Consider the following 72,089-nt stretch of genomic DNA (forward strand, 5'->3'; position numbering starts at 1 on the left):
CCATGGTCCTTTCAGGAACCCCAGCATCCACTAGGACGATAGAGAAAAAGGTATAATACATTGCTGCCCAGGGCGCCCCCCCCAGCGCCCTGCACCCTCAGTGACCGCTGGTATGAAGTGTGCTGACAACAATGGCGCACAGCTGCAGTGCTGTGCGCTACCTTATGAAGACTGAAAGTCTTCTGCCGCCTGTTTCTGGACCTCTTCAACTTCGGCATCTGCAAGGGGGGTCGGCGGCACGGCTCCGGGACGAACCCCAGGGTGAGACCTGTGTTCCGACTCCCTCTGGAGCTAATGGTGTCCAGTAGCCTAAGAAGCAAATCCATCCTGCACGCAGGTGAGTTTACTTCTCTCCCCTAAGTCCCTCGTAGCAGTGAGCCTGTTGCCAGCAGGACTCACTGAAAATAAAAAACCTAACTTAAACTTTTATTCTAAGCAGCTCAGGAGAGCCACCTAGATTGCACCCTTCTCGGCCGGGCACAAAAATCTAACTGAGGCTTGGAGGAGGGTCATAGGGGGAGGAGCCAGTGCACACCACCTGATCCTAAAGCTTTTATTATTGTGCCCTGTCTCCTGCGGAGCCGCTAAACCCCATGGTCCTGACGGAGTCCCCAGCATCCACTTAGGACGTTAGAGAAAATTTATTTTTAAACATGAAAAGGGGTGTGACTTTCTTTCCAGGGCTCCAATTTTTGGATGCCAAAATAATAAATAGTTGTAATCAATAACCAGAGACATCATTAGCTCTAAGGGCTGAAACACACACGCCGGCTTTTGCCGGCCGAGGAAAAAGCCGGATGGCTTTTTCCCGTGCCGGTATTGTAATTAACAGTGTGAGGGGTAGGGTCCTTTCACACTGCACTGCACGGCCCTGGCCCGGCCGGAAAGATCAACTGGAAGGTCCTGCTGCCGGGCCGGGGCCGTGCCGTCTTTGCAGTCAGTGAACCGTGTGTGTGAATGGGAACTTTCACACACACAACAGGTTTTTTTCAAGCCATGTCTAATGCTGCGCATGTGCACAGCATTACACACGGCTCAAAGCCGTTGTGTGTGAAAGACTCTGCTGGATGGCAAAAAGCCGGACAAAGTTTGTCCGGCTTTTTGCCATCCGTCAAAAACCGGAGCGTGTGTTACAGCCCTTAGTCTGAGAAAAACGGTTTTACTCAGATCGAGACTTGCAAAATTAAACTGGACTGACTTGGAGAGTAGCAGGATATTCAAATCAGTCATTCAATATTAAAATGTACATTCAAAAAATAAGTCTAAAAATATTATTTTTATTTCCGAAATATATCCAACTGTTGCACATTTGTTCATTTATAATACATATGTTCACACATGAAAAAACGGAAACCTAAGGTCCATTTTATGACCTTGCAAAGTACTTTCTCCCCCAAATGTGCCCATCACAGATATGTATTTCACGCACATAACCAAATCAAGCATGGCAAAAGCAATCAATTTACTACGAAGATGTTAGATCCATGTGAGGTCACTAGCTTCCACTGACTTAATGAAACTGTATTCTCCAGATCACTGGTCCAGCTGCAAAATGTCTACCATGGGTATATAGTCGGTGCTTGTTCTATTATATATTCCTCATTGAGGATACGCAGTTCCGTTGATAATAAATAATACATTTTAAAAAAATCAGCCAGTTTTCCAAAATTTTAAAATGGTCAGATATTCTATTCCGGCTTGTCTAGAAAGCAGTTTGCACCCTTCTAATCCATATGACTTCATTTTCTCCGCAATCTCATCTGAAAATAAATGTACACCTTTAGAAAATAATAATCATCATTCTTTTACACTACTTCAGCTTGTTCCATAAGCTCATATGTGGTCAAAACAGACCACAAAAAGGTGCTGTACCAATGTCACGGCCCTCTAGTAATATGTATCCTGGTAACAGGCAGTGGGGAAGCAGCTTCACATTTGTTGGAATAGCGCGGCCATTTTTGGGTTAGTTGGGTTAAACTAACTGCACCTACAAGATGATCCTACAGAAGGACTTGCCTATTAATACTAGCATTTGGTTGTTAAACCTACTTCACAGATCATCAATGGCTTTTATACTAGTCCCCTCAACTAGGGTGACCATAATATCCCTTTAATCTGGGACACCTTTGATTTACACAGGTTCTGTGGCTGGCTAAAACCAGGTAAAAGTCAGGCTAGAGTTTAGCCAGCCAAAGAACCTGTGTGAATCATAGGTGTCTCAGATTAAAGAGATATTATGGTCACCCTACCTCAACTCATAGGCGTTTCTATAACGGGCACAAGGTGTGCCCACACAGCACCCATATAGTATACTTACCCCTACAGCAAAATCATTTGAAAAATGCTTGTCGCGATTTGCGCATGCGCACTAGAGATGTCCCCCGAGAACAAGGCGCAGACACCATGTTCCCGGAGACCTGCACATCCGCAGTAGACTCTGACATAACGCTGCAAGAAAGGAGGGGGCCCTCTCCTCTCTTAAAATGCCCCTGCCCCAACTATTTCTTAATGGTGTGCTACAGGAGATTTCTACATGAGCATAGATAACCTCATCATATCCCCAGTCAATGGATTCCAGGAGTATTGTGCAATTTAATACAGGTGGCTCAATGTCAAAGACTAAACATAATTGCTCCTTGGTCTGTGTTTGCTCCCTACATTGTGTGTGTTTACGTTTTATGCCACTTGATGGAATGGTTTTGCCGATACTCTGCAGTTGTGAATAATTGTATGCTTTATCATTAAAGATTGTACAAAATACATAAATGTGTCAGTTTAAGACAATTAAACAGCTATGCCATGTTAAAGTTTTAGCAAACCACTTCCCCTTAATAAAACTTTATTGTAAGGACTTTCCTAAGATCCCCACTATTTGTTAGATTCAGCCGTGGTCTCAACCACTTATCATTTGCACTACTTTTGGCTCACTTTACCAATCCTGTCAAAGGAATGGTTTGTTTGGATTTGTTGGCTAGAGAAATGAGGTAAGTGATAAGTTGTCATACGAGGATAGATAGAGCCAGGAGTATCCAGGACTATCAGATCTCCTCTCCCAGCTGGGTGTGAGTACAGCAATTTCAGGAAAGGTGGGGGAGCCATTTCGGCCTGCAGCAACAGTAGTAGCAGATTTAGAACTTGTGGATCACTAATTAAAGTACTTTTTTTTTTTTAAGGAACATTTGGGAAGACTGCCATTTAACTACTATTGTCACAGTAAAAGTAACAAAATGGACCAAAACAGGTCATGAAGAAGTTACATTGTACAGATGGGAAAAGTCCTAATGTGTAATGTAAATCAAAATACCTCACCTGGGTTGTTCTCTTTTAGAACAAGTAAATAGAAATAGCCTTTTTGAGAAAGAAGTTTGGGAACCAGAGGAAAAAACCTGTCCATAACTTCTCGGCCATTTTTACCTCCAGCCCAGGCTGCCTGTATTCCAATACAGCCTACCTAGAAAAATACAGGCATGTAAAGGGGGGTTTTAGTTTTGTTTCAAGGTACAGCTGCATCTGTACAGCACACCAACATTTTAAAGTACATTTTCCTACTAATAAAATACTCTAATTTGCTTAAACATAAGGCAACTACTGAATACATCTCTTGATTTCTGATCAAGCACTATTGTTGTCTGGTACTTACACGGAGGAGCCTATGTTGATCTGAATAAAATTTACACCCAAAATGTTAGGAGTAAATAAAAAGAGATAGATGTATTAATACTGTTAAAATACACTAAGGGACATATCCAATTACCCACAGTGTAAGCTCCAGGTTTAATGCCCCAAGCTATTCAACTATTCTGCATATTACCCGTGTGGTAAGTGCTGGAATCTATGGATTTCCCTTGCGTTAAAACCTTAAAAGGTGAACAAGTTTGTCTGTATAACAAATGACACTTACAAAGATTGTATGATACTGCGAACCAGATGGCTCTTAAAGAAAATTTTCAAACTCATAATTCATTAGTTGCATGCACAATTATTTTTTTCAAACAAATTATGTTTACATAAGTATTCAATCCCTGCAGCCTAGTACTTGGTAGACCCACCTTTTTCTGCCATAACAGCGTTAGGTCTGTTGGGGTAAGTTTATGAAAGGTATATACACCGTTCAGGAGTGATATTCGCTTCAGGTTGTTTGGATAATGCTTGTGGACTGCAAGACTGAGATCTGGACTTTGACATGGCTATTGTACAACATTCACCTTTACGTTGTTCTACCACCCCAGCAATGCTTTGGTTTTGTGCTTGGGATCATTATTCTGCTGAAAGAAGTTTCACCCAAGCTTTAGTATTATGTGTGATACATTTCATTCTGTATATATACTGAGACATACGTACATCTCTGAATGCAAAAGGTTTAGAGGAAATTATTTAAGTTTTGTATGTTTGTGTGAGTGCTAAAACACCACACTGGAGTACAACATGAAAGAGCTGTGTTTAGCATGTGTAACATGCTTCATCATCATAAATGTATCTATGCCTCTCTTATAGCTGTTGGTACATCATCATAACATACTACGTGCTTTTTCACTATAAGAAATGAATGGTTGTTTTTTTTTGTAAAATCCACAACTAGTTATCGGACCTTCTCATCTTTACCTCTTCCGGAGGGGTCACCACATAAGGGGGGTTAAACAGAAGAAGATCAATTTGCCCCTGCAATCTTGGTAACAATCCATTGGCCTGCAGGTAGAGTACATAGCAATATATTAGCAACTGATGTCGAGGACACACAATGCCACATCACAAAATATATGCTTGGATATTGTATACAAATTGCAACTAAACACGATGGCAATATGTAATGATGAAACATTCCAGAAAATATTTTTACAATTTCCAAATATAAAGTAACTAAACCTGTGCAAGGTATTAACACAAAACAAAGTTGCTACGGTCACGTATTACGAAGTTTCATTTCAGTAAGTGATTTCCAAGCCTCGACATGAACCTCTCATGAAAGACATTTTTTGGTTATTATTTTCCGTAATGATTTGTTGCCTATTGTTTTCCTTATCGCATTTACTGTTTAGCCAAATGTGGTTTGCTAGCATAATAAAGGGGGGAATTCAATGAGCAGTGGTAATTGAATAGCCCCAGGCCCTACCCCCTTTTATCACACCCTGTAAAAATTTTAGGGCATACTGAATTCCCCGCTGGGTGTACTGCGTAATGTATTTGGAAGGTGGCCTGGTCAACACCCTCAGTGGTTCAGTACAGACATAAATGGTATTTCCTAGATGTTATACGTATTAAGTAATTTAGGTTTTTTTTCTATTATTTTATTACATATCGTTACTATCTGGGTGAACGGATTTATTTTACTTCCCTCACTTAACACTTTTAAAAAATTCTACAGCTTATGATATATTCTGTATACATATATGTAATGTGTCCGACTATCACTGGAGCTACACTAGCCTAAAAAATACTGAGCTAATTTAATCTTAAAACTGCAAAAATTGCCTTGCTTTTCTTACAAACAGAAATCACTCAAGATTAATTTCCAGGTCTATCATTTAGCACCAAGGGGTAAATGTATTACCCTCCGTTATGGGGGAGAAGCAGCACATTATATGCACTGATACCGCTTCTACCCATGTATGACAGCTGCGGTGCTGGCTCAGTGACAGGGGCACTATGCCCTCCTGAACATATCGGCACTGCTATCTAACAGCCAACAGCATGCACAAACTACAGCCCCATGCTGAGAGAATATGTAACACAAACCGTGTGTCCACATAAGCAAAAATAAGACACCGCATGCCATGGCATGAACAACGGTATCCACCGCCTGACAGAGAAAACACACCACCAGGGTGTAACCACAAGCAATAACTGCAGACACAGTACGCACTGGGACGGGCGCCCAGCATCCTCTACGGACTAGGAGAAAAGGATTTACCGGTAGGTACCAAAATCCTATTTTCTCATACGTCCTAGAGGATGCTGGGGACTCCCAAAGGACCATGGGGATTATACCAAAGCTCCAAAACGGGCAGGAGAGTGCGAACGACTCCGCAGCGCCGAATGAGCAAACGAAAAAGGTCCCCAACAAACCGGACATCAAACTTGTAGAGTATAGCAAAAGCGTTTGATCCCGACCAAGAATCCGCTCGGCAAAATTGACGCGCCGAGACTCCTCGGGCATCTGCCCAAGATAAGCCCATCTTCCCAGAAGAATGGACTTCCACCTACCTCGGCCACGGCAATCCAGCCATAGAATGAACATGCCAAACCGCATCACAGAATCAGGGTGCAACAGACTGCATAACAGAAACTCCCAAACTACGCTGGGAACATGTCAGACAAATAGAGCTTCTGTTACTCCACACTGAGCCAAATTGGCGAATTACATACTCAAATCCCCGGCTAGATCGAGGAAATTTGAAACAGTTAATGCCTAAGTAACTACCAGCAACAAAATAGACCGATTTCTGGTAAACCCAGAAACCACTCTAGGTAGAACTACCAACCTAGTACCCAATTCCTCTCTATCCACCTGAAAGATCAAGCAAGGGTCTTGTGAGACAAAACACACCACTTCCGACCCCCGCCTAGCGGATGTTAAAGCCATTAGCATGACCACCTTCCGAGAGAGAAATTTTGTAAAGAAACTTATTAGGCTTGCCTCCCCACCGGCTTCCATAGGAGTCTTCATGGATACACACAAGACATATAAGTACTCCAACTACGGTGGTAACTCTGTCATTAGTTCTTTCTTAGCCTGAAGAATTGAGGAAACGACTTCACCGGGAACACCCGTTCGGCTTAGGATATGGCATTCAACCGCCTCGCCATCAGACGCAGCCGCGGTAAGTCATGCTACACGCCCTGATCTTGTGGTAACATTATCTCACGTAGAGGAAGAGGGCCGTAATCTTCTATGAGTAAATCATGAAAAACTGGATAGCCAACCCTCGCTGGCTAGCTCGGATTCAAGAGGATCACCGGAATGTTCTTACAACTTCCGCTCCCCACCGCGAGAAAAGTGAAAGCTGAGAGGCCACATAGACCGACTTAAGACACCCACGGTGTCACGAGGAAGTCCACTACTATATCTTGAGTGTCCCTTGACCTGGAATAATCTCCTTGAGGCCTCTCATTGAGGCGAGACGCCAAAATGTCCAATTGTGACACTCCTCAAAGACTCTGGTAAAGCTTCTCGATGATAACCGAATTTTCTCCAGCTGGATATCGCGGCAGCAGAGGAAATCTATTCCCCCGTCGTTTACCTCCGGAACGAAGACTGCTAATATAGTGTTTTCCAGACCTCCCCTTCAACTGCAACCTGTGCAACTTCTGCCAATGCCGGCTGCTCCATGTTCTGCCATAGCGGCCTACCTACGCCACTGCTGACAAGTCTTCCGGCAGAACTAACACGGGCAGAACACGAAGAATACGTTAGTCGAAAATAGCTCTTAATTCCAGAAAGCTTACAGTAGACAAGTTTTTTTTATTTATTTATTTATTTTTTAACTTGACTATATCCTCTGGAAATACGCTTGTAAAAGACTGCTCCCCCGCATCAGAGATCTGTATGCCCGTACACCAGGCTCTAACCTGGATCCCGAACCTACATTCCTCTAGAAGGAGAGAACCGAACAGACACCACCGGAGCGATGTCCCGGCCGTTTGGATTATATTCCGGTGCATGCGCAGGTGAGACCCAGACCAGATTCCCAACTGGTCCCATAAACCACTCTGGTAATAGACCTGCTCACCGAAAAAGGCCCCTTAGGCCGCAGCCATCTGTTTGATAAACGGAACATATTGATGAGGTGTCACCTCAAACCCGATCCAACTCTGGATCCTCAGACCTCTTTCCACAGGAAAACACCGAACCATAACCGGTCCGCATCTACTCTGAAACCCACTTTTGACGTCTGCGTCGTTGGGAACAACAGCCAATCCCTATGTCTAAAAACAGTCAGAGAGAAAACGATTTGTACCTTAATACAGGAACAGCCAGAGACTGTTCTGAACCTGACGCACTTCTGTATGGTATCGCGTACTACCTCCCCTTCCAGAAGGGAATGGCAAGGACTATTAGAAAAACAGTATGGGGAGACTATCAGAACTCAGAATGTCCCCCTTTAGATTCTATGAATAACTCACAGGTCCTAGTCTATTCCTGGACTAACAGAAACTTATCCGACAAGTGGTCACCGGAGTGGGAACCCGCCAGATAGACTCCGCGACAAGTGGTGGATGTAGTGGAAACAGAAACGACATCCACTTCTGCGAACCTAACGAGACCGCAGACCACTTACACCTTTTCACCTTTCACTGTCTGTACAGAAAAAGGAAAAGAAAACAGAACGGTATCGAACCGGTTAAACTGACTGCACCCCCCAAAAGAATGCATCACCAACCATCGTGAGGGAGGCTAACTCCCGAAATTAGATTTACCAGAGGAATCCGCCGAGATTGACTGAACAGAGGCCACACCCACAGCTGTACACCTCCCTCCAGCATCTCCCTGAGACATCCTCTGCATTTTTCCGGTCACCTCCTGCTGTCACGTGGCAGCCTGCTGTAATGTTATAAGGTAGAACAAACATAGGCAAGGCTACCCACTCTGGGTAGGGTAATACTGTCGGATGCCTACCGAATACAACACTTTCTCAAGTGCATACAGTGCAAATAAGGTCAAAATATAGAAATAAAATTTCACTTAGCTGCCTGTGTCTGATCCTTTGCAACCGGGCTCTGCGTCGACCAGGAGTTGACTGTCATAATTTTCTCTCCGCGTTGTGAAGAGAATAATATTCGGACTCCTTGAGAGGATCGAAACCAACTCGTCACGGCCAATCTAGAGCTTAATCAACAGAGCGACCAGCACATGTTAAGAATACCATTATTTCAGCATTCATTGATAAACATCCTGCAACACACAATAAAACACATATATCCAACTCATGCATATATAAACCCATATCTACATATATAAACATATAGACATATCCTATATGCAAGTGGATTGTCCCGACCAGCCAGGTCCCTAGAGAAAGTAATGTGTTGTGAATGTGTATGACCATGTACTGACATGCTCCCGATGTGGATCTACCTGGAACGTTATGGTCGACAGAAAACTTTAGTAAATGTCGACAGCAAGGGATAGTAATCGGGCAAAAAATAATAATAACTGGGAACCCCGAGAGGTCTGAGGGAAGCATACAAGTACAATTTTGATAAGACTCCCCCCACAAACACCTGAATATATACATACATACATACATACATACATACATACATACATACATACATATACAAGGCAATAACTGCCTGACAATTTTTTTCCCAGGAAATACTGCTGATGCCGACAGGGCATCCACAAACCACTGTGACTTCCCGAATGTGTTAACGGTTTTTAGCACACCAAAACCAACTTGGTAATACTTAATTTTCCGAATCAAGTAACGCCGTGTGTCGGCGCAGCCACCAGATATCCCCACAACCGTTCGTAATTAAGCCCCCACACCCGTCGACACATGTCGACTAACTAATAGTGGGTAACTAACAGGGAAACAGTGAATGTATGTATTACAACAAGGATTATGCATCCCTTATCCAACATAATGCTATATGACAACCATATAGCAGTAAAAACACTGTGCCCCCCCCATCTTACAATACAGTAAGTTCTGGCGGGGATGTGAGGAAAATGGCACTGAGTCCGTTCTTAGGACTAAGCTCCGCCTCCTCCCAGCGCTTTCTCGCTCCTTAAGTGAGATAAATATAGTCCGGGCCCTTATATAGTGTAAATCCACTATATATATAATATATACATATATACATACACACACACATATATATATATATATATAATACACACACACACACACACACACACATACACATATACACACACACATACACACACACACACACACACACACACACTCAAACACTGCCGTTCAGGGCGCCCCCCATGCATCCTGGACCCAACCGTTGGTGTGTGGGAGCACCGACGCGGCGCACGACCGCCCTTATGCCCGGTGGTATCGCGTGTGGCGCCGGGGACCAATATATATGAATAAACAATGCAGCCCAGGGCACTCCCCTCCATCCTGGCGCCCTTCACCCATGGAGCTGGCGTCGGGGGAGAAATGGCGCGTAACGCGCTGGAACACGCTGGCGGGGTCTGGGGCACAGAGCCTCGTCACCACCAGTTAAACCTCACACTGTCCTTAATATGCTGCCCAGGGCGCTCTTCCCCCCCGCACCCGAGAGCCGGCGGCGGGGAGGAAACGGCGCGTAGTGCGCTACAATGTGCTGCCGGGGGTCTGGGACACGGAGCCTCGGCACCGCGAGACTGATCATAAACAGCCCATCAGATTTTAAAATGCTGCCCAGGGCGCTCCCCCCCCAGCGCCCTGCACCCGTGGGAGCTCGGTGCGGGGAGGAATGGCGCGCAGCGCGCTGTTATATGCTGGCGGGGGTAGGAGAGACAGTGCCCCAGCACCAATCTGCTTTAATGCCAGCCTTAAAAGAAAACAGTAACCTGCTGCCCAGGGCGCTCCCCCCCAGCGCCCTGCACCCTGTGAGTGCGTTGGTGTGTGGGAGCATGGAGTGTAGCACGATCTGTTACCTCCATTACTGAAGTCTTCTGCCGTCACTGAAGTCTTCTGTTCTTCACATACTCACCCGGCTTCTTTCTTCTGGCTTCTGTGAGGGGGGTGACGGCGTGGCTCCGGGAACAAGCAGCTGGGCGCACCAAGTGATCGAACCCTCTGGACCTAATGGTGTCCAGTAGCCGAGAAGCAGAGCCTTTAAACTAAGAAGAAGTAGGTCCTGCTTCTCTCCCCTCACTCCCACGCTGCAGGGAGCCTGTAGCCAGCAGGTCTGCGTGAAAATAAAAAACCTAACAAAGTCTTTCAGAGAAACTCAGGAGAGCTCCCCTAGTGTGTGACCCATCACTCCTGGGCACAAAGTCTAACTGAGGTCTGGAGGAGGGGCATAGAGGGAGGAGCCAGTTCATACCCAGTTTAAGTCTTTATAGTGTGCCCAAGCTCCTGCGGATCAGTCTATACCCCATGGTCCTTTTGGAGTCCCCAGCATCCTCTAAGACGCATGAGAAATAAGAGTACTTACATCCTAGAACTCTTTCACATAAATGTTGTTGTATGGTAAGAATTCTTCCATTTTCTATGACAATTTCACCATTAAAAGCACTATACAGTTGGGGAGAAATTTTTGTATATCTGTTTAAATATGCACAAAATTATTTGAAAAATTACCACCAAGGAGACTGATTTTCACATTTTATTATGCAATTGAATCTGTATTGTATATTTCTCTGTCTCTCCTGGTGTAAATAAAAAGTTTAAAAAAAAATAAAATAAGAATTTACTTACCGATAATTCTATTTCTCATAGTCCGTAGTGGATGCTGGGAACTCCGAAAGGACCATGGGGAATAGCGGCTCCGCAGGAGACTGGGCACAAAAGTAAAAGCTTTAGGACTAGCTGGTGTGCACTGGCTCCTCCCCCTATGACCCTCCTCCAAGCCTCAGTTAGGATACTGTGCCCGGACGAGCGTACACAATAAGGAAGGATTTTGAATCCCGGGTAAGACTCATACCAGCCACACCAATCACACCGTACAACCTGTGATCTGAACCCAGTTAACAGCATGATAACAGAGGAGCCTCTGAAAAGATGGCTCACAACAATAATAACCCGATTTTTGTAACTATGTACAAGTATTGCAGACAATCCGCACTTGGGATGGGCGCCCAGCATCCACTACGGACTATGAGAAATAGAATTATCGGTAAGTAAATTCTTATTTTCTCTGACGTCCTAGTGGATGCTGGGAACTCCGAAAGGACCATGGGGATTATACCAAAGCTCCCAAACGGGCGGGAGAGTGCGGATGACTCTGCAGCACCAAATGAGAGAACTCCAGGTCCTCCTCAGCCAGGGTATCAATTTTGTAGAATTTTACAAACGTATTTGCTCCTGACCAAGTAGCTGCTCGGCAAAGTTGTAAAGCCGAGACCCCTCGGGCAGCCGCCCAAGATGAGCCCATCTTCCTTGTGGAGTGGGCATTTACAGATTTTTGACTGTGGCAGGCCTGCCACAGAATGTGCAAGCTGAATTGTACTACAATTACAACGAGCAATAGGCTGCTTAGAAGCAGGAGCACCCAGCTTGTTGGGTGCATACAGGATAAACAGCGAGTCAGATTTTCTGACTCCAGCCGTCCTGGAAACATATATTTTCAGGGCCCTGACAACGTCTAGCAACTTGGAGTCCTCCAAGTCCCTAGTAGCCGCAGGCACCACAATATGTTGGTTCAGGTGAAACGCTGAAACCACCTTAGGGAGAAACTGAGGACGAGTCCTCAATTCCGCCCTGTCCGAATGGAAAAATCAGATAAGGGCTTTTACAGGATAAAGCCGCCAATTCTGACACGCGCCTGGCCCAGGCCAGGGCCAACAGCATGACCACTTTCCATGTGAGATATTTTAACTCCGCAGATTTAAGTGGTTCAAACCAATGTGACTTTTTTGGAACCCAAAAAACCCAAAAACTACATTGAGATCCCAAGGTGCCACTGGAGGCACAAAAGGAGGCTGTATATACAGTACCCCTTTCACAAACGTCTGAACTTCAGGGACTGAAGCTAGTTCTTTTTGGAAGAAAATTGACAGGGCCGAAATTTGAACCTTAATGGACCCCAATTTCAGGCCCATAGACACTCCTGTTTGCAGGAAATGTAGGAATCGACCCAGTTGAATTTCCTCCGTCGGGCCTTACAGGCCTCGCACCACGCAACATATTTTTGCCAAATGCGGTGATAATGTTTTGCGGTTACATCCTTCCTGGCTTTGATCAGGATAGGGATGACCTCATCCGGAATGCCTTTTTTCCTTCAGGATCCGGCGTTCAACCGCCATGCCGTCAAATGCAGTCGCGGTAAGTCTTGGAACAGACAGGGTCCTTGCTGAAACAGGTCCCTTCTTAGAGGTAGAGGCCACGGATCCTCCGTGAGCATCTTTTAAAGTTCCGGTTACCAAGTCCTTCTTGGCCAATCCGGAGCCACGAATATAGTGCTTACTCCTCTCCATCTTATCAATCTCAGTACCTTGGGTATGAGAGGCAGATGAGGGAACACATACACTGACTGGTACACCCACGGTGTTACCAGAGCGTCTACAGCTATTGCCTGAGGGTCCCTTGACCTGGCGCAATACCTGTCGAGTTTTTCCCAACGGTTTATAATCATGTGGAAGACTTCTGGGTGAAGTCCCCACTCTCCCGGGTGGAGGTCGTGTCTGCTGAGGAAGTCTGCTTCCCAGTTGTCCACTCCCGGAATTGCTGACAGTGCTATCACATGATTTTCCGCCCAGCGAAGAATCCTTGCAGCTTCTGCCATTGCCCTCCTGCTTCTTGTGCCACCCTGTGTTTACGTGGGTGACTGCCATGATGTTGTCCGACTGGATCAACACCGGCTGACCTTGAAGCAGAGGTCTTGCTAAGCTTAGAGCATTGTAAATGGCCCTTAGCTTCAGGATATTTATGTGAAGTGATGTCTCCAGGCTTGACCATAAGCCCTGGAAATTCCTTCCCTGTGTGACTGCTCCCCAGCCTCGCAGGCTGGCATCCGTGGTCACCAGGACCCAGTCCTGAATGCCGAATCTGCGGCCCTCTAGAAGATGAGCACTCTGCAACCACCACAGGAGGGACACCCTTGTTCTTGGTGACAGGGTTATCCGCTGATGCATCTGAAGATGCGACCCGGACCATTTGTCCAGCAGGTCCCACTGGAAAGTTCTTGCGTGGAATCTGCCGAATGGGATTGCTTCGTAGGAAGCCACCATTTTACCCAGAACCCTTGTGCATTGATGCACTGAGACTTGGCTCGGTTTTAGGAGGTTCCTGACTAGCTCGGATAACTCCCTGGCTTTCTCCTCCGGGAGAAACACCTTTTTCTGGACTGTGTCCAGGATCATCCCTAGGAACAGAAGACGAGTCGTCTGAACCAGCTGCGATTTTGGAATATTGAGAATCCAATCGTGCTGCCGCAACACTACCTGAGATAGTGCTACACCGACCTCCAACTGTTCCCTGGATCTTACCCTTATCAGGGAATCGTCCAAGTAAGGGATAACTAAAATTCCCTTCCTTCGAAGGAATATCATCATTTCGGCCATTACCTTGGTAAAGACCCGGGGTGCCGTGGACCATCCATACGGCAGCGTCTGAACTGATAGTGACAGTTCTGTACCATAAACCTGAGGTACCCTTGGTGAGAAGGGTAAATTTGGACATGAAGGTAAGCATCCTTGATGTCCCGAGACATCATGTAGTCCCCTTCTTCCAGGTTCGCAATCACTGCTCTGAGTGACTCAATCTTGAATTTGAACCTCTGTATGTAAGTGTTCAAAGATTTTAGATTTAGAATCGGTCTCACCGAGCCGTCCGGCTTCGGTACCACAACAGTGTGGAATAATACCCCGTTCCCTGTTGCAGGAGGGGTACCTTGATTATCACCTGCTGGGAATACAGCTTGTGAATGGCTTCCAAAACTGTCTCCCTGTCAGAAGGAGACATTGGTAAAGCCGACTTTAGGAAACGGCGAGGGGGAGACGTCTCGAATTCCAATTTGTACCCCTGAGATATCACCTGAAGGATCCAGGGGTCTACTTGCGAGTGAGCCCACTGCGCGCTGAAATTCATTGAGACGGGCCCCCCACCGTGCCCGATTCTGCTTGTAAAGCCCCAGCGTCATACTGAGGGCTTGGCAGAGGCAGGAGAGGGTTTCTGTTCCTGGGAACTGGCTGATTTCTGCAGCCTTTTTCCTCTCCCTCTGTCACGGGGCAGAAATGAGGAACCTTTTGCCCGCTTGTCCACGAAAAGACTGCGCCTGATAATACGGCGTCTTCTCATGTTGAGAGGCGACCTGGGGTACAAACGTGGATTTCCCAGCTGTTGCCGTGGCCACCAGGTCTGAAAGACCGACCCCAAATAACTCCTCCCCTTAATAAGGCAATACTTCCAAATGCCGTTTGAAATCCGCATCACCTGACCACTGTCGTGTCCATAACCCTCTACTGGTAGAAATGGACAACGCACTTAGACTTGATGCCAGTCGGCAAATATTCCGCTGTGCATCACGCATATATAGAAATGCATCTTTTAAATGCTCTATAGGCAAAAATATACTGTCCCTATCTAGGGTATCAATATTTTCAGTCAGGGAATCCGACCACGCCAACCCAGCACTGCACATCCAGGCTGAGGCGATTGCTGGTCGCAGTATAACACCAGTATGTGTGTAAATACATTTTAGGATACCCTCCTGCTTTCTATCAGCAGGATCCTTAAGGGCGGCCATCTCAGGAGAGGGTAGAGCCCTTACAAGCGTGTGAGCGCTTTATCCACCCTAGGGGGTGTTTCCCAACGCACCCTAACCTCTGGCGGGAAAGGATATAATGCCAATAACATTTTAGAAATTATCAGTTGTTATCGGGGGAAACCCACGCATCATCACACACCTCATTTAATTTCTCAGATTCAGGAAAACTACAGGTAGTTTTTCCTCACCGAACATAATACCCCTTTTTGGTGGTACTCGTATTATCAGAAATGTGTAAAACATTTTTCATTGCCTCAATCATGTAACTTGTGGCCCTACTGGAAGTCACATTTGTCTCTTCACCGTCGACACTGGAGTCAGTATCCGTGTCGGCGTCTATATCTGCCATCTGAGGTAACGGGCGCTTTAGAGCCCCTGACGGCCTATGAGACGTCTGGACAGGCACAAGCTGAGTAGCCGGCTGTCTCATGTCAACCACTGTCTTTTATACAGAGCTGACACTGTCACGTAATTCCTTCCAACAGTTCATCCACTCAGGTGTCGACCCCCTAGGGGGTGACATCACTATTACAGGCAATCTGCTCCGTCTCCACATCATTTTTCTCCTCATACATGTCGACACAAACGTACCGACACACAGCACAGACACAGGGAATGCTCTGATAGAGGACAGGACCCCACTAGCCCTTTGGGGAGACAGAGGGAGAGTTTGCCAGCACACACCAGAGCGCTATATATATACAGGGATAACCTTATATAAGTGTTTTTCCCCTTATAGCTGCTGTAATTTCAATACTGCGCGTAATTAGTGCCCCCCTCTCTTTTTTAACCCTTTCTGTAGTGTAGTGACTGCAGAGGAGAGCCAGGGAGCTTCCCTCCAACGGAGCTGTGTGGGAAAATGGCGCCAGTGTGCTGAGGAGATAAGGCCGCCGATAAGGGGGCGGAGCCTATCTCCCGTTTTCCTATGAATTCTGGCAGGGGTTAAATGCATCCATATAGCCCAGGAGCTATATGTGATGTATTTTTTGCCATCTAAGGTATTTTTATTGCGTCTCAGGGCGCCCCCCCCCCAGCGCCCTGCACCCTCAGTGACCGGAGTGTGAAGTGTGCGGAGAGCAATGGCGCACAGCTGCGGTGCTGTGCGCTACCTTATTGAAGACAGGACGTCTTCTGCCGCCGATTTTCCGGACCTCTTCTGCTCTTCTGGCTCTGTAAGGGGGACGGCGGCGCGGCTCTGGGACCCATCCATGGCTGGGCCTGTGATCGTCCCTCTGGAGCTAATGTCCAGTAGCCTAAGAAGCCCAATCCACTCTGCACGCAGGTGAGTTCGCTTCTTCTCCCCTTAGTCCCTCGATGCAGTGAGCCTGTTGCCAGCAGGACTCACTGAAAATAAAAAACCTAATTTAAACTTTTACTCTAAGCAGCTCAGGAGAGCCACCTAGATTGCACCCTTCTCGTTCGGGCACAAAAATCTAACTGAGGCTTGGAGGAGGGTCATAGGGGGAGGAGCCAGTGCACACCAGCTAGTCCTAAAGCTTTTACTTTTGTGCCCAGTCTCCTGCGGAGCCGCTATTCCCCATGGTCCTTTCGGAGTTCCCAGCATCCACTAGGACGTCAGAGAAAAGCACTATACAGTTGAAGCCCTGGGTGATATTTTATACAGGTTGAGTGTCCCTTATCCAAAATGCTTGGGACCAGAAGTATTTTGGATATCGGATTTTTCCGTATTTTGGAATAATTGCATACCATAATGAGATATCATGGTGATGGGACCTAAATATAAGCACAGAATGCATTTATGTTTCATATACACCTTATAATCACACCCGGAAGATAATTTTAGCCAATATTTTTAATAACTTTGTGCATTAAACAAAGTGTGTGTACATTCACACAATTTATGTTTCATATACACCTTGTACACAGCCTGAAGGTCATTTAATACAATATTTTTTTTAATAACTTTGTGTATTAAACAAAGTTTGTGTACACTGAGCCATCAGAAAACAAAGGTTTCACTATTTCACTCTCTCAAAAAATTCCGTATTTCCGAATATTTGGATATGGGATACTCAACCTGTATTATTAGAGGTTTACTAAACAAGCTGTAATATAACTATTCTCAAGAGAAATTAGATTTATTGTGCAGATATACTGTACTAAGGGCCTAATTCAGACCTGATCGCTCGCTAGGGTTTTTTGCACTGCTGCGAGCAGATAGTCGCCGCCCATAGGGGAGTGTATTTTCGCTTTGCAAGTGTGCGATCGCATGTGCAGCCGGGCGGTACAAAAAAAGTTTTGTGCAGTTTCTGAGTTGCCCAGAACTTCCTCAGCCACTGCGATCACTTCAGCCTGCCCAGGGCTGAAACGGACGTCAGACACCCGCCCTGCAAATGCTTGGACACGCCTGTGTTTTTCCAAACACTCCCAGAAAACGGTCAGTTGCCACCCACAAACGCCTTCTTCCTGTCAATCTCTTTGCGATCGGCTGTGCGAACGGATTCTTCGTACAATCCATCGCTGGGTAATGATCCGCTTTGTACCCGTACGACGCACCTGCGCATTGCTGTGTATACGCATGCGCAGTTCTGACCTGATCGCAGCAAAAAACCTAGTGTGCGATCAGGTCTGAATGACCCCCTAAGTATGTAGTAACTGAAAGAAGTCCCCTTAACAAAGAGTATATTTTACCTTTCATGTCAAAGCAATCCACTGTAGTAGTGCATCCGGAAAGTATTCACAGTGCTTCACTTTTTCCACATTTTGTTATGTTACAGCCTTATTCCAAAATGGAATAAATTCATTTTTTCCCTCTCAAATTTCTAAACACAATATCCCATAATGACAACGTGACAAGTTTTTTTTTTTTTTAAATTTATTAAAAATAAAAATAGGGATTTTTGTTTACTTACCGTAAAATCTCTTTCTCTGATTCCATCTGGGGGACGCTGCGCAGTTACTTGTGGGTTAGAGGTGTGTGGTTGTGGAGTTTGGCACAGAACTATTAAGAACTGGCCCCTCCCCCCTCTAACCCCTCCCATCTCCTTCCTGCCCAGCCAGCACCTCAGTTAACGTTTAGCCAAGCCAAAGGAGATAGACCGAAAAAAAAAATTACTGGTTAAACCAGACAACCATATGGGAGGGATCGCAGCGTCCCCCAGATGGAATCAGAGAAAGAGATTTTACGGTAAGTAAACAAAAATCCCTATTTCTCTTTCATCCATCTGGGGGACGCTGCGCAGTTACTTGTGGGATTTCCCAAAGCAAGCTAATGAGAGGAGGGAGAAGTAGACGGCATAGCCGTCTGTAAAATTTGACGCCCAACAGAGGCAGTTTCCAAATTGAAAATATGAAAAAAACGGTAAACCCTTTTTGAACCGTATGCACAGGCGACCAAGTCGCCGCCCTACATAGCTGCTCAATAGATGTATTCCCGCGAGCAGCCCAAGAAGCTCCAACTCGAATGAGCTGGAATCGATTCAGAAATTGAAATATCAGAAAACTGTTTTTATGGCGAAATCACCCAACGAGCCACTGTGTTCTTGGAAGCCGACCAATCTCGTTTGGGCGCATCAATTAAAAACTAACAATGCAGCCGTACGACCGACAGGATTTGGACAAGATAAATAAATCCGTAAGGCCCTGAGCATATCTAAGAGAGCCAAATGGGAATCCTCCCCGGAAGGAGAAGGAGTAAACGCTGGAGGGACAATGTCCTAATTTAGATGAAACGCTGACACAACTTTCGTAAGGAAGGAAGGTTTTTGTTCGCAGAATCACCCGGCTATCATGAAACCTCAACAAGGGTGGTCTGCAAGAAAGAGCTGTCCATGCAGACACTCGCCCTGCGGAGGCAATTGTCAATAGGAAGACAACTTTTGAACGTTAGATACCGCAATTTTACAGATTCCAAATAGCTCAAATGGAGAATACTGAAGAGCCGTAAAGACTAAGTTACAGTCCCAAGGGGGAACCAGAGGAACAAAAGGTGGCTGAATCCGAAGAACTCCCTGAAGGAACGTCTGAACTTCTGGAAAGATAGCCAGTCTCTTTTGAAAGAAAGAACCGATAAGTCAGAAACTTGACCCTTCAGTGAAGAAGTCTCAGACCCTTATTGAGACCCTCCTGAAGGAAGTATAAACCGACGAGGAATACGAAACAAATCCGGTGTTAAACCACGCTTTTGACACCAATCAATGTAAATACGCTATACTCGGTGGTATACTCTAGAAGTCACCGTTTTTTTTGTTTTTGTTTTTTTTTTTAGCCTGAGACATCGTCTACACAACAAGACGAGAAAAAAACCCTTTTCCCTTAAAAGGTTGGGTTCAAGAACCAAATCGTCAAAGCCAGCCGACCCAATCTGGGCGGTGACCTGGTCCTTGAATCAGAAGATCCGGACACAGAGGGAGTCGGAATGGTTCCTTGACGACCATATTGTGACGCAGAATGAACCACTGTCAGCGTGGCCAAGCTGAGGCTACCCAAATGATTGGGAGACCTTCTTACTGAATGCGTTTAAGCAGACGTGGAATCAGTGGAAATGGTGGAAACACATATCCCAGTTGAAAGTGCCACGGGGCTGTCAGTGCATCGATTAGAATTGCTTGAGGGTCCTGAGTACGCGATCCGTAGAGAGGAAGATTATTATTTAGACGAGACGCCATCAGATCTACATCGGGCAACCCCCACCGGGCTACTAGAGTCAGAAACACCTCCTGGTGAAACTCCCACTCTCCCGGATGCATCGTGTGACTGCTTAAGAAATCCGCTTCCCAGTTCTCGATTTCTGGAATATGAATCGCGAATATGGCCAGGAACCAATGTCCCGCCCATGTGAGAGTCTGAGCGACTTCTTTCATTGCGGATCAGCTTCGAGTACCTACTTCCTTGTTTATGTAAGCAACTGCTGAGGCGCTGTCAGACTGAATCCGCACTGGATGACCTTGAACCATGGTTTGAATCCGAAGTAGTGCATACCGGATTGTCCGTAACTCCAAGATGCTGATCTGCAACTTTAACTCTTGACTGGTCCAGAGTCCCTGAAAGTGATGAGTCTGAAACACCGCCCCCCAACCTCTGAGGCCGGTGTTTGTGGTGACCATCACCCAAGACCAAATTGTGAACGGAACTACTTTGGTCAAATTGTATCTGTGAAACCCCCAGCGAAGCGACTGACGAGTCTGTACAGACACGTGGACCAACAGTAATTCAAGATGAGGCCCTGTCCGAGTCCAACAGTTGAGAATCTGAGTCTGAAAAGGGTCGAGTCTGAAACGTGGCATATGGAACTGCCTTGAAGGTTGCCACCATCTTGTCTCACTTGCATGCAACGGAGAACCGAAACCACCGGTAAATGTAGCCGTGTTCGAATTCTGGACTGTATGTCCTGAATCTTGTCCTGAGGAAGAACCACTTTTCTGGTTGTTGGTGTCGAATAAAAGTCCCAGAAACATCATCTTCCGGGAAGGAAGCAAAGATGACTTCAGACAATAAATTATTCATCCGAATGACCGCAGAGACTCCATAGCGAGACGCAAGTTCTGATGAAGAATCCACCCTGCCTTGATCAACAGATTACCCAAATACAGAATAATGTTGATTCCCTGCCTGAAACTGAAAATGTCAAGGCCGACCGCGAATCTCAGAAGAGATTGATGACCCGTCCAAATAGAAACAAGCAGATAGGCGTCTTACGTCCAATTAGGCCAAATATCCCCGTTTCCTTGGCGACAATAACCGAGAGGATGGATTCCATTTTGAACTTTTGGGTTGAAATGAACCCTCCAGTTTGTCCACGAGTAAAATCCCGACCTCTCTGCCGAGCGGGACCTAGAAGAATTACTTCATTTCGTAAGCAAAATGGCTGTTGCATGATGAAGAGCTCGACGTCCGAAGGAACCATTTGAAAGAGGAGTGATGAACACCCGATATGGGACTGGGTCCTCGTTTCGATAGGAACCACCCTCCTTTGAACTGTAGTAACCGAGTCTCAACCGTCACTGACTCCTCCGAGGATCGTGAACCGTCATGCAGTAGGTTTGTTGGCAGGTTAACGTCTACCTCTGAATGCCTCCCTTCGTGGGTATCCCCTGTATATGAAAGTACCGGAACCTTGTAGAATTCGGTTTCGGAGGAGCAACTGGAAGAAAGGGGTTCCTTCTGTAGAATGTGAGATAATCTTCTTTGATTCCGACCTAAAGAGTACTCACCTTCAAATGGTACCGCCGACAAGGTCTGTTTGGGGTCAAAATCGGCCTTCCAAACCCGAGACCAAAGAGACCGTCTTGTTGTCACGGTCAAGGCAGAAATACGGGATTGTAGCGCAGCAGGATCAACAAAGGCCTCACCCACATAAGTAAGAACCTTCTGAAATCTGTTCTGTTAATTGAATGGCTTCCGATGGATCGTCAGACTACCTTCCAGAGATGACCTGTGCTAGTCAGTCATCCGCGGCCTTGAGGACCCAAGCGCCAGCTAAAAGTGGTTGAAGAGAAACACCTGATAAAGAAAACAGATTTAGGCATTGCTTCCATCTGATCTTTCAACGTCACAGACTGTACAGAAGGAATAACCGTAGTTCCTGCTAAATTTGAAATGGGAACGTCTACCTTTTGGCCTGTTTCCCAAAATCTGATATCCTCTCTGTAAAAGGATATAGAAATTTTTTATGCCGTAGGGGATTGGAAACGAGAATCCGGCTTAAGTCAGGCTCCTTTAAAATATCCCTGTTATTAAGGTGACGGATGGAGTCTATCAGCAATCTAACAGCTGAGCTAGTAGAAAAGTCATCTTCCCAGACCGAAATCTCGCCCCACTTTGGGTCTACTTCCCCTTTTTATACAAACTACACCTGAACATTGTTCTAGGTGCATGCAGACAGCACATGCGTTGTGTCAATCAGAACCCCCCAGAAAGTTATAGCGGCAACGGCTATGGCCGTTTTGTGGCAGAAGAACTGCCGGCAGAGTTTACAAACTTGTTTTGGGATTGAATTAAATTAGCAAGACATCTGCCCATATTTTAAGCCCACACCAGATGTCTCTGATCCAAGCAGACAGACTGATCCGCGGAAACTCCCTGTTGGATCACCACAGATGCACCAGAGCATGAAGCACAGAGGGTATCAGCATCCGCTTTACCCTTAGCTAGCCTTGACTCATGACGTATTGACATAATTAAACTTTATTTTATTTATTTATTTATTTTCTTTAAACAAGTGCACTACAAACGAACTATAAGCTCAGAGTAATTTGTGCAAAAATTAAATCTGTTAACTCTCATTACAAGTGTAGAGTAACACTATGCCCCCAAAGTATACTTGCTGTTAGGTGTGTGCTGCACAGCGCCCCTTGTACTGTCTCCGTAGAAGATGGCGCCCGGTGCTTTGCAGACGCTGGCCGGGAGGGCGCGCAAGGCAGTGCAGGGCGGGAATCCGTCCTTTTGAAGTAAGCGCCGCGTCCCCCTGCTATAGCCGGAAGCCTGCGTCTCCTGCTCACTGCTACATCCAGCGGCTCCCCAGCGGCTCTGATCGGGCAGTGGCACCCGCACACCGCTATATACAGCGGCTGTGTTCGGGTAGCGGCTTTGTTCGGGCAGCTGCTCCCGCGCACCGCTACATACAGCGGCTCTGTGCGGGCAGCCTCTAGCGATCCCCCGGAGAGTGACTCACCACTCTCTTCCCCTTTCCTTCAGTTAAATGTAACATTGCCCAGACTTTGTGAACCAGCAGTTACAGCCAGTGACAGTCTACTTATAGCTAGGGAAGGAGCACTGGCCCTCTAGTCTATAGAATGTCTGGTCAAAACACAGTGGAATATGGTACTGCACTCCAACGCTCACCTCTGGAGAGAGAGCGGAGGGGGAGGGGGGGGGGGGGGGGGGGGGGAGAGGCACACAAGTATTAATACAAATATTCTATATTATATATTCTATATTATATAGGGAAGGATAGACCAATACTGTCAGAGACAGATTGTGTCTATCCTGTACCTCCTCACTGCCGACTTCTTAGGAACAGGAATCCAGCCCCAGTGACCGAAGTGTGGTGGCTTTCAGCGGCAGAACAGAGTGGGAATCTCTAGCTAACCCCACTCTAGTAGCACCTGTCACCTGTATACAGGGACTAGGCACTCCAAGTGATAAAATAATAAAAGACCTAACTAAAATCTTCATGAGAGAAAAATCTGTGTCTGTACTCCACAGGCACAAAACTAAAACTGAGGTGCTGGCTGGGCAGGAAGGAGATGGGAGGGGTTAGAGGGGGGAGGGGTCAGTTCTTAATAGTTCTGTGCCAAACTCCACAACCACACACCTCTAACCCACAAGTAACTGCGCAGCGTCCCCCAGATGGATGAAAGAGAAAACTAAGAAATCACATATACATAAGTATTCACAGCCTTTGCTATGAAGCTCAAAATTGAGCTCATGTGCATCCTGTTTCCACTGATCATCTTTGAGATGTTCCTACAGCTTAATTGGAGTCCACCTGTGGTAAATTCAGTGACTGGACATGAATTGGAAAGGCACGCACCTGTCTATAAAAGGTCCCACACTTGACAGTGCATGTCTGAGCACAAACCAAGCATGAAATCAAAAGGAATTGTCTGTATACCACCAAGACAGGATCGTCTCGAGGCACAAATCTGGGGAAGGGTACAGAAAAATATCGGCTGCTTTGAAGGTTCCAAAGAGCACAGTGGCCTCCATCATCCGTAAATGGAAGAAGTTTGGAACCACCAGGACTCTTCCTAGAGCTGGCTGGCCGTCTAAACTGAGCGATCAGGGGAGAAGGGCCCTAGTTGGGAGGGGTGACCAAGAACCAGATGGTCACTCTGTCAGAGCTACAGCATTCCTCTGTGGAGAGAGGAGAACCTTGCAGAAGGACAACATCTCTGCAGCAATCCACCAATCAGGCCTGTATGGTAGAGTGGCCAGACAGAAACCACTCCTTAATAAAAAGCACATGGCAGCCTCCCTGGAGTTTGCCAAAATGCACCTGAAGGACTCTCAGACCATGAGAAACATAATTATCTGGTCTGATGAGACAAAGATTGAACTCTTTGGCATGACTGTCAGGCGTCATGTTTGGAGGAAACCAGGCACTGCTCATCACCAAGCCAATACCATCCCTACAGTGAAGCATGGTGGTGGCAGCATCATGCTGTGGGGATGTTTTTCAGCGGCAGGAACTGGGAGACTAGTCAGGATAGAGAGAAAGATGAATGCAGCAATGTACAGCGACATCCTTATAAAAAACTGCTTCAGAGCACTCTTGACCGCAGACTTGGCAACAGTTCATCTTTTAGCAAGACAACGACCCTAACCACACAGCCAGGATATCAAAGGAGTGTCTTCAGGACAACTCTGTGAATTTCCTTGAGTGGCCCAGCCAGAACCCAGACTTGAATCCAATTGAACATATCTGGAGAGTTCTGAAAATGGCTGTGCACCAACGCTTCCCATCCAACCTGATGGAGCTTGAGAAGTGCTGCAAAGAGGAATCGGCGAAAATGCCCAAAGATAGGTGTACCAAGCTTGTGGCATCATATTCAAAAAAACTTGAGGCTGTAATTGCTGCCAAAGGTGCATCAACAAAGTATTGAGCAAAGGCTGTGAATACTTATGTACACGTGATTTCTTAGTTTTTTATTTTTAATAAATTTGCAAAAATCTCTAAAAAACCTTTTTCGCGTTGTTATTATGGGGTATTGTGTGTAGAATTTTGAGGTAAAAGATGAATTTATTCCATTTTGGAATAAGGCTGTAACAAAACAAAATGTGGAAAAAAGTAAAACGCTATGAATACTTTCCAGATGCACTGTATATGGATGGCACATTACCTTTGAAAGTATATCACTCTTTCAGCATCAAAAGCTAACGCCAAACAAGCTGGCCTTATTCTCTCCAATACACAAACATTTTTTATTTTACTTTATAAAATATTTTAACCGACGTTCATCGAGAGTAAACTGCTTTTTAATGTGTATTGGAGCATAATGTAATTGAAGTTGGAATAATAGGTGACAAATACATTTAGTACAAATAGTAAGCTTTTTCTTGCTATGTAAGCCTAATTTATCACATCAGTAAATGTCTAGAATAAAACATGCTTGTTGGGCAACGTTTTTTTGACAGCAATCATGTTCTGTGGATTTGACGCTCACTATAGGGCTGTAAAATAATTTTGTTAAGGTATCTTCGATTATATTGTTTTTTTTTCTAGTTTTGTTTTGTATGGAGTTCAGTGCAGGCAACACTATAGACTCTAGGACAAGGTCTCCAGTTTAGCCAAAATAACAGAAAAAGAAAAGCTCTAAAATATTTCATGTAAAAAAATAAAAGGACAACATCTCTGCATAATTAAATAGTGATAGTAATTATTTACCAAGTCAGTAATAACTGGGTCAATGCGCAGTCTGTTGATCTGTGCTGTCTCCAGGGCACATGCTGCTGCTGATGGATTTATATCTGTACATCTGAAATAAAAGCACATTTGTACTATATGTATGCTATTCAGTACTTTTGTTTGGCTTTACAGAAACTTGCAGAGTCTCTACACTAAACATCAGTATGCCAACCTAAGCCTAAACTCTAACATTTGTGTAAGTATATGAAAATAACTGTATTTCATATGACGTGACCTCAAAGCATCCCCTTTCTCCATACTTGCTGCAAGACAGTTCAACTGTACATGCTTATGCTATGGGCTTCTTAAGCACTAAAATGTATGAATGAAAGCAGTGTGCCTAGGTAGACATCTTTTTAAATATTTGAAAAAAAAAAATAAGAATTTACTCACCGGTAATTCTATTTCTCGTAGTCCGTAGTGGATGCTGGGAACTCCGTAAGGACCATGGGGAATAGCGGGCTCCGAATGGGCCTTTACAGATTTTGGCTGTGGTATGCCTGCCACAGAATGTGCAAGCTGAATTGTACTACAAATCCAGCGAGCAATAGACTGCTTAGAAGCAGGAGCACCCAGCTTGTTGGGTGCATACAGGATAAACAGCGAGTCAGATTTTCTGACTCCAGCCGTCCTGGAAACATATATTTTCAGGGCCCTGACAACGTCTAACAACTTGGAGTCCTCCAATTCACTAGTAGCCGCCGGCACCACAATAGGCTGGTTCAGGTGAAACGCTGACACCACCTTAGGGAAAAATTGGGGACGAGTCCTCAACTCTGCCCTATCCATATGGAAAATCAGATAAGGGCTTTTACATGATAAAGCCGCCAATTCTGACACTCGCCTGGCTGAAGCCAAGGCTAATAACATGACCACTTTCCACGTGAGATATTTCAGATCCACGGTTTTAAGTGGCTCAAACCAATGCGATTTTAAGAAACTCAACATCACGTTGAGATCCCAAGGTGCCACTGGAGGCACAAACGGGGGCTGAATATGCAGCACTCCTTTTACAAAAGTCTGAACTTCAGGTACTGAAGCTAGTTCTTTTTGAAAGAAAATCGACAGAGCCGAGATCTGTACTTTAATGGAGCCTAGTTTTAGGCCCATATCCACTCCTGCTTGCAGGAAATGCAGAAATCGACCTAGTTGAAATTCCTCTGTTGGGGCCTTATTGGCCTCGCACCATGCAACATATTTTCGCCATATACGGTGATAATGCGTTGCCGTAACATCTTTCCTGGCCTTAATAAGCGTAGGAATGACTTCTTCCGGAATACCCTTTTCCTTCAGGATCCGGTGTTCAACCGCCATGCCGTCAAACGCAGCCGCGGTAAGTCTTGGAACAGACAGGGCCCCTGCTGTAGCAGGTCCTGTCTGAGCGGTAGAGGCCACGGGTCCTCTGAGAGCATCTCTTGAAGTGCCGGGTACCACGCTCGTCTTGGCCAATCCGGAACCACGAGAATTGTGTTTACTCCTCGCTTTCTTATTATTCTCAATACCTTTGGTATGAGAGGCAGAGGAGGGAACACATAAACCGACTGGTACACCCACGGTGTCACTAGAGCGTCCACAGCTATCGCCTGAGGGTCCCTTGACCTGGCGCAATATCTTTTTAACTTTTTGTTGAGGTGGGACGCCATCATGTCCACCTGTGGCCTTTCCCAACGGTTTACCAGCATCTGGAAGACTTCTGGATGAAGTCCCCACTCTCCCGGGTGGAGGTCGTGTCTGCTGAGGAAGTCTGCTTCCCAGTTGTCCACTCCCGGAATGAACACTGCTGACAGTGCTAGTACATGATTCTCCGCCCATCGGAGAATTCTTGTGGCTTCTGCCATCGCCATCCTGCTTCTTGTGCCGCCCTGTTGATTTACATGGGCGACTGCCGTGATGTTGTCTGACTGGATCAGCACCGGCTGGTGTAGGAGCAGGGATTTTGCTTGACTTAGGGCATTGTAGATGGCCCTTAGTTCCAGAATATTTATGTGAAGGGAAGTCTCCTGACTCGACCATAGTCCTTGGAAGTTTCTTCCCTGTGTGACTGCCCCCCAGCCTCGAAGGCTGGCATCCGTGGTCACCAGGACCCAGTCCTGTATGCCGAACCTGCGGCCCTCTAGAAGATGGGCACTCTGCAGCCACCACAGTAGAGACACCCTGGTTCTTGGAGACAGGGTTATTAAGCGATGCATCTGAAGATGCGATCTGGACCACTGGTCCAACAGGTCCCACTGAAAGATTCTGGCATGGAACCTGCCGAAGGGAATTGCTTCGTAAGAAGCCACCATCTTTCCCAGGACCCGCGTGCAGCGATGCACTGATACCTGTTTTGGTTTCAGGAGGTCTCTGACTAGAGATGACAACTCCCTGGCTTTCTCCTCCGGGAGAAACACTTTTTTCTGGACTGTATCCAGAATCATACCCAGGAACAGTAGCCGTGTCGTCGGAACCAGCTGTGACTTTGGGATATTCAGAATCCAGCCGTGCTGGTGCAGCACTTCCTGAGATAGTGCTACTCCCACCAACAACTGTTCCTTGGACCTCGCTTTTATTAGGAGATCGTCCAAGTACGGGATAATTAAAACTCCCTTTCTTCGAAGGAGTATCATCATTTCCGCCATAACCTTGGTAAATACCCTCGGTGCCGTGGACAGTCCAAACGGCAGCGTCTGGAATTGGTAATGGCAATCCTGTACCACAAATCTGAGGTACTCCTGGTGAGGATGGTAAATGGGGACATGCAAGTAAGCATCCTTGATGTCCAGGGATACCATGTAATCCCCCTCGTCCAGGCTTGCAATAACCGCCCTGAGCGATTCCATCTTGAACTTGAATTTCTTTATGTATGTGTTCAAGGATTTCAAATTTAGAATGGGTCTCACCGAACCGTCCGGTTTCGGTACCACAAATAGTGTGGAATAATAACCCCGGCCTTGTTGAAGTAGGGGTACCTTGATTATCACCTGCTGGGAATACAGCTTGTGAATTGCCGCTAGCACCGCCTCCCTGTCTGAGGGAGCAATCGGCAAGGCAGATTTTAGGAACCGGTGGGGTGGGGACGCCTCGAATTCCAGCTTGTACCCCTGATATACTATTTGCAGGATCCAGGGATCCACCTGTGAGCGAACCCACTGATCGCTGAAATTTTTGAGGCGACCCCCCACCGTACCTGGCTCCGCCTGTGGAGCCCAACCGTCATGCGGCGGACTTGGAAGAAGAAGCGGGGGAGGACTTTTGCTCCTGGGAACCTGCTGTTTGTTGCAGCCTTTTTCCCCTACCTCTGCCTCTGGACAGAAAAGACCCGCCTTTTCCACGCCTGTTTTTCTGGGTCCGAAAGGACTGAACCTGATAAAACGGCGCCTTCTTAGGCTGTGAGGGGACATGGGGTAAAAATGCTGACTTCCCAGACGTTGCTGTGGAAACTAGGTCCGAGAGACCATCCCCAAATAATTCCTCACCCTTATATGGTAACACTTCCATGTGCTTTTTTGAATCTGCATCTCCTGTCCACTGGCGAGTCCATAAGCCTCTCCTAGCAGAAATGGACAATGCACTTACTTTAGATGCCAGTCGGCAGATTTCCCTCTGTGCATCTCTCATATATAAGACTGAGTCTTTTATATGGTCTATGGTTAACAGGATCGTGTCTCTGTCTAATGTGTCAATATTTTCTGACAGTTTATCTGACCATGCAGCGGCAGCACTGCACATCCAAGCTGACGCAATAGCTGGCCTAAGTATAATGCCTGTGTGTGTATATACAGACTTCAGGATCGCCTCCTGCTTTCTATCAGCAGGTTCCTTGAGGGCGGCCGTATCCGGAGACGGTAGTGCCACCTTTTTAGACAAACGTGTGAGCGCTTTATCCACTCTAGGGGGTGTTTCCCAACGTGACCTATCCTCTGGCGGGAAAGGGAACGCCATTAGTACCTTCTTAGGAATTACCAATTTTTTATCAGGGAAAGCCCACGCTTCTTCACACACTTCATTTAATTCATCTGATGGGGGAAAAACTACGGGTAGTTTTTTCTCTCCAAACATAATACCCTTTTTAGTGGTACCTGTAGTTATATCAGAAATGTGTAACACCTCTTTCATTGCCTCAATCATGCAGTGAATGGCCTTAGTGGGCATCAGGTTAGACTCATCGTCGTCGACACTGGTGTCAGTATCAGTGTCGACATCTGGGTCTGCTTGAGGTAGCGGGCGTTTTAGAGCCCCTGACGACCCATGCGACGCCTGGGCAGGCACGAGCTGAGAAGTCGGCTGTCCCACATTTGGCATGTCGTCGATTTTCTTATATAAGGAGTCTATACGTGCACTCATTACTTTCCATAAGCCCATCCACTCAGGTGTCTGCCCCGCAGGGGGTGACATCCCTTCTAAAGGCATCTGCTCCGCCTCCACATCATTATCCTCATCAAACATGTCGACACAGCCGTACCGACACACCGCACACACACAAGGAAGGCTCCGAATGAGGACAGGACCCACAAAAGCCCTTTGGGGGGACAGAGTGAAAGTATGCCAGCACACACCAGAGCGCTATATAATGCAGGGACTAACTGAGTTATGTCCCCTATAGCTGCTTTTTATATTATATATATATTGCGCCCAAATTTAGTGCCCCCCCTCTCTGTTTTTACCCTGTTCTGTAGTGTAGACTGCAGGGGAGAGCCAGGGAGCTTCCTTCCAGCGGATCTGTGAAGGAGAAATGGCGCCAGTGTGTCTGAGGGAGATAGCTCCACCCCTTTTCCGCGGCCTATTCTCCCGCTTTTTTTCTGGATTCTGGCAGGGGTATTTACCACATATATAGCCTCTGGGGCTATATATTGTGGTATTTTTGCCAGCCAAGGTGTTTTTATTGCTGCTCAGGGCGCCCCCCCCCAAGCGCCCTGCACCCTCAGTGACCGGAGTGTGAAGGGTGCATGAGGAGCAATGGCGCACAGCTGCAGTGCTGTGCGCTACCTTGGTGAAGACTGATGTCTTCTGCCGCCGTTTTTCCGTACTTCTTCTTGCTTCTGGCTCTGTAAGGGGGACGGCGGCGCGGCTCCGGGACCGAACACCAAGGACTGGGCCTGCGGTCGATCCCTCTGGAGCTAATGGTGTCCAGTAGCCTAAGAAGCCCAATCCGGCTGCAAGCAGGCGAGTTCGCTTCTATCTCCCCTTAGTCCCTCGCTGCAGTGAGCCTGTTGCCAGCAGGTCTCACTGAAAATAAAAAACCTAAAACTATACTTTCTTTCTAAGGGCTCAGGAGAGCCCCTAGTGTGCATCCAACCTCGGCCGGGCACGAAATCTAACTGAGGCTTGGAGGAGGGTCATAGTGGCAGGAGCCAGTGCACACCAGGTAGTCAAATCTTTCTAGAGTGCCCAGCCTCCTTCGGAGCCCGCTATTCCCCATGGTCCTTACGGAGTTCCCAGCATCCACTAGGACGTTAGAGAAATAGGATTTTAAATACCTACCAGTAAAACCTTTTCTCGTAGTCCATAAGGGATATTGAGGACAGATTAGTACAATGGGGTATAGATGGGTCCAAAGGAGCCAGTGCACTTTAAATTTCTTCAACTGGGTGTGCTGGCTCCTCCCCTCTATGCCTCCTCCTACAGGTCAGTTATAGGTAAATCACAATAGGTTGATTCAAGCAAAACACGGAGACCACCTTCGGCAGGAACTGCTGTCTAGTCCAGAGCTCCGCTCTGTTTTCGTAAAAGACCAAGTACGGATTTTTGCACGACAAAGCCCCCAATCTGAGACACACCTAGCAGAAGCCAGGGCCAGTAACATCACCGTTTTCCACGTGAGGTACTTATCTTCTACCATTGTCAGAGGTTCAAACCAGGAGGATTGTAGAAAGCGTAACACTACATCCAGATCCCAAGGTGCCGTAGGCGGCACGAATGGAGGTTGTATGTGAAGCACCCCTTGCAAGAAGGTCTGAACTTCCGGCAAGAGAGACAACTTCTTCTGGAAGAAGATGGAAAGAGCTGAAATGTTGACCTTAATGGATCCCAGACGTAAGCCTTTATCCACTCCAGCCTGCAGGAAACGTAGGAACCTTCGCAAGTGGAATTCCGCAGAGGGATATGTGCGTTCCTCGCACCAGGAGACATATCTCCGCCAGATATGATGATAGTGTTTTGACATCAAGGGTTTTCTGGCTTGCACCATAGTGGCAGTGACCTTCTTGGAAAGCCCTTCGTGAGCTAGGATATTCCGCTCAACTTCCATGCCGTCAAACGAAGCCACCGTAAGTCCGGGTAGACGAACGGTCCTTGTTGAAGAAGATCCCTTCTTAGTGGTAGAGGCCAAGGGTCCTCTACGGACATGTCCAAAAGAGCCACGTACCACGCTCTGCGGGGCCAATCCGGGGCAATCAAGATTGCTCTCACTCTTTGATGCCTGATCTGCTTGAGCACCCTTGGGATCAATAGAATCGGAAGAAACAGGTACACCAGCTGGTAAGGCCAAGGCGATGTCAGCGCATGCACTGCTTTCACCTGAGGGTCCCTGGTTTGGGAGCAATAGCAGCGAAGCTTCTTGTTGATGCGAGAGGCCATCAAGTTGACCTGTTGGCATCCCCACCTGTCGATCTATTGAAACACTTGAGAGTGTAGTCCCCACTCCCCTGGGTGGAGGTCGTGGCGACTCAGGAAGTCCACTCCCAGAATTAAGATCGCGGACAGTGCTCTTGCATTTCTTTCTGCCCAGAGGATTCTTGACACTTCTCGCATGCAGGCCCTGTATTTTGTCCCTCCTTGTTGATTGATGTACGCCACGGCTGTGGTGTTCTCCGACTGAACCTGGATCGCCCGATCCCGGAGTACAGGGGAGGCCTGAATCAGAGCATTGTAAATGGCCCGAAGTTCCAGGATGTTGATCGGAAGGAGGGCCTCTTGGGCAGACCACCTGCTCTGGAACTGCGCCCCCTGGGTGACAGCTCACCATCCTCTCAGACTTGCATCCGTCGTGAGGAGGATCCAATCCCGAATCCCAAAGCGGCGACCTTCCAGCAGGTTGGAAGACTGTAGCCACCACAGGAGGGAAATCCTGGCCTGGGGTGACAGCTGAATCATCCAGTGCTTCTGAAGATGGGAACCGGACCACTTGTTCAGGATGTCCAATTGGAACAATCTGGAATGAAACCTTTCCGAACTGAATCGCCTCGTACGAGGCCGCCGTCTTTCCCAACAATTTTATGCAAAGATGAATGGAGACTCGAGCAGGTCAGAGGACCATGTGAACCATTTCGTGAAGAGTTCTCACTTTTTCCTCTGGGAAGAACACTTTCTGTGCTACAGTATCCAGTAGCATCCCCAGAAACAGGAGCCGCTGAGACGGTTCCAGATGGGACTTCTGCAGGTTGAGGATCCACCCGTGGTGAGACAGAAGTTGGATAGTACGATCTATATGGAGCAATAGAAGCTCCATGGAACTCGCTTTTATCAGGAGATCATCCAGGTATGGAATTACATTGACCACCTGGACCCTGAGCTGAAACATTTCCCCATCACCTTCGTGAACACCCTCGGAGCTGTAGACAGGCCGAAGGGTAGCGCATGAAACTGGTAGTGATCATTCAGTAGGGCAAACTGCAGATAGGCCTGATGCGGAGGCCAAATTGGGATATGGAGGCAAGCGTCCTTGATATCCAGGGACACTAGGAATTCCTGTTGTTCCAGGCCTGCGATCACCGCTCTCAAAGATTCCATCTTGAATTTGAAAACCTTCAGGTAAGGATTCAAGGACTTCAGATTCAGAATGGGTCTCAGAGACCCGTCTGGTTTTGGTACTACGAACAGACTGGAGTAGTAACCTTGTCCTCGTTGTTGTAGGGGTACTGGAACAATGACCTGGGACTGGACCAACTTGTTGATGGCCAGTAGCAGCATACCTTGCATATTTTTCAAAGCTGGTAAGCTTGATTTGAAAAATCGTTGGGGAGGAGCACCGTCGAACTCCAGCTTGTAACCCTGAGAGATAAGGTCCCTTACCCAAGCATCTTGGCAGGAACCGTCCCAGATGTGGCTGTAGTGACGTCACCAAGCTCCCACCACAAGATCCCCTCGGGGTGGGTGGGCACCGTCATGCTGAAGTCTTTGCGGAAGCAGACTTGGTACTCTGATCCTGAGATCCGGCAATGACTGGTTTCTTAGGCTTACCTCTGGTGCCTCTAGCTGTGTTGGAGGCCCCCCCTAGCCCTAGATTGAAATCTAGAGGACCGAAAGGACTGAGTAGACAGTCCCGGGTAGGTACATCTAGCAAGCGGAGCTCCTGAAGGGAGAAACGTGGATTTCCCAGCAGTAGCTTTGAAGATCCATGCGTCCAATTCACCTCCAAAGAGCCATTCACCTGTAAAGGGAAGAGATTCCACATTACGTTTGGAGTTAGCGTCAGCAATCCACTGATGCAACCATATGGCTCTGCGCGCAGACACAGCCATAGCAGGGGTCCTAGCATTAATATTGCCAATCTCTTTAAGGGAGTCACAGAGGACTCTTGCCGTGTCCTGAATGCGTTTTAGAAAATTTACAGTAGTAACTAAGGTCATATCACGCGAAAGACCTTCCTGAATTTGAGAAGCCCAGGAATGAATTGCATGTGTCATCCAGCAAAAAGCAATGACCTGTCTATGAGCTACACCTGCAGCAGTGTAGATATATTTTAGAGTGGCCTCAATTTTTCTATCTGCCGGGTCCTTTACCGTAAAGGAGCCCGGAGCAGGAAGTACCGCCTTGTTAGAAAGGCGAGAGGCTGAGACATCCACTGCTGGAGATTCTTTCCAGAATTTTCTGCCTTCAGGGGCAAAGAGGGATGTATGCAGAAACCGTTTGGACACCTGATATTTTTTTATCTGGATTTTTCCAGGCTATTTTAAATAAGTCATCCAATTCCTTGGAATCCGGAAATGTGACTGTCAGTTTGTCTTGTGGGAGGAAAAATGACTGCCAAGTATTAGCACCCTCCAGGGGGAGCTTAAACACATCCCGAATAGCCAATATGAGGGGTTCAATACACTGGGTAGGGGTGGAATCCCCACTTATGGGATCCACATCATGCCCATCATCCTGTATATCATCATCAGTATCTGACAGTAGTGCAGGTAAAGCACGTTTTTGTGAACCTGCAATATACCGGGGGAGATGTTTAGCAGCTAGATTTGCCACTGCTTGTTGCAGTTCCTGAGTTTTATTGACATTTGCAGTGAGTCGAGATGACATATCAGACATCATAGTTTTAATAGCCCCCAGCCAGGAGGGCTCTTGACTCTCCCCCACATCGTTATCAGCATTTTGTGATGACTGACTACACTGATCACATGATATGGAGCCAGATGAGATGGGGAGAATCTAGCATTACATACACTGCATAGCTTCTGTTTTACCATTGTGAATAAGAAAAACAGGTACAATACACATACAACACAGCCTTAACTACAATACAAGCCGGTCCTATTGCATGCGAGAGGAGATACAGGAGAGAGGACACCAGCGCACCCAACGCTGCACAGCCCCAGTGAGGCTGGCAGCGTTTTATATATGTAAACAGTGAGAATGTATTATGAAAAATCCCTCAGAGGGATGTTACTTGTACACACTATAGCGGCTCTCCCCCTCTACACCCAGTACCAGTGATCCAGGGACTGTTATGGAGAAGCTGTTGAGGCTGCTGCTGCTATGCAGAGGAAGGCGCCAAAATGCCTGTGAGCCCGCTCTCATGTAGCTCCGCCCCCCACCATGGCGCCGGAGCTACTGTTTTATATTTATACTGGCCATGTCTCCCTATGTTTGTAGCCTCACATAAATGCTTGGTACAATGTATTTTAGCCAGTCTCACGCAGGGGCTACAGCGGGTCACCCCCAGGAGGGACCCGTACGCCTCACCCGCGCTTCAGCCGCACAATGAACCGGGGGACCCACCTAGTTGGGTCCCCAGTGAGTACTCACCACCGATGATCACCTTCAGGCAGCGTTAGCGGTGTGCGGCATGCTGCGGCTGCAACAGCCAAGGCGCCATGTCCCACTGAACAAACAGCCCCTTAGGACGGTGATCCTGCAGCGGGGAAGCGGCTCTGCACCTCAAGAGGCCGCTAACCATTCCCCCCACCCTAACTCCCACGGTGCAGGTATGCTGTTGCCCAAACAGCAAACCGAAAGAAATAAAACTTTAAAAGAATTTGAAGAAAAAAAACTCTGGAGCTAGCAGAGTGTGCATCCTCTCCTGAGGGCACTTTTTTCTAAACTGACCTGTAGGAGGAGGCATAGAGGGGGAGGAGCCAGCACACCCAGTTGAAGAAATTTAAAGTGCACTGGCTCCTTTGGACCAGTCTATACCCCATCGTACTAATCGGTCCCCAATATCCCTTTTGGATGCTAGAGAAATATATTTAAAAATTCTGCCATTTGGCCCAGAGGGGATTAGTAATGTGCTGCCGCTAGAGGTCAAAGTACTGGGAGCCCCCAAAATAGCCCCATTCAGGTTTGACCCAAGTGCAAGTAGATAATGCTTGTGGACTGCAATTTATGCTACAGATGCTCAAATGGATTGAGATCTGGACTTTGACATGGCCATTGTACAACATTCACCTTTAAGTTGTTCTACCACCGGAGTATTGCTTTGCCGTTGTGATCTGTTCATGTTTTCCAGGTCACCTAGCAGGTGCACAAGTGACCGCACTGCTCACTGACACATTTTATAAGATCCACAGGTGTAGCTAATTATTTCACTTGTGATTTTGTGAGGAGACCTGGCAAACTTGCACTGTTGGGGGGTCCTTGAGGACCAAGTTTGGGAACCATTGATCTAATGCAGAGGTTCTCAACTCCAGTCCTCAAGTACCACCAAGAAAATAAGAATTTACTCACCGGTAATTCTATTTCTCGTAGTCCGTAGTGGATGCTGGGAACTCCGTAAGGACCATGGGGAATAGCGGGCTCCGAAGGAGACTGGGCACTCTAAGAAAGAATTAGGACTACCTGGTGTGCACTGGCTCCTCCCTCTATGCCCCTCCTCCAGACCTCAGTTAGGGAAACTGTGCCCGGAAGAGCTGACACAATAAGGAAGGGATTTGGAATCCCGGGTAAGACTCATACCAGCCACACCAATCACACCGTACAACTCGTGATACTATATCCAGTTAACAGTATGAACAACAACTGAGCCTCACGAACAGATGGCTCATAACAATAACCCTTTAGTTAGGCAATAACTATATACAAGATTTGCAGACAATCCGCACTTGGGATGGGCGCCCAGCATCCACTACGGACTACGAGAAATAGAATTACCGGTGAGTAAATTCTTATTTTCTCTGACGTCCTAGTGGATGCTGGGAACTCCGTAAGGACCATGGGGATTATACCAAAGCTCCCAAACGGGCGGGAGAGTGCGGATGACTCTGCAGCACCGAATGAGCAAACTCAAGGTCCTCCTCAGCCAGGGTATCAAACTTGTAGAATTTTGCAAATGTGTTTGAACCCGACCAAGTAGCCGCTCGGCAAAGTTGTAAAGCCGAGACCCCTCGGGCAGCCGCCCAAGAAGAGCCCACTTTCCTCGTGGAATGGGCTTTTACAGATTTAGGATGCGACAGTCCAGCCGCAGAATGTGCAAGTTGAATCGTGCTACAGATCCAGCGAGCTATAGTCTGCTTAGAAGCAGGAGCACCCAGCTTGTTGGGTGCATACAGGATAAATAGCGAGTCAGTTTTCGTGACTCCAGCCATCCTGGAAACATATTTTCAGGGCCCTGACTACGTCCAGTAACTTGGAATCCTCCAAGTCCCAAGTAGCCGCAGGCACCACAATAGGTTGGTTCACATGAAAAGCTGAAACCACCTTAGGAAGGAATTGGGAACGAGTCCTCAATCCCGCCCTATCAATATGAAAAATCAGATAAGGGCTTTTACATGACAAAGCCGCCAATTCTGATACACGCCTGGCCGACGCCAAGGCCAACAGCATGACCACTTTCCACGTGAGGTATTTTAGCTCCACGGTTTTAAGTGGCTCAAACCAATGCGACTTTAGGAAATCCAACACCACGTTGAGATCCCACGGTGCCACTGGAGGCACAAAAGGGGGCTGAATATGCAGCACTCCCTTAACAAAAGTCTGAACTTCAGGCAGTGAAGCCAGTTCTTTTTGGAAGAAAATCGACAGAGCCGAGATCCGGACCTTAATGGAACCCAATTTTAGACCCATAGTCACTCCTGACTGTAGGAAGTGCAGAAATCGACCGAGCTGAAATTCCTCCGTTGGGGCCTTCCTGGCCTCACACCAAGCAACATATTTTCGCCATATGCGGTGATAATGTCTTACGGTCACAAACATCTTTCCTAGCTTTAATCAGCGTAGGAATTACTTCCTCCGGAATGCCCTTTTCTTTTAGGATCCGGTGTTCAACCGCCATGCCGTCAAACGCAGCCGCGGTAAGTCTTGGAACAGAAAGGGCCCCTGCTGCAGCAGGTCCTGTCTGAGCGGCAGAGGCCATGGGTCCTCTGAGATCATTTCTTGAAGTTCTGGGTACCAAGTTCTTCTTGGCCAATCCGGAACCACAAGTATAGTTCTTACTCCTCTCCTTCTTATTATTCTCAGTACCTTGGGTATGAGAGGCAGAGGAGGGAACACATAAACCGACTGGTACACCCACGGTGTCACTAGAGCGTCCACAGCTATCGCCTGAGGGTCCCTTGACCTGGCGCAATATCTTTTTAGCTTTTTGTTGAGGCGGGACGCCATCATGTCCACCTGTGGCCTTTCCCAACGGTGTACAATCATTTGGAAGACTTCTGGATGAAGTCCCCACTCTCCCGGGTGGAGGTCGTGCCTGCTGAGGAAGTCTGCTTCCCAGTTGTCCACTCCCGGAATGAACACTGCTGACAGTGCTAACACATGTTTTTCCGCCCATCGGAGAATCCTTGTGGCTTCTGCCATCGCCATCCTGCTTCTTGTGCCGCCCTGACGGTTTATATGGGCGACCGCCGTGATGTTGTCTGACTGGATCAGCACCGGCTGGTGTTGAAGCAGGGGTCTTGCCTGACTTAGGGCATTGTAAATGGCCCTTAGTTCCAGAATATTTATGTGTAGGGAAGTCTCCTGACTCGTCCATAGTCCTTGGAAGTTTCTTCCCTGTGTGACTGCCCCCCAACCTCGAAGGCTGGCATCCGTGGTCACCAGGACCCAGTCCTGTATGCCGAATCTGCGGCCCTCTAGAAGATGAGCACTCTGCAGCCACCACAACAGCGACACCCTGGTCCTTGGAGACAGGGTTATCAGCCGATGCATCTGAAGATGCGATCCGGACCACTTGTCCAACAGATCCCACTGAAAGATCCTTGCATGGAACCTTCCGAATGGAATTGCTTCGTAAGAAGCTACCATCTTTCCCAGGACTCGCGTGCAGTGGTGCACAGACACCTGTTTTGGTTTTAGGAGGTCTCTGACTAGAGATGACAACTCCTTGTCCTTCTCCTCCGGGAGAAACACCTTTTTCTGTTCTGTGTCCAGAACCATCCCCAGGAACAGTAGACGCGTTGTAGGAACCAGCTGCGACTTTGGAATATTCAGGATCCAGCCGTGCTGTTGTAGCACTTCCTGAGCTAGTGCTACTCCGATCAACAACTGTTCCCTGGACCTCGCCTTTATAAGGAGATCGTCCAAGTACGGGATAATTATAACTCCCTTTTTTCGAAGGAGTATCATCATTTCGGCCATTACCTTGGTAAATACCCTCGGTGCCGTGGACAGACCAAACGGCAACGTCTGGAATTGGTAATGACAGTCCTGTACCACAAATCTGAGGTACTCCTGGTGAGGAGGGTAAATGGGGACATGCAGGTAAGCATCCTTGATGTCCAGTGATACCATGTAATCCCCTTCATCCAGGCTTGCAATAACCGCCCTGAGCGATTCCATTTTGAACTTGAACCTTCTTATATAAGTGTTCAAGGATTTCAAATTTCAAATGGGTCTCACCGAACCGTCCGGTTTCGGTACCACAAACATTGTGGAATAGTAACCCCGTCCCTGTTGAAGGAGGGGTACTTTGGTTATCACCTGCTGGGAGTACAGCTTGTGAATCGCCTCCAGCACCGCCTCCCTGTCTGGGGGAGTAGTTGGCAAGGCTGATTTGAGGAAACGGCGAGGGGGAGATGTTTTGAATTCCAGCTTGTACCCCTGAGATACCACTTGTAGAACCCAGGGATCCACCCGTGAGCGAACCCACTGGTCGCTGAAGTTCCGGAGACGGGCCCCCACCGCACCTGGCTCCACCTGTGGAGCCCCAGCGTCATGCAGTGGACTTAGAGGAAGCGGGAGAGGACTTTTGTTCCTGGGAACTTGCTGTTTGGTGCAGCTTTTTCCCCCTACCTCTGCCTCTGGGCAGAAAGGACGCGCCTTTAACCCGCTTGCCTTTCTGGGGCCGAAAGGACTGTACCTGATAATACGGTGCTTTCTTTGGCTGTGAGGGAACATGGGGTAAAAATGTTGACTTCCCAGCCGTCGCTGTGGAAACGAGGTCCGAGAGACCATCCCCAAACAATTCCTCACCCTTGTAAGGCAAAACCTCCATGTGCCTTTTAGAATCCGCATCACCTGTCCACTGCCGAGTCCATAATACTCTCCTGGCAGAAATGGACATTGCATTTATTCTAGATGCCAGTTGGCAAATATCCCTCTGTGCATCTCTCATGTATAAGACTACGTCTTTAATATGCTCTACAGTTAGCAATATAGTGTCCCTGTCAAGGGTATCAATGTTATCAGACAGGGAATCTGACCACGCAGCTGCAGCACTGCACATCCATGCTGAAGCAATAGCCGGTCTCAGTATAATACCGGAGTGTGTATATACAGACTTCAGGATAGCCTCCTGCTTTCTATCAGCAGGCTCCTTTAGGGCGGCCGTATCCGGAGACGGTAGTGCCACCTTCTTTGACAAGCGTGTGAGCGCTTTATCCACCCTAGGGGATGTCTCCCAACGTATGCTATCCTCTGGCGGGAAAGGGTACGCCCTTAGTAACTTTTTGGAAATTACCAGTTTCTTATCGGGGGAAACACACGCTTCATCACACACTTCATTTAACTCTTCAGAAGGGGGGAAAACCACAGGTTGCTTTTTCTCCCCAAACATAATACCCCTTTTTTGTGGTACCAGGGTTAATGTCAGAAATGTGCAACACATTTTTCATTGCCGTAATCATGTAACGGATGGCCCTATTGGAATGTACACGTCTCATTGTCGTCGACACTGGAGTCAGTATCCGTGTCGACATCTGTGTCTGCCATCTGAGGTAGCGGGCGTTTTTGAGCCCCTGATGGCTTTTGAGACGCCTGGGCAGGCACGGACTGAGAAGCCGGCTGTCCCACATCTGCTATGTCATCAAACCTCTTATGTAAGGAGTTGACACTGTCACGTAATTCCTTCCACATATCCATCCACTCAGGTGTCGACCCCGCAGGGGATGACATCACATTTATCGGCACCTGCTCCGCCTCCACATAAGCCTCCTCATCAAACATGTCGACACAGCCGTACCGACACTCCGCACACACACACAGGGAATGCTCTGACTGAGGACAGGACCCCACAAAGTCCTTTGGGGAGACAGAGAGAGAGTATGCCAGCACACACCACAGCGCTATAAATCACAGGGATGTACACTATAATGAGTGATTTTACCCTATAGCAGTATATATATATATATATATATATATATATATATATATAGAATTTGCGCCTAAATTTAGTGCCCCCTCTCTTTTTTACCCTATTGAGCCTGGAAACTGCAGGGGAGAGCCTGGGGAGCGTCCTTCCAGCGGAGCTGTGAGAGGAAAAGGCACCAGTGTGCTGAGGGAGATAGCCCCGTCCCCTTCACGGCGGACTTCTCCCGCTTTTTTTATGGATATATGGCAGGGGATTTTACACATATATAGTCTTAATGACTATATTATATGTATTTTTTGCCAATGTAAGGTAATCTTATTGCAGCCCAGTGCGCCCCCCCCCAGCACCCTGCACCCATCAGTGACCGGAGTGTGAGGTGTGCATGGGGAGCAATGGCGCACAGCTGCAGTGCTGTGCGCTACCTTAATGAAGACCTGAGTCTTCAGCCGCCGATTTCCTGGACGTTCTTCTTGCTACTGGCTCTGCAAGGGGGACGGCGGCGCGGCTCCGGACGACCGAGGCTGGGCCTGTGTTCGATCCCTCTGGAGCTAATGGTGTCCAGTAGCCTAGAAGCCAAAGCTAGCTGCAAGCAGGTAGGTTCGCTTCTCTCTCTAAGTCCCTCGTAGCAGTGAGTCTGTTGCCAGCAGATCTCACTGAAAATAAAAAACCTAAATATACTTTCTTTTCTAGAAGCTCAGGAGAGCCCCTAGTGTGCATCCAGCTCGAGCCGGGCACAGATTCTAACTGAGGTCTGGAGGAGGGGCATAGAGGGAGGAGCCAGTGCACACCAGGTAGTCCTAATTCTTTCTTAGAGTGCCCAGTCTCCTTCGGAGCCCGCTATTCCCCATGGTCCTTACGGATTTCCCAGCATCCACTAGGACGTCAGAGAAATGATGTGATGTCAGTAATTATCCCACCTACTTCCACAGACAGAACGCTATGTGACACAGACACTGCTTCCTTATATGTATGATGGCCTCAATGTGTGACAAATACCAGAGGCGCACAGCGCCCCCATCATTATCAGCGCTGTTCTATACAAGATAGCGCACCAATGTGCCAGCAAATGTATGAACGGTCAGTGGTACTGAACGTTCCGACAGCTGCAACTGTCATTGCCCCACCTCAGCACTGTCCCTGGCTATGATAGCTACTGGGCGATCTTGCCCACAGAGATCTCATGCATGCCCACATGAGCCGTCTGGGAGGCAAGACACAGCGCATCAACACTAGGCTGATGTGCTGTGGACTCTGACATGGATCACCAGAGGGGAACGTTTTCACTCCCACACTCTGGCAGACAGGTTGTTAGTACATCTTGTCAGTACTGCTACCTGTTTCGCCTCTGTAAAGAGGCGAAGCAGGAAGACCGATAGCGGCACGTTCCGTGCCACTAAAATATATCTCCCCTTGAATTCATCAACACATGACCTGTTGGTAAAACTTGAGGATTGCGGTTGAGAACAACTTCTCTAATCCATCTCCCAGGCTATCCTGTGTTGAACCAACATTGCCTGCTACCTTGCAACCCTGATCCAAGGTAAGCAGTTTGTTGGAAACAGTCAACATCAAAGAGGTGCTGCAGCAGTACATACAACACCTAGAAGGAAGTAGTTCCCAATGCCACTGAAGTATAGTAGTGGCAGCAGAATCTTCCAACTAGGGATAGTGATGTGCAGTTGGCACCTAGACTTGGTGAGTGTGTTGGATTTGAATCCTTCTGTGAAGAATTATGTGAATAGGAGAGTGGAACCTAGATTAAAAAAAATAATCTCAATTTAAACAATAGTATTTCAGATCAATAGTTCAGTCTCTTTCATTCATCACAAATAAGTTAAAAAGAAAAAAAAAAAAAAAAGAGAGACAAAAACGGCTATGACTTTAGCCATTACAAGTGACTGGTGGCTCATGTGCTCAATACAATATATTATTTATCTGATGAATAAAATGCTCTGCTCTTAATTTACATGTTCTACAGTATAATATGTGAACAGATCTGTCAGACATTCAGCAGACTGATATAATGTGTGGTCATTTGCAGCTAGACTATGTGATTATTAGCTGATCATTGAAAAATGCATCTTTTCTCACAATGCAGTCTTCAAGGCACCCATACATCATTATCCCATTAGACAAATGCAGTCATTTTGGCAAATCAACAAGGAATGCCAGCCTTAGGTGATGCGCTCCCCTGCACAGGTGGTGTCATACAATGCTTATTGCCAAGTCGTAATTCTAGATAAAAGAGCAGGTCACTTACAGATACCAAGCTCTTGGTCCAATAATAGATGCTACAAAGGCGGATATAACACCAGACCCACAGCCTATTTCAAGGCAGATATCGACCCTGCAATACAAGCACATGAGACGCAATGAACGTGTGTGCAGAGCCCAGGTGACACCAAGGTGTTATCAGTCTTTGCTCAGATTACCTAGCTTTCAGCGAATCAGCCTCCATTTCTAAGGCGTCAATTAGAAGAAATGTGTCCTCGGCTGGGTCATACACATCAGTGAACTCCCCGCGGCCAACATGGGAATACGCCGGTGTAGGGAACGTACTTTTTATTCCATGGATGTTTAGGGTCATCCTGTTTTTGTTACACGTGAAACACTTCCAATGCTAGCCCGGGTGATATTACACAAAGCACGAATGTATAGCCACACACTCAGGCTGCCGTGTCACTACTAATCCTACACCACATGCCGGCTCCACGACGCCTTTTCCTAGGCACGGAGAGTCTGCTCGTTTGCACAAAGAACGCGCAGCGGTAGGAGGAGGCGGGGGAGCGCTGCCAAGCCTCACACGCAGCCGGAGCCAGCTACTGATCACGCCGCTCTCAACCCAGCACCGGCCGCGTCTCCTGCACTGGGTATTACGCGACGCGTGCGCCGGTGTGACGGGCGGCTCCTCCGCTCACGTCCTGTCGCACACTGATGATGGAGCAGGGGTGCTGCTGGAGAAATCAGGGACTTCAAGTTCACAGTAACATATCTCCCAACATGACCCTCTCCAGGAGGGACAGAGTGCTCTGCTCCTGGACTTCCCTCTTAATGTATGATTGCCATCACCTCTGCTAAAACACCTTTCTTATCCATTTAACTGTTCAACACAGGTGCCGGCAATCATAAATTAAGAAAAAGTCCAGAAGCAGAGCATTGTGTCCCTCCTGGAGAGGGTCATGTTGGGAGGTATGAAGTAACCCGCTCTGTGTATAGCACGAAGGAGAGAAAAGTCCTGTTCTCCGCAAAACAGGGCTTTTCTCTTCTTTATGAATAGACCCCATAGTGCCAATCCGGCATTTTGGACCTACATATCGGCATACCTCCCAACTGTCGGACACAGTCCCTCCCGCGGGCAGCATTGTCCTGGGGGGGGCAGGGCAGTTGGGGGAGGCTTTGATCAGGGCCGAAACTAGGATTTCTGTCACCCGGGGCACGGTAGTCATTTGACACCCCCCCCCCCCCCCGCAAAAAATAAATAAAATTATTTTACAATAAATAAATAAAAATAATAAAATAAAAAATAAATAAATGAATAAAAATATTATATATATATATATCTCTCTTTCAGAACTTTTTAACCTGAAAAACTGCCTTTTCTAACATAAATTTCATATCCAGGAAAAAGTGTCCCCATTTTACACATTGCGGCAGGAAAAAGTGTCCCCATTTTACACATTGCGGCAGGAAAAAGTGTCCCCATTTTACACATTGCGGCAGGCACGTGTCCCCATTTTACACAGTAAGCTGGCAAGTGTCCCCATTTTACACAGTACGCTGGCAAGTGTCCCCATTTTACACATTGCGGCAGGCACAGGTCCCCATTTTACACAGTACGCAGGCACAGGTCCCCATTTTACACAGTACGCTGGCAAGTGTCCCCATTTTACACAGTACGCTGGCACAGGTCCCCATTTTACACAGTACGCTGGCACAGGTCCCCATTTTACACAGTACGCTGGCACAGGTCCCCATTTTACACAGTACGCTGGCACAGGTCCCCATTTTACACAGTACGCTGGCACAGGTCCCCATTTTACACATTACGCTGGCACAGGTCCCCATTTTACACAGTACGCAGGCACAGGTCCCCAGTTTACACAGTACGCTGGCACAGGTCCCCATTTTACACAGTACGCTGGCACAGGTCCCCATTTTACACAGTATGCTGGCACAGGTCCCCATTTTACACAGTACGCTGGCACAGGTCCCCATTTTACACAGTACGCTGGCACAGGTCCCCATTTTACACAGTACGCAGGCACAGGTCCCCATTTTACACAGTACGCTGGCACAGGTCCCCATTTTACACAGTACGCAGGCACAGGTCCCCAGTTTACACAGTACGCTGGCACAGGTCCCCATTTTACACAGTACGCTGGCACAGGTCCCCATTTTACACAGTACGCAGGCACAGGTCCCCATTTTAAACATTACGGCAGGTGGTGGGGAGAGGGAGGGAGAGAGAGAGAGGAAGGGAGAGGGGCTGACTTACATTTGAAGCGGTTCTCGCCGCTCTTCAGCCGCCTCTCCCTCCTCGTCTGCGCGGCTCCGGGCTCCCCCTTCAGTTCTCCCTCCTCCGGCGGGGTTTCGTTGAATGACGCGTTTGCGCCGTGACGTCACGACGCAATCGCGTCATTCCGCGAAACCCCGCCCCCCGAGCTGGGCACTCGGGAGAAGGGGGTTTAAAAGTGCCGCGGCGGTGTTTGGGGGTCTCGGTGCCCCCTCCAATCTGGCGCCCAGGTCGCCTGCCCCCCTAGCCCCCCCCTAGTTTCGGCCCTGCTTTGATCACCCGCTGCTCTGCTCTGCAAAGCAGCGAGTGATATCTGAATGGATCTATTCAGTGCAGGAAGTGAGTCGGGGGCTGCCCACCTGCTCAGGGAGCGCTGGGCATGCCCCCAAAATGACTGAAAATGGGTACTCGGCGTGCGGCCACGCCCACTCGGTCGTGACCACGCCCCTTCCATCCAAGACCATGCCATTTTTCGGGAGTGTCCCGACCCGAAAGGATCAAAAGTTGGGAGGAATGTATAGGGCTCATTCTCTAGTGCAGTGGCAATTTTTTTTTTGAGTCATGGCACCCTAGAGTATCAGATTTGTTTTCATGATACCCCGGGCCTAAGCCAAAAGTTTCTCATTAAGAAATATAGAAAAAAATATTAAATAAGTAAATTATTCCTACTTGTCATCCTTAGGGTCAGTTGTGTGGTTGGGAGCAGGATTTGCTTCTGTTTGTTCACATATTTTATGATTGGCAGCCACAAGCATTGGTTTTGTCTATTACAATGACCATAATTTGAATTGGTCATAGACCACCATCCCAGGGCACCCATGCAAGTAACTTGAGGCACCCAAGGGTGCCACGGCCCACAGTTTGAGAACCACTGGTCCGGTGTGTACCCACTATGTTGCGTGTCGTCAGCGAGATCCTCCATCAGCTCTACATGCAGGTCTGACAGAAGACATCATTAGCGAGGGCCATGCTGCAGCATAGCCACCATTGCTGCTGGCATCAGCAAGTGTGTGTGCACTTTGCCGATGCCAGCTCCCTGCCCTGTCCCATTGTGCGTTATGTTGCTGGGTATACATATCGTGTAGTGTGTACCCAGCTTTAGTTTCTTGAGATCGGAACTGTTGTGCAACATAGGCGCAAGTGCGACCCAGAAAGGGAGTGGATGTGGCCTAACGACACAGACCTAATTCCAAACCGCGTCAGACCCGGGACATCCCCATTGCCATCACGGTGCCAATCCGTGTTATTCCCTGATCAGCGCTGTTACAGTGCCGCTGCTTGAAGCCAGGAAGGATTCCTGGGTGACTGTACCCGGGTGTACCCTTTACCACTGACCTAAATCCCGGGTTGCTGCGCAATAACCTGGGATTTTCAGGTCAGTGGAAAAGAGGTATAATACAGAGCTGTGTTTGACAATCTGGGTAACAAGAGTATAAAATCTGCTAACAGAGCATTTTGTACCTGATGGAAGGAAGAGGCAATGTTGGAGGGTCTGCAATACCCCTTTCACGCTATACCCCCTTTCCAATGGAATGAAAATTGCCTGGTTTTTAAATCTGGAAAATTCCCCGGTCTCATCTCCGTGACTCTGGTCAGGAGCAGGACTAGGGGCTTAGTCCAGGTACCAAAATCCCGGGTTTTATGCGTTCAGGTGCAAAAACAACTAATTTTACCTGGAAACTCCTGAGACCCAACAAATTCCTGGCTTTAAGGGGGTGATTCAGACCTCATCGTAGGATTGTAGATGTGCTAAATTTAGCACATATACGATCAGTTTCTCTGACATGCGGGGGGGACTCCAGGCACAGGGCTAGTCCACCCTGCATGTCAGGCCCTGCCCACCCCCCCTCCCCCCGCACAGGTGCGAAAGCATAGCACCCACCAAGTAGCTCCCTACCTCAGAGCCGGCCCTAACCAATATGATGCCCTAGGCAAGATTTTGGCTGGTGCCCCCTAGCACCACCGCTGGTGCCGCCTCTGACCTTGTACCCCCTATATTTTAAATAGGAAAAGTTCGCACATTTGGCGCACAGCCCAAAAAGGGGTGTGTTTTGCTGGCAAGAGGCATGGCCACACAATAACCCCAATTCCAATTACGCCATACAGTACTGCAACTTTATTCACATATGATCATGCGATAGTGTCCATAATTCATATTACATCCCACAGTAGTATCACTTTACCTTATAAACGTTACTCCTCACAGTAGAGCCCCTTATTCACATTACATCACACTGAATTGCTCCTTATTTACATTACACCACACCATATTGCTTTTTATTCACATTAGACGACACAGTAGTGCCCTTTCTATACGTAACGCCACATAGTAGAGCACCTTATACACATAATGTCACACATTAGTAATGCATTTACACACATTCCACACAGTAATGCCCCTTACACATATGACATACATTATTAAAATCCTTATAAACATAATGCGCCTTACACATTATGCCAACCTTTATTAATGCCCTTTTACACATAAAGGGGCAGATGTATTAACCTGGAGAAGGCATAAGGAAGTCATAAACCAGTGATAAATGCAAGGTGATAAACACACCAGCCAATCAGCTCCCATGTGTAAATTAACAGTTAGGAGCTGATTGGCTGGTGCATTATCACCTTGCACTTAACACTGCTTTATCACTGGTGTATCCCTTCCTTATGCTTTCTCCAGGTTAATACATCTGCCCCAATGTCCCTTACACATATGCCGCACATTATTAATGCCCTTATACACATAATGACACACATAGTGCCCCCTACACATTTGCTGCACATTATTAGTTCCCCTATACACATAATGACACTCATACAGTAGTACCCTGTTACACATATGCCGCACATTATTAATGCCCTTATACACATAATGACACACATAGTGCCCCTTACACATATGTTGCACATTATTAATGCATTTTTACATGACACACATAATGCGCCTTACACATATTCTGAACAATACTGCCCAACCAAGCAACTCACATGCACACAGCACTCACACTGCCTCTGCTTGAATACAGATGTGTCCTCATAAATATTGCCTCAATGCTAACATAGGGCACCTTTTTTTATGAAAATGCATCTTATTTGCATTGCTATATGGCTAGGATACACAAGCAGCTTATGCTGATTAAAATGATATGCAGCATGCCTATATTCTGTGTGAGACTGTGGCTGTGTATGCATATGAAATGATACACAGAATATAGGCATGCCGCATATCATTTTAATCAGCAGAAGCTGCTGATGCCCCTAGGCATATCAAATGCCCTAGGCAATTACCTAGTTTGCCTATGCCTATGGCCGGCTCTGTTAACACTGCTAAAAAAAATAAAGGGAACACTAAAATAACACATCCTAGATCTGAATGAATGACATATTCTTATTAAATACGTTGTTCTTTACATAGTTGAATGTGCTGACAACAAAATCACACAAAAATTATCAATGGAAATCAAATTTATTAACCCATGGAGGTCTGAATTTGGAGTCACACTCAAAATTAAAGTGAAAAAATATACTACAGGCTGATCCAACTTTGATGTAATGTCCTTAAAACAAGTCAAAATGAGGCTCAGTAGTGTGTGTGGCCTCCACGTGCATGTATGACCTCCCTACAACGCCTGGGCATGCTCCTGATGAGGTGGTGGATGGTCTCCTGAGGGATCTCCTCCCAGACCTGGACTAAAGCATCCGCCAACTCCTGGACAGTCTGTGGTGCAACGTGGCGTTGGTGGATGGAGCGAGACATGATGTCCCAGATGTGCTCAATTGGATTCAGGTCTGGGGAACGGGCGGGCCAGTCCATAGCATCAATGCCTTCGTCTTGCAGGAACTGCTGACACACTCCAGCCACATGAGGTCTAGCATTGTCTTGCATTAGGAGAAACCCAGGGCCAACCGCACCAGCATATGGTCTCACAAGGGGTCTGAGGATCTCATCTCGGTACCTAATGGCAGTCAGGCTACCTCTGGCGAGCACATGGAGGGCTGTGTGGCCCCCCCAAAGAAATGCCACCCCACACCATTACTGACCCACTGCCAAATCGGTCATGCTGGAGGATGTTGCAGGCAGCAGAACGTTCTCCTTGGCGTCTCCAGACTCTGTCACGTCTGTCACATGTGCTCAGTGAGAACCAGCTTTCATCTGTGAAGAGCACAGGGCGCCAGTGGCGAATTTTCCAATCTCGGTGTTCTCTGGCAAATGCCAAACGTCCTGCACGGTGTTGGGCTGTAAGCACAACCCCCACCTGTGGACGTCGGGCCCTCATACCACCCTCATGGAGTCTGTTTCTGATCGTTTGAGTAGACACATGCACATTTGTGGCTTGCTGGAGGTCATTTTGCAGGGCTCTGGCAGTGCTCCTCCTATTCCTCCTTGCACAAAGGCGGAGGTAGCGGTCCTGCTGCTGGGCTGTTGCCCTCCTACGGCCTCCTCCACGTCTCCTGATGTACTGGCCTGTCTCCTGGTAGCGCCTCCATGCTCTGGACACTACGCTGACAGACACAGCAAACCTTCTTGCCACAGCTCGCATTGATGTGCCATCCTGGATGAGCTGCACTACATGAGCCACTTGTGTGGGTTGTAGACTCCGTCTCATGCTACCACTAGAGTGAAAGCACCGCCAGCTTTCAAAAGTGACCAGAATATCAGCCAGAAAGCATAGGAGCTGAGAAGTGGTCTTTGGTCACCACCTGCAGAACAACTCCTTTATTGATGTTGTCTTGCTAATTGCCTATAATTTCCACCTGTTGTCTATTCCATTTGCACAACAGCATGTGAAATTGATTGTGAATCAGTGTTGCTTCCTAAGTGGACAGTTTGATTTCACAGAAGTGTGATTGACTTGGAGTTACATCGTGTTGTTTAAGTGTTCCCTTTATTTTTTTGAGCAGTGTATGTATAAGTGTATATATATATATATATATATATATATATATATCGATATATATCTATATATATATATATATATATATGGGTGTGGATTATTAGATCGACAGTGCCTATGTCGACAATGTTTAGGTCGACCACGATAGGTCGACAGTCACTAGGTCGACAGGGTTTGAAGGTCGACAGGTTTTCTAGGTCGACATGTTCTAGGTCAACAGGTCAAAAGGTCGACATGAGTTTTTCATGGGGTTTTTTGTGTCGTTTTCTCCGTACAGTGACCGGGAAGCCCAATTAGTGCACTGTGTCCCCTCGCCATGCTCCGCTACCGCTGCGCTCGGCACAGGTTACCGTTGCCAATCGTAGTCCCCGTGGATCGTTAAGTATGAAAAAGAAAAGAAATGTGAAAAACTCATGTCGACCTTTTGACCTGTCGAACTAGAATATGTCGACCTAGAAACCCTGTCGACCTTGAAAAACATGTCGACCTAGTGACTGTCGACCTATAGTGGTCGACCTAGGCACTGTATATATATATATGTCACCTCTGTCCTGGTCCTGACACCTCTGTCTAGTCCCTGTTACCCCTGTCTTGTCTCCTTGTCTCTGTCACCCATATCCTGGCCCTGTCACCTCTGTACCAGCACTGTTAACCCTCTCTCCTATCCCTTTGGTTCTGTCCCTCTCCCCTTTGTCCTGGTACCTCTGTCCTGGTTCTGCCCCTGTCACCTAAATCTTGTCACTGTCATCTCTGTCCTGGCCCTGTCACCCATCTCTCCTGTCCCCTGTGCTCTGTACTGTCCTCGTCACCCCTGTATTGTCCCCGTCACCCCTGTCCTGTTCCTGTCACCTCTGCCCTGTCCAGGGCCGGTGCAAGGTTTCTTGGCACCCTAGGCAAAATTTCTGCCTACTGCCCCACAACTTTCCCAGTCACTAAGGTGAAAGTTCATAGGCGGCGTCTTATACATTTCCCAGCCATCTGACTACATTGAGTGCAACACGGATGTATCGCTCAAAGACATCCTTAATTATACGATAGCTACACTCAGTGGCACCCCCTTCCCAGATCCTGGCACCCTACCCAGCTGCTTATCTTTCTATTTCATTCGTCTCTCATACACACATACATATCCATACACTGCCTCTCTCATATATACATTCATACGCTCTCATTCCTTCACATCTCTCTACTTTTTCTCTGTCTTTCTCGTTCTCGCTCTCTTTTACATATATATTATCTCCCTTTATTTCTGCCACACACACATCTCTCTTTCTATTTCATTCTGTCTCTCATACATATATACATATATACATACACTGCCTCTCTCGTACGTACGTACGTACGTACGTACGTACGTACGTACGTACGTACGTACGTACGTACGTACGTACAGTCAGTGACTCTCACATACATACACTGACTCTCACATACATACATACATACATACATACATACATACATACATGCATTCAGTGACTCTCATACATACATACATACAGTACATTGCCTCTCTCATACATACATACATACATACATACACTGACTCTCTCATACATACACACATACATACATACATACATACATACATACACTGCCCCTCATACATACATACACTGACTCTCTCATACATACATACATACATACACTGACTCTCGCATACATACATACATACATACATACATACATACAGTATATACATACACTGCCTCTCTCATACATACATACATTCAGTGACTCTCTCATACATACACTGCCTCTCTCATACATACATACATACATACATACATACATACATACATACACTGACTCTCTCATACATACATACATACATACATACATACACTGACTCTCACATACATACATACATACATACATACATACATACATGCATTCAGTGACTCTCATACATACATACATACATACATACATACAGTACATTACCTCTCTGATACATACATACATACATACATACATACATACATACATACACTGACTCATACATACATACATACACACATACATACAGTATATACATACACTGCCTCTCATACATACATACATACATACATACATACATACATACACTAACTCTCTCATACATACACTGACTCTCTCATACATACATACATACACACATACATACATACATACATACATACATACATACAGTATATACATACACTGCCTCTCTCATACATACATTCAGTGACTCTCTCATACATACACTGCCTCTCTCATACATACATACACTGATTCACATACATACATACATACATACATACATACATACATACATTCACTGACTCTCTCATACATACATACATACATACATACATACAAACATACATACATACATACATACACTGACTCTCTCATTCATACATACATACATACATACATTCACTGGCTCTCTCATACATACATACATACATACATCCATACACTGCCTCTGTACATATATACAGTACATCCATTCACTGCCTACGTACGTACGTATGTACGTACGTACGTACGTACGTACGTACGTACGTACGTACATCCATACACTGCCTCCATACATACACACATATATACATCCATACACTGCATCCATACATACACACATATATACATCCATACACTACCTCCATACATATGTATGGAGGTAGTGTACCCATACACGTACGCAGGCACAGTACATACATACATATATACATCCATACACTACCTACATACATACAGACATATATACAATACATCCGTACGTACGTACGTACGTACGTACGTACATACACTGCATCCATAAAGACATCCATACACTGCCTCCATACGTACGTACGTACATACATACATCCATACACTGCCTCCATACATATATACACTGCCTCCGTACGTACGTACGTACGTACATCCACTGCCTCCATACATACATACACTGCATACGTACGTACGTACGTACGTACGTACGTACGTACGTACGTACGTACGTACGTACGTACACTGCCTCCATACATACATACACTGCCTACGTACGTACGTACGTACGTACATACATACATCCATACACTGCCTCCATACATACACTGCCTCCGTACCAGTGGCGTGCGGTGAGGCCAGTGGCTGGTGAGGCACTACAGCCATAATGTCCACCGAATCTGCCGATGACCCCTACCGCCGCCGAGTAAATGCCCGCTACTGACCCTGAGTCGATGCCCTGTGCCACCGCCAATGGCTTACAAACTCACCCACCATCAACTGACCCAGCCCTCCGCCACTAATTTGCATCTCAGTCCGATGCCGCCAATGCCCGCTGCCTGCCTGCTCATCATACTTGTGATATATTGTACATTTTTATAGGAAAAAAAATAGTGTTTGGGACTGGGAAGGGAGTGGGAGGAGGACATGAATGCAATTTTGTTGTCCAGGGCTTCCATTAACTTAATGGAAAAGGGTCTGAATGGGTTAAAAAAAAATGCGTGAGGTCCCCCCTCCTAAGTGTAACCAGCCTCGGGCTCTTTGAGCCGGTCCTGGTTGTTTAAATACTGGGGAAAAATTGGACAGGGGATCCCCCGTATTTAGACAACCAGCACCGGGCTCTTAGTCCGGTCCTGATTCCAAAAAATACGGGGGACAAAAGACGTAGGGGTCCCCCGTATTTTTGAAACCAGCACCGGGCTCCACTAGCCAGGGACATAATGCCACAGCCGGGGGACACATTTATGTAGGTCCCTGCGACCGTGGCATTACCCCCCCAACTATTCACCACTGGCCGGGGTTCCCTGGAGGTGTGGGGACCCCTTAAATGAAGGGGTCCCCCCCTCCAGGCACCCAAGGGCCAGGGGTGAAGCCCGAGGCTGTCCCCAGCACCCCTAGGCGGTGGGTGCCAGGCTGATAGCCATAAGTGTGTAAAAAAAAGAGTATTGTTTTTTGTTGTGGAACTACAAGGCCCAGCAAGCCTCCCCCGCTTGCTGGTACTTGGAGAACCTCAAGTACCAGCATGCGGGGAAATAACGGGCCCGCTGGTACCTATAGTTCTACAAAAAAATACCCAAATAAAAACACAACTCGCACACCGTGACAGTAAAAGTTTATTAAAAACACACTTGCACACTCACACATACTTACCTACATCCCACGCCGGTCACGTCCACTTGTCCAGTAGAATCCAATAGGTGGTTCCTGTAAAAATAAGAGAGAGATTACTTACCTACATCCCACGCCGGTCACGTCCACTTGTCCAGTAGAATCCAATAGGAACCAGGCACCTGGAACAAGAATAGAAATAAATACTTACAGGAGAGAGAGAGAGAGAGAGAGAGAGAGAGAGAGAGAGAGAAAGTCCCGGCCTCACTCTCACTCACAAACAGCTCCCGGCCCGTTGCTTAGCAACGGGACGCCCCTGGCAACACAAGTCACAGTGCCGCAGGCAGGAAGGAGGCGGCAGCGGCTGGAGGCGGAGGGCCAGGAGGAGAGGTGAGCACTACGGGGACAAGACAACACAAACATACAAACATAGAACTCACCCCTCACTCCTGCTTCAGGCCCGTCGCTCCAACGCCAGTCACAGCCGCCGGGTCCCGCCGCCTCTTTCCCCTCCAGCGTCGTGTTGGTGATTGGACAGCGGATCCAGCACTGGATCCGCTGCCCAATCACAGGTGCCTCGCTGACATGAGGGTGGTGTCCCTGTCAGCGAGGCACTTGTTTCAGTGCCGCTTTCCTGCTCTGTTTCAATGGGCTTTTACAGCCCAGTGTTTGGCCCCGCCCCCCGCTCTGCCCCGTTCCCATTATCCACGGGAGGCACTGCTATCAGTGCCTCCCAAAGTCTATTAAACGCATCAAATTATTAGAACTAAATAAAGAAGATACTTATGGCACAGACTATGTGTCATAAGTATCTTCTTTGTATGATTTTAATAATCACAGGGGAGGCACTGCCTCCCCTGACTGCACGTCCCTGCTCCGTACGTACGTACATATACTGCCTACATACATACACTGCCTCCGTACGTACGTACGTACGTACGTACGTACGTACGTACATACATCCATACACTGCCTCCATACATACATACACTGCCTACGTACGTACGTACGTACGTACGTACGTACATACATGCATACACTGCCTCCATACGTACACATATACATACACACATACACACACTGCCTCCATATGTACATATATACATACATACACTGCCTCCATACATACATCCATACACTGCCTCCATGCATACGCACATATATACACTGTCTCCATACAAGAATCCAGATACATAATGGCCCTCATTCCGAGTTGATCGGTCGCAAGGCGAATTTAGCAGAGTTACACACGCTAAGCCGCCACCTACTGGGAGTGAATCTTAGCTTCTTAAAATTGCGACCGATGTATTCGCAATATTGCGATTACTAACTACTTAGCAGTTTCAGAGTAGCTCCAGACTTACTCTGCCTGTGCGATCAGTTCAGTGCTTGTCGTTCCTGGTTGACGTCACAAACACACCCAGCGTTCGCCCAGGCACTCCCACCGTTTCTCCGGCCACTCCTGCGTTTTTTCCGGAAACGGTAGCGTTTTCAGCCACACGCCCCTGAAACGCCGTGTTTCCGCCCAGTAACACCCATTTCCTGTCAATCACATTACGATCGCCGGAGCGAAGAAAACGCTGTGAGTAAAAATACTTTCTTCATAGTAAAGTTACTTGGCGCAGTCGCAGTGCGAACATTGCGCATGCGTACTAAGCGGATTTTCACTGCGATGCGATGAAAAAGAACGAGCGAACAACTCGGAATGAGGGCCAATGGCTCCATACATACTGTTCATAAATCCAATCCCCCCCCCTCCGAGCACACTTTACCCACTACCACTTCCCCAGGGTGTGACTCTAGGCATCCACTACTCCGGGTGCCCCACGATCACACCAAAGGGGCGGAATCTTACCGCTGGCCAGGATGCTGTGGAGGGGTTACTGCTCCCGCTGCTGCCACCATTTTCCGGCTCATGGTGCCGCCCGGTTAGCGCTGCTGCTAGCGGGGAGACACTGCTGCTGCTGCCGGCTCCATAGTGCACAGCAGCTGATGAGGAGGGACGGCTGTTGCTGGTGAGGGGCGGGCGGCTGCTGCTGGCGAGGAGGCACTGCCACTGCTCCTGCCGCCGGCTCCGAGTCCATAGTGCGCTGCAGATGGCGCGGGGCGGGCGGGCGGTTGCTTCTGTCGAGGGGCGGGCGGCTTCTGCCTCTGATTAAATTTTTTTAAACAAATCGGTGCTGTGGGTTTGCGGGGAAAGTGGCGGCCACTCATTCCTAGTTGTGCTGCTAAGTGCCGCCCTCCAGCGCCCGGCGCTCTAGGCAGCTGCCTAAAGCTGCCTAATGGTAGCGCCGGCCCTGGCCCTGTCACCTCTATCTTGGTTTTCTTTTGTGGCCTGGTAATTTCTGTTCTTCCCTACTGTACTGTCCCTGTCATCTCTGTATTGGCCCTATCACCCCTTTCCTGTCCCTGAGACCCCTCTCTCCTGTCCCCTATGTTCTGTCATGGCCCTGTCATCCCAGTCCTGATCCTGTCACGCATCTCTCCTGTCACCTCTGTTCTGTCCTGGCCCTGTCATGCTCCTGTTCCCTCTCTTCTCTCCTTGTCCCCTCTGTCCTAGTCCTGTCACCCATATTTTCTGCCTCTCTGTTCTGTCCTGGCCCTGTCATGCTCCTGTTCCCTCTCTTCTCTCGTGGCCCTCTCATCCCTGTCCTCTCCTTGTCCCCTCTGTCCTAGTCCTGTCACCCATATTTTCTGCCTCTCTGTTCTGTCCTGGCCCTGTCACCAATGTCCTGTTCCTGTCCCCTCTGTCTTAGTCTGTCTGTCCCTTTCACCACTCTCTTGACACTGTTCCTCCTGGTCCTGTCACCTTTGTCCTATCCCCAAATTATATATAATTTTCCCTTTTTTTCAAGGGGCGGGGGCACCAAACTGTAACTTGCCTCCGGGCGACAGGGATGAACTTACTGGTTTCGTTCCAGCACTGGCAGCAATGTTGTGCCCCAAGAACATTTATTTAGTCATGTATAGACATTGGTGAAACAGGTTTGTATTGTTATAGTGTGGTGTTTGTGTGGTCAAACTGACATTGTCACATGTTACTTTTACTTTGGTGTTGTAGTCTTATAAAGAAGCATTAATGCAAAGGAGGTTAAGTGGATAAAATTACAAAGTAATTGATATACTGGTGAGTAATCCCCTTTCAGACTCCACCAATGTGCAGTCTGCCTGATTTGCCGGCGCTTAGAAACGACATATCCAAGCGCCGGTGAACCCGTGATTCTGCATACTTTTAGTGTGACTCGGGTCCCTCCCGGGTTCGACTTTGGTAGATATTAGGGTCAGATTCCCAGGTAATGCACCCCAGGTTATTTTTCTTAGATCTTTTCCCACCAAGCCTCGACCTGGGATGGCTGCTTTTAGCCTGGGTTAAAAGTTTGGTGAATATGTGTTACTATTAGTGACAAAGGTTAAAAATGTTATTTTTTTCCTAAAGCTTGAGTATAGTTTGTAATTAGGAAGTTTATCTGATCTACAATGCCTGTACAATTCTCATCTTTTGGGATCAGGTGGCTGCACACTGCATGGAATAGCTGAGAAGCAAGCAGACGATGCTCCAACATTACCTGCCTGCTTCTTAGCTGCCAGCCAGGTCCAGTGGCAAATTCAGGCAAGTCCATAGTAGACAGTGGGTGTTTCAAACACAATCAAAGTAGCCATCCAGGATTCTCCATCTGCCACTCCGATGAGGCTCTGACACATCTACCCAGTGTGCGGCTGCAGACAGGCTTCTCCACTTACAAGTGTTTTTTATTTAAACAAAAATTGCAGGTGTAGTCATTACTGTCACATTTTCAAACGTGCATTCATTCCTAAACACATTCTACAGATCCACAGGTGGCCTGGAAACATGAACGGGTTTGGCCACGGTAGATACTAGATCCAAGTGGTCTAAAAGATCCCTGTCAGGGGGAGGAGCAAGGCCCGAGGGATAGCACTTTCATTATCCAAATCAGCTACCCCATTTAGTAAGCAGCAAGCATACATTTATGGTCACATGTTCTAACCTTGCTCCTCCACCCTCTTATTTCGGGTGACGTGGTTAGGACATCACAGGTCCTTTAGCCAATTTAAGGGGAGATGTACTAAGTAGTGACAAAATTGGAGAAGTGAACCAGTGGAGAAGTTGCCCATGGCAACCAATCAGCATTGACAAAACATTTATAATTTGCATACTATAAAAGTATAGAACAGCTGATTGGTTGCCATGGGCAACTTCTCCACTGGCTCACCTCCACTTTTATCACTGCTTAGTACATGTCCCACTTGGATTTAGCCAAAACCCTTTAGCCACCCCCTGGTCTAGTGTAACAGTAATATGCACATACAAGGGCGTAAGCTACCATACGTGCAGCTGCTAAAGGGCCCAGAGATGAGAGGGGCCACCTTCCCTGTCACTGTTACATGTGTTATATTTATGCTACCGGTTTTTCTACAGCATTATGTAATCATATCTCCCGGTTCTGTATGGCTATAACTTAGCTGAGGCCTCTTCAAATGCACAAATACATGTATATGTGATATGATACAGCATAATAACATATGTACTATACTGTCATATGCAGCAATGCATGGGTGTCACATACCTCCCAACATGACCCTCTCCAGGAGGGACACAATGCACTGCTCCTGGACTTCCCTCTTAATTTATGATTGCCATCACCTGTGTTGAACAGGTTAATGGATTAGAAAGGTGTTACAGCACAGGTGCTGGCAATCATAAATTAAGAGGGAAGTCCAGGAGCAGAGCGTTCTGTCCCTCCTAGAGAGGGTCATGTTGGGAGGTATGGTGTCATAGCTTTGGCAAGTCAGAAGAACCTGAAAAATAGAACGCTCCGCAGCGCATCCACTACTAGACTAGACGTAGTGTATGACGGACAGGTTGGTCACCCAATGGAAAGCCGAGATGATGGCGCTGACGTCCAATGGAGAAGCGGCAGCGAAGTGACGAGTGGCGGCGTAGGCCTTGCACTTCCTTTCGCTCGGCGGCACGGATCGAGGCAGCATGAAGGCGTCCGGCGTTGTAAGGCTTTTCCGGGGCAATGTCTGTGGTGGGGGCTGGCGGGAGGGGAATTGCCGGGTTCTGGTCCTTGAGTCTCCACCTGTAACACTGTGTCTGCCGGCTCCGGAGGGAGAGCGCCTGTGTATGCATTAAATCATCTGATCCAGGGCCTCTACCTTGCGGCCTACATCATGGCGGCCCCAGCTCAGCCATGTGGAGAGATCTGCGCCCGTATACTGTCTCCCCAGCTCCAGTGCCCCGGTAATAGGCTGACCAGCTCTTTCATGGTTTCATGCAGACCGGCGGCCAATGTGCCCCACAGCATGCCCCGTTCTCGCTGTATCGTACACACGTGTGCTGCATGTACCGGCCATTGCTGCCCGTCTATCCTGTTCATCCTTATGCTGGCCTTACATGCTCGGAGTAAATGACTGACAGACTAATATGGCATTTTATCTGACACCCAGCATAAATCCTGTCCATTTACTGTGCGATATCTCTACGCTGCCCTATGGCAGCCGACGTGCAACTTAAAATAATGTCATCGGATGGATGCACTGGATGATGTTGCATGTACGACCGATCAATTTTTTTTATTTTATTTTTTCAGATTGGTTGTGTGCATACTCCGTGCAATTATCTGGATGATCTGTCAATATTAGATCACCCAGATAATAGTATGAGATGGAGATATCTAATATTTTCACACGAAGGCACAGATTAAATGGCCTCAGTAACCTGAACACAGAGTTGAACGCTGTTATCCAAGCTATACCCTATTTTTCAGAACATCTTTAGTATATAGATCTGTAATACCCCTTTCACACTAAAATCTTGTCTGACCCTGGATTTGGCACACTGTTCTAGAATGGGACAGACCTTGTTCACAGTGGTTACACTTCGACACCAAGCCCCGACACGGGGTAACCCAGGTTGAAGTGGCATTCTGAGTTGTATGTATGATGATTTATATGCACCTATAGAGCTAGACAAATTGTTCTGTAACTTATTTATACATGCTTTAAGGTTATCTTGCACATAAACCCAAAGTTCATTGTGTTTCTTACATGAACTTGTCTGTTGTGCAAATATTAACTGTATCTTGTCGCCTTTCTTGAGCAGATGTGCTCATGACAGTGAAATAGAAGATACAACAATTTGTGTATATGTAAACTGGTTCCATTGTCTCAAATAAGTTCTTCAAAACAGTTAAGGCCCATACACACTTGCTGATAAAATGAGCGATGTCGCTCATTTTCCCCCTCCCTGAGTGACGTCGCTCATTTTATCGGCTAGTGTGTATGCCGCCAGCGACGACCGATGCGCGGCCTCGTCGTTGTCGCAAGTGCATGCATGCAGGATCTGGACTGTCGTCCATGACCTAAATGCTGGGCTGGCGGAGATGTGACGTCACTGAGCGATATGAGCAGTCATATTGCTCAGTGTACACAGCCGGCCGGCCCGGGAGGGGTAAACATTAGACGACGTCGCTCACAGAGTAACATTGTCTAATGTGTACGGACCTTTACAACTGAGGTGGCGTCACACTGAAGTCGCACAGTCTTAGGACTTCTGACTTTCCCAACTAAACTGTATTGTGAATGTGCTTGTCTCAAAAGGTGGAGCTGATGATCAATATGTTCAAAATATTTTATTTATTTATTTTTCCCTCTAGTTACGGGAGTATAAAGTCATTGGGCGCAGTCTGCCTACAGCTAAGACCCCTTCACCACCTCTCTATCGTATGCGAATCTTTGCACCCAATCATGTTGTTGCCAAGTCTCGCTTCTGGTACTTTGTTTCTCAGCTGAAAAAAATGAAGAAGGCTTCTGGAGAAATTGTTTACTGTGGTCAGGTAAGTGTTTGTATAAAATTCATATGTATGCCGAGCTCAGGCGAATAGAGCATTTGTTTTCCTAAATGCAGCATGGTGGCTTTAAGGTTTTGACATTGTTAATGAATGACAACCTTTACAAGGCAACTGATCTGATATACTGTTGCTTTATTTCCTTCTTTATGGAGCTTGGAGACTTTTCTCTAAATATTTTTATTCTTTAAAATGGACTTCTGTAATCTGGTTTATCATGCTCCTTTCTGGCATTTTACAAAGTGCACACAAAACCCAAAGATTATTAGAGTATTGTGTAATAATCTTGTCTGGTGTGCATAAATTATATTGGTACCTTGTCGCCTTTCAAGAGCTGATATGCCCATGGAAGTGAAACTGAAGGTCCTACAGATGTATAGAGAAAATGCTTAGATGATCATGACTTTCTTAGAATGGTATTAAGATTTGTGTGTGGTAACGTTCTCCTTGTAGGTTTTAATAGTTTCCTATATGTGATGCCTCATTTACAGGTGGTATAGGAAACTCCATATTGTGATCATGTAGAATAATTCCTACAGTTACTGTACATTCCATTGCAACATTGTAGCCTTGGCAATAAGGGATGTCATGAAGCAGTAGTAAATGTTACTAAGGCATATTGTTTGTTTAGGGAGCATTTCCCTGGAAGCCTAATAAGTAAAATGCTGCAGGTGTCGTCGTTAAAATGGATGTTCTGGCATTAGATGTTCCTTAATCTGCATAATGTTAACCACATACCATAGACTGTGTAATCCTTCTCATCGACAATCCCAGTCCCCATTGCAACTAAGGGGCCCTACACATTTGACGATGCGCCGCCGAGGTGTCCGACGGCCGATGGGCGGCGTGGGGGCAGTGACGGGGGGAGTGAAGTTTCTTCACTCCCCCCGTCACGCGGCTGCATTGAAGTGCAGGCAAATATGGACGAGATCGTCCATATTGGCCTGCATGCACAGCCGACGGGAGACCAGCGATGAACGAGCGCGGGGCCGCGCATCGTTCATCGCTGGAGTCTACACACTGAAAGATATGAACGAGTTCTCGTTCATTTATGAACGAGATCGTTCATATCTTTCAGAAAATCGGCCAGTGTGTAGGGCCTATAAGACTTTGCACCTAGTCACTGGATTGGCAGAGACCCCTAGCTATACACCTATAGGCTGCCTGGTAGAGACTGTAGTCTGGCTTCATGTGCAAAATGAATGATGGTGCTGTCATCTGTAGATTGACTTTGAACTTTTAGCCTTCAGCAATTCTCACTACCTCTATAACAGATGTCTAAAGTTAGATACACACTAGACAGTGTCGTCCGGTCCAGACTGACATATTGGGCACATACAGGTCTATTTACTAAGCCTTGGATGGAGATAAAGGCCCAGCCAATTGGCTCCTAACGGTCGTGTCACAGGTTGGGTTTGAAAAATGACCGTTAGGAGCCGATTGGTTGGGCCTTTATATCCGTCGGATTTATCTCCATCCAAGGCTTAGTAAATAGACCCCATAGTCTAGTGTGTACCCGCTATGTCACAGACTATGCGCATTCCCGTGGGTTGTCGGCGTCATTCTCTGTTGGCCCTACATGCAGGGCCAACAGGGGATGTCATTTGTGAGGGCCATGCTGCTAAATGCAGCATAGCCGTCTTCATCACTGCCCGCATTGGCACAAGTGTATGTACTTGCTGATGTCTGGCTGGGTACACATTGTGCTTCAGAGATTTACAGGCCCTTCCTGACACAAGCGGCTAACTACAGCTGTCTGGCACTAATCTACCCAAACAATTACTATATAATTAATGGTGTATGTATCTCCATCTATTTGTCAGAATACCTCACTTATATTGGTGATACTAAGAATTTGGTGGGACAGTGTGCCATCTGTATTGGGGTACTATGCTGTGACTTACTATGTATTGGGCAGAACTACTGTGTGGCATATTAATTATTGGTTCATACTATACAATGCAGATGGTATAATGGTTGGCATTGCCTCACAGCACTCTGGTCTTGTTTGATTCCCACCAGGGTCCTCCATGCTTGCATGGGTTTCCTCCCACACTCCAAAAATATGCTGCTAGGTTAATTTGATCCCCATAAAAACTAGCCATGTGTATACATGTGGTATGGAACATAGGGCTCGATTCAATTTAGGGAGCTCCCAGGGCTATTCAATTCAGTGCAGAGGACTTCTTCTTTCACCCCTCTGGGGATGTGAGCAGAAATCTGACAAATCTTTGGTCCACAATGCTGTTTTGTGCCACAGCGTGGAGAAAACCGCATTGTGGCAGGCACTTTAGGTGAGAGAATGCCCGTTCTCTATCTAAACACCTGTTTAGTCCACGAGACCTAGCCTTCCCCGACAGGATAGTCTGCAGAATTTAATAACACTGGTAGCTAATTCCTGGTGCTACTCAATCTGCGCTGAATTGAATCAAGCCCATAGATTGAAAATTCCACTTGGGTGTGGACTGATATTGTATACCTATTATCTCTAAAGCGTTACAGATGGTATGCTATATAAAATGGAAATAACGGAGTTTGGGTGATGACTGCATAGTAGGGTCGTGTGGTCTTCTATAGAAGTTTTCAAAGATTTTGGTTGCGAATGAGTGTCTCCCAGGTTTTAGAAAAATTTCTCAAGCTCTTCTGGTTTAAAGTACTAGTTCAATTTGATAACTAGGGATTGCTTTGATCCAATGGTAAATACTCCTAACTCCAATGTTGTAGTGTGTATTAGCAATAATGCTGGGCATACCTGCTAGAATTATCGGACAGATCCGCACAATACCAGCGGGTCTGCCAGATAATTGCAGCTTGTATGTGGCAGATCCAGCATGTCCTGTTATTGCGATTATCTTTTAAGTGTCCAATCGGGTAGTATATGCTCTACCGCAGCCAAGTAACATTTCCCTGTTCCTTTAAATGGGATGGAACAGGCAAATGTGTTCTCCCCTGGGGAGGAGCGCTAATATCATGTGACATAGAGTTCTGTTTATGTCCTGGATATTGGCAGTGGCAGATAAAATGCCTCTGTCTATTGCTGCCTGATTAGGGACCATTACCCTGGTAGTCTAATTAGTAAATGCTGCAGGAGTATAGTTGTGAGAATGGATGCTTTGGCATTAGATCTGCCTTAATCTGCTTAATATAAAGGGGGGGGGGGGGGGGTCCCAGAAAAAGTCAAAAGTCAAGATCAACTGTACAGTTGCCTTAAGTGCCATCGATTTAATATGGCCCTTTTTTTTTCCCACTTATTGGCTTGATATAACACATTCCAATAAAAGTGTTAACTGTTGCAGGTTTTTGAGAAAACTCCACTGAAGGTGAAGAACTTTGGCATCTGGCTGCGCTATGACTCTCGCAGTGGAACGCACAATATGTACAGAGAGTACAGAGACTTGACTACAGCTGGTGCTGTGACACAGTGCTGTAAGTAGACTTTTATTTTAGCAGGCCACTATTGCACCTCCTAAAGCAAAATAGTTGTTTGGATCATATGTTGTGAAATAAAAATCCTAAAACTTGAGTGTGGATATGGTAGGTAACATTATTGTAATGTCTAAGCATAGTGTGAGGCTGTCTAAATTGCACTTTTTTTTCTTCAATAAATTGGATCCTAAAAGTAGGTCTTTAATAACCTTAACAAAGAATCTGCATCTTGCTGGTTGGCATTGGGAATTGTGGTCCCATATTTAGCCTGAAATCTCAGTTTTCTCATTGCATAATCGATTACATGATTTAATAGATATGTGCTTATTTTTACTCTTGCAGACCGTGATATGGGTGCACGCCATCGTGCTCGTGCCCATGCCATCCAGATTATGAAAGTTGAGGTGATTCCTGCCAGCAAATGTCGCAGACCTGCCATTAAGCAGTTCCATGTAAGTGATGCACTTATACATCTCTGGCTTAGATACAGCACTTCTCTATTTTGCCCTGTATCTTTTGTCTTTTTCCTTGTTTACTATTATCTGTTGCTGTTATGTCCATCTCTTTCCCACCATCACTGCAAGCTGAGAGAGGGAAAAATTAATTGCATGACTTTTAAAGATGGTTGCCACCATAGTTTTGGGATCAGATTGGCACGTGACCCTGAAATAAGGGGATAAACAATGTCTGTAAAATTAAGACTGCATTCTCTTGAAATTAAGCATCATAGGGGGCTATTAAGATATGGGCGCAGCCGCTGTGTTCGCATGTAGCAGCCACGTCCATTGGGTCTGCGCACTGGCTATAGTGCACGACAATCGCTATGCTATTGCTTCTCGGAAGGATGGGAACTCGTAGTGATGGGTGCAACGCAGGACCATTTTCGGGCCAGCTGCTTGGGGGGGGGGGGGAAGTTGCAGGACTGCCAGCGCAGACAGAGTACACCACAAATCAATGGCACAAGCACATTCTGGGGCAGCGCACACATGCTGGTAGGTGCCCAGCATTTCAGCAGATGGATGCAGATCTTTTTGCGAAAGTAACATCTGCATCTATCTCTGAATAACCCTCATATGCTGTTAAATGTGTCTGCAAGCCCTTTTACTTTAGTCTGTAATTAACAAATGCAGTAATTCTAAAATTCATGCATCCTGAACAGACTAGAGTAGTAAGTGTAGAATATAATAAGAGCTACTGTATTTTACATCTGTTCTTCGACTAATTGAAAGCGGTTATATAGCTCCTTTGAAATAAAACATGAAAGGCCCTCAATGCAGTTTCAGCTGCTACTTCCATCTGCATTTTTATATTTCTAACTGCACCAAATGAGACGTCTAACTCTTGTGGTCTTTATTTTCTTTAGGACTCCAAGATCAAGTTTCCTCTGCCACACAGGGTTCTGCGTCGCCAGCACAAGCCCCGCTTTACCACCAAGAGACCAAACACCTTCTTCTAAACGAGAAAAAAACTATGCTCTATGGTCAAATAAAATTTTTGTCTGGATATGTTGTCTCTGTAATGAAATGGGGGAGATGAGGGTGGGGCAGGGCAGGAACCGACCCTTTGTTTAAATCCTATTGCATTCCAGAATAACTAGAATTGGCTTTGACACTTTGACGGGTATACTTCTGTTTATCAAGTACTCTGCTTTCTAAAGGTGAAGTTGGCCTGTTCATCAGCATGGCATAGCTGCTTGATCTGGTTTGCAGACATGTGCAAAGGGTCTCCTTAACTGGCATGGTCAGATTTCATGCGACTGCACTGTCCCACCCTGTCCCCCTGTTTTTGATGAGATCCATTCTGCAGATGTGCATAATATAATGTTTAAATATTTTTTAAACGTTCTTAAATAAACTTAAACTATGATATGAAAAGTTTTGAAGGGAAAAATCGTCAGTTAAGTGGTTAAACAGTAGTTACTGTCATGGTCCCATTGTCTTGACTAGTTTTATCCACACTTTTAAACTTTGCTTATGGTTCTTATGAAACCACCAGCTGTGTAAGTGAGAATGCACAACATCTGCTGCTGAAACTAAAGATATTGAACATTATTTGCACCCAGAAGAGGAATCTTCCTGAGGGCTTGCTCACTTAAGCTGTAGAAAATAGCTTGCCTCCTTACAGCAAATCTATTGAGTGTAATCAAATGTTGCGTTGCTGTAAGTGAAAGTATTCAATTAATCTCGTGGTAAAATTAACATGTTTAACTTCTGCTGACCAATGAGCCTAATCTCTTAACATAACTAGGTCTGGTTGCTCATTTAATGTGAATGGATGAGTTGTCACATGCTGCTGCCCAAGGAGATATAAATTGTATCCAGTTTGGTGTGGTCTTGGCACAGGTGGTACCGCTCATTAACTGCGTGACATATTTTTGTCCTTTCATTATTTATTTAAGGGCAAGAGACTGGAAAAAAAATGTAAACCGCCTTTTGGAGCGTGTGATGTAAAATATGGGGACCAAGTTGCTACTTGGACTCCACTAACCCCTAACATAATGCCTCAGCTTTCAGCTGCTGCTAATGCAGTAAAATGGCCCAATAAGCGTGTAGTGGCAGGACCAAAGTTCTGCCACTACAGTCAGGCAGTCTAGCACTGGTGATAGGGTTGCGTGGGGTCACGCATAGCTATCGTTGTGGGGCATGCACACAGCTGTGTTTAACTTCTAAGCAATCTAGTCAGATTTGGTGTACCCTCCCTTAACAAAAGGTAGGAAAATGCTATTAAGTGGGAGACTCATCCGATAAAGTGGTGGTTATAAAAATAATTCCTACAAACAAAACCAATCTCTTACATTTTTTGGTTTAAAGAACAAAAACAAAAAAAAAGCCATTGTATCAATAGTGTCTAACTGTCCAAGTGTTAAGTGAAATAATACTCTATTAAACACTTCATGGTGCAGGCATATGTGGTTTGGTAGAGGGAAATTCTCATGCTAATTAGTCTAGATAACATAGGATAGTACACTCTGTTGATGAAAGTGATTGGACATTTTATTGATGTCAGTACTGTGTGGCTCCACCATGTGCAGTGATTACTGCAGATACCTTCTTGGTCTGCTGTCCAAATTCCTGGACAACAGCAGGTGGTATGTTTTGTCATTCCGCATTACGTACAGCGATCAACTGGAACAGAAGTTGCCCTAGAACATACCTGACGCTCCAGTTCGTCGCATAGGTTCTGGGGTAAGATTTAGACTCTGAGCTAGCCAGTCCATCTGGGTTATAGGCCCTACACACTGGCCGATTTTCTGAAAGATATGAACGATCTCGTTCATAAATGAACGAGAACTCGTTCATATCTTTCAGTGTGGAGACTCCAGCGATGAACGATGCGCATCCCCGCGCTCGTTCATCGCTGGTCTCCCGTCGGCTGTGCATGCAGGCCAATATGGACGATCTCGTCCATATTTGCCTGCACTTCAATGCAGCCGCGTGACGGGGGTGAAGAAACTTCACTCCCCCCGTCACTGCCGCCGGGTCGCTTGTCGGCCGTATCGGACGTCGGGCACCTTGGCGGCGCATCGGGAAATGTGTAGGGCCCTTTACTGAATTTTCTATATACCAGACCAGTGTCACCCTGGAAACATGATTCGATGCTCGCTGACAGGATGTTTCACGCGCACTCCAACAGCATGCCTCCACCCCTAACAGAGCTGAAGATGCTAGAGTGATGAGTACTTAGTCAGGGTCCCGGTTAGCGGGTCCCCAGTTCAAATGGCGGCACAAGGGGGCTGCGCTGCCACTGTATAGACTGTATCCACACTGGCGCTTGCATTGAAAAGGGGTTTTAACATAATTTCTCTTACGTCCTAGAGGATGCTGGGGACTCCGTAAGGACCATGGGGTATAGACGGGCTCCGCAGGAGACATGGGCACTATAAAGAACTTTAGAATGGGTGTGCACTGGCTCTTCCCTCTATGCCCCTCCTCCAGACCTCAGTTAGATCCTGTGCCCAGATGAGACTGGGTGCATTACAGGGGAGCTCTCCTGAGTTTCTCTGAAAAATAATTTTGTTAGGTTTTTTATTTTCAGGGAGCACTACTGGCAACAGGCTCCCTACATTGTGGGACCGAGGAGAGAGAAGCAGACCTACTTAAATGATATAGGCTCTGCTTCTTAGGCTACTGGACACCATTAGCTCCAGAGGGAGTCGGAACGCAGGTCTCACCTCGCCGTTCGTCCCGGATTCGCGCCGCCGTCCTTGCAGAGCTGGAAGATAGAAGCCGGGTGAGTATACGAGGAAAGAAGACGTCTAAGGCGGCTGAAGACTTCAGATCTTCTATGTGGTAACGCTGCGCGCCATTGCTCCCACACACTGCAGGCACGGATGGGCGCCCTGGGCAGCAATAAACCTCTAGGACTGGCTCATATGAATATATAGGCTGCGGTGGCAATATATTTTATAATCCCCTGCCAGTATAAATTAATTTGAGCGGGACCGAAGCCTGCCGCTGAGGGGGCGGAGCTTTATCTCAGCACTAACCAGCACCATTTTCTCCACAGCACACTGCAGAAGCTGGCTTCCCAGACTCCCCTGCTGAACACGGTGACAGAGGGCAAAAAAAGAGGGGGAGGGGGGGGCGCACTTGTAGGGCGCAGTGAGTGTATAGATTTATCTATATGATTATATAAAGGCGCTGTTTATCTGGGAATTTTGTTTCCAGTGTTATTGGCACTGGGTGTGTGCTGGCATACTGTCCAAGTCGAAAAATATTGAAGAACACACAGCACGTATAAACTGCACACACATGCCCACTGCGTGTGCACATATCCGCAATTTGCGTATGGTCGCTCCTGCGTGAACGGCGCGTGGTATGGGTATTTACGGCAGAGTTTGTGTACGCATAGAGAGCCATCAAAACACATTACATATTTAATCCGAATAGTGCACAATGTACACATAGTCTCCTTGCACCACATCCGAAAGTTACAGCTGTTTAAATGGTTGCAGAACAAGGGGATTCGCCTTTACAGGATAGGAGGGGACAGACTAAGGTTATAAGGTGATATTTGGTATCCAGCTGTAGGGTATTTTAAGGGTAACATTCCGGTGGTGGTCTGCGGAAGATCGCATGTTCCTGCGGATAGTTATGTGCAGAATATAGATATAAACTGTATTTACTGTATATTATGTATGCGGCGGGAATCCAGAGGAGACCACCCACAAGAGCAGTTGAGAAAGACATCGCCTACCTTTTCAAATCAACCTATGACCTCTCCTGTACTGTAAAGGTGCATCCCTGTGTCCAATGGACAAAGGGATTACAGTATCCATTGTATTGCTTTTGGAAGACTTGTATAAATAAAGCCTGCTGCAGAGCGGCCAGTCACAAGACTCACAACGTTATCTATTTGATTACGGAGGACTGGACCAGGAAGCGCACGCGAATATTCTCACGTATGTACATTGATCTGTAGCCATTATTCTGTTATATATATGGTTTGTATTGTGTATAATTTGTATTGTAAACCCCCTTTCTCTAACGTCCTAGTGGATGCTGGGGACTCCGTCAGGACCATGGGGATTAGCGGCTCCGCAGGAGACAGGGCACAAAAATAAAGCTTTAGGATCAGGTGGTGTGCACTGGCTCCTCTCCCTATGACCCTCCTCCAAGCCTCAGTTAGGTTTTTGTGCCCGTCCGAGCAGGGTGCAATCTAGGTGGCTCTCCTAAAGAGCTGCTTAGAAAAAGTTTTTTAGGTTTTTTATTTTCAGTGAGTCCTGCTGGCAACAGGCTCACTGCATCGAGGGACTTAGGGGAGAGAAGTGAACTCACCTGCGTGCAGGATGGATTGGCTTCTTAGGCTACTGGACACCATTAGCTCCAGAGGGAGTCGGAACACAGGTCTCACCCTGGGGTTCGTCCCGGAGCCGCGCCGCCGACCCCCCTTACAGATGCCGAAGATGGAAGAGGTCCAGAAGCAGGCGGCAGAAGACTTTTCAGTCTTCCTGAGGTAGCGCACAGCACTGCAGCTGTGCGCCATTGTTGTCAGCACACTTCACACAGCGGTCACGGAGGGTGCAGGGCGTTGGGGGGGCGCCCTGGGCAGCAATGTATTATACCTTTTTATGGCTAAAAATACATCACATATAGCCCTTTGAGGCTATATGGATGTATTTAACCCCTGCCAGATCTCACAGATTCCGGAGAAGAGCCCGCCGAAATAGGGGGCGGGGCTTATTCTCCTCAGCACACAGCGCCATTTTCCTGCTCAGCTCCGCTGTGAGGAAGGCTCCCAGGACTCTCCCCTGCACTGCACTACAGAAACAGGGTAAAACAGAGAGGGGGGGCACTTTTTTTGCCGATATAAATATATTTAAGCTGCTATAAGGATACAACACTTATATAGGGTTGTTCCCATATATATTATAGCGCTTGGGTGTGTGCTGGCAAACTCTCCCTCTGTCTCCCCAAAGGGCTAGTGGGGTCCTGTCTTCAATAGAGCATTCCCGGTGTGTCTGCTGTGTGTCGGTACGTGTGTGTCGACATGTATGAGGACGATATTGGTGTGGAGGCGGAGCAATTGCCGGTAATGGTGATGTCACCCCCTAGGGAGTCGACACCGGAATGGATGGCTTTGTTTATGGAATTACGTGATAATGTCAGCACATTACAAAAATCAGTTGACGACATGAGACGGCCGTCAAACCAGTTGGTACCTGCCCAGGCGTCTCAGACACCGTCAGGGGCTGTAAAACGCCCTTTACCTCAGTCGGTCGATACAGACCCAGACACGGACACTGAATCTAGTGTCGACGGTGAAGAAACAAACGTATTTTCCAGTAGGGCCACACGTTATATGATCACGGCAATGAAGGAGACTTTGCATATCTCTGATACTACAAGTACCACAAAAAGGGGTATTATGTGGGGGGTGAAAAAACTACCTGTAGTTTTTCCTGAATCAGAGGAATTGAATG

General features: G+C 47.0%; 2 protein-coding genes and 2 non-coding genes across 5 annotated transcripts; 3 read left to right on the forward strand and 1 right to left on the reverse strand.

The window, feature by feature from the left end:
- Window positions 1-1,257: 1,257 nt before the first annotated feature.
- N6AMT1 (N-6 adenine-specific DNA methyltransferase 1) lies at window positions 1,258-44,462 on the reverse strand. Of its 2 annotated transcripts, XM_063927568.1 has the most exons (6): window positions 43,832-44,460; window positions 43,660-43,746; window positions 25,721-25,811; window positions 4,603-4,686; window positions 3,310-3,451; window positions 1,258-1,760 (listed from the first exon to the last, which is right to left on the reverse strand). In XM_063927568.1, the coding sequence occupies exons 1-6, from the start codon at window positions 43,984-43,986 to the stop codon at window positions 1,651-1,653; spliced, it is 669 nt and encodes a 222-aa protein (XP_063783638.1). In that variant the 5' UTR covers window positions 43,987-44,460; the 3' UTR covers window positions 1,258-1,650. The 2 variants fall into 2 exon arrangements, with proteins under 2 accessions (XP_063783638.1, XP_063783639.1); XM_063927569.1 differs by lacking the exon at window positions 43,660-43,746 and having other exon boundaries at window positions 43,832-44,462.
- A 15,324-nt stretch (window positions 44,463-59,786) lies between these two features.
- Window positions 59,787-66,670, forward strand: RPL18A (ribosomal protein L18a). Its single transcript, XM_063927570.1, has 5 exons — window positions 59,787-59,895; window positions 61,550-61,729; window positions 65,038-65,167; window positions 65,510-65,619; window positions 66,531-66,670. The coding sequence occupies exons 1-5, from the start codon at window positions 59,878-59,880 to the stop codon at window positions 66,621-66,623; spliced, it is 531 nt and encodes a 176-aa protein (XP_063783640.1). The 5' UTR covers window positions 59,787-59,877; the 3' UTR covers window positions 66,624-66,670.
- LOC134938879 (small nucleolar RNA SNORA68) lies at window positions 60,906-61,033 on the forward strand. The gene has a single exon (XR_010181325.1). It is a non-coding gene; the product is annotated as a small nucleolar RNA SNORA68 (small nucleolar RNA).
- Window positions 61,983-62,115, forward strand: LOC134938882 (small nucleolar RNA SNORA68). Its single transcript, XR_010181326.1, has one exon. It is a non-coding gene; the product is annotated as a small nucleolar RNA SNORA68 (small nucleolar RNA).
- Window positions 66,671-72,089: the final 5,419 nt, after the last annotated feature.

The sequence above is a fragment of the Pseudophryne corroboree genome, chromosome 6 (assembly GCF_028390025.1).
Source record: "Pseudophryne corroboree isolate aPseCor3 chromosome 6, aPseCor3.hap2, whole genome shotgun sequence".
Classification (NCBI taxonomy): Eukaryota; Metazoa; Chordata; class Amphibia; order Anura; family Myobatrachidae; genus Pseudophryne; species Pseudophryne corroboree.

Bases quoted from the DNA above. Each gene is read 5' to 3' on its own strand.
- N6AMT1 (XM_063927568.1), bottom strand. From the start codon at position 43,986: ATGACCCTAAACATCCATGGAATAAAAAGTACGTTCCCTACACCGGCG. The intron at 25,812-43,659 runs GTAAGTGACCTG...CTTTTATTTCAG, and splicing joins GGACCAAGAGCTTGGTATCT to ATGTACAGATATAAATCCAT. The intron at 1,761-3,309 runs GTGAGGTATTTT...ATTTATTTTCAG, and splicing joins TCTAAAAGAGAACAACCCAG to ATGAGATTGCGGAGAAAATG.
- RPL18A (XM_063927570.1), top strand. The intron at 61,730-65,037 runs GTAAGTGTTTGT...TAACTGTTGCAG, and splicing joins AAATTGTTTACTGTGGTCAG to GTTTTTGAGAAAACTCCACT. The intron at 65,620-66,530 runs GTAAGTGATGCA...TATTTTCTTTAG, and splicing joins CTGCCATTAAGCAGTTCCAT to GACTCCAAGATCAAGTTTCC.